This window comes from Lycium barbarum, chromosome 7, assembly GCF_019175385.1.
Source record: "Lycium barbarum isolate Lr01 chromosome 7, ASM1917538v2, whole genome shotgun sequence".
Taxonomy (NCBI): Eukaryota; Viridiplantae; Streptophyta; class Magnoliopsida; order Solanales; family Solanaceae; genus Lycium; species Lycium barbarum.
In genome coordinates, this window is record NC_083343.1 from 127,514,255 (window position 1) to 127,586,343 (window position 72,089).

At 34.0% G+C, this 72,089-nt stretch overlaps 4 protein-coding genes and 2 pseudogenes across 4 annotated transcripts; 4 read left to right on the plus strand and 2 right to left on the minus strand.

Moving 5' to 3' along the window:
• The first annotated feature begins 21,257 nt into the window (after nt 1-21,257).
• Nucleotides 21,258-24,264, plus strand: LOC132602780 (probably inactive leucine-rich repeat receptor-like protein kinase At5g48380; annotated as a pseudogene).
• An 8,685-nt stretch (nt 24,265-32,949) lies between these two features.
• On the plus strand, nt 32,950-35,769 carry LOC132602612 (polygalacturonase-like). Its single transcript, XM_060315424.1, has 3 exons — nt 32,950-33,525; nt 34,234-34,523; nt 35,164-35,769. The coding sequence occupies exons 1-3, from the start codon at nt 33,079-33,081 to the stop codon at nt 35,615-35,617; spliced, it is 1,191 nt and encodes a 396-aa protein (XP_060171407.1). The 5' UTR covers nt 32,950-33,078; the 3' UTR covers nt 35,618-35,769.
• A 216-nt stretch (nt 35,770-35,985) lies between these two features.
• Nucleotides 35,986-39,089, minus strand: LOC132602613 (probably inactive leucine-rich repeat receptor-like protein kinase At5g48380; annotated as a pseudogene).
• An 8,325-nt stretch (nt 39,090-47,414) lies between these two features.
• On the minus strand, nt 47,415-49,660 carry LOC132602615 (polygalacturonase-like). The gene is made up of 4 exons (XM_060315425.1): nt 49,171-49,660; nt 48,458-48,747; nt 47,879-48,107; nt 47,415-47,769 (listed from the first exon to the last, which is right to left on the minus strand). Exons 1-4 carry the CDS (start codon nt 49,618-49,620, stop codon nt 47,551-47,553), a joined length of 1,188 nt encoding a protein of 395 aa, XP_060171408.1. The 5' UTR covers nt 49,621-49,660; the 3' UTR covers nt 47,415-47,550.
• Nucleotides 49,661-54,527: 4,867 nt separating this feature from the next.
• LOC132602616 (polygalacturonase-like) lies at nt 54,528-56,751 on the plus strand. Its single transcript, XM_060315426.1, has 4 exons — nt 54,528-55,026; nt 55,542-55,831; nt 55,944-56,172; nt 56,270-56,751. Exons 1-4 carry the CDS (start codon nt 54,577-54,579, stop codon nt 56,486-56,488), a joined length of 1,188 nt encoding a protein of 395 aa, XP_060171409.1. The 5' UTR covers nt 54,528-54,576; the 3' UTR covers nt 56,489-56,751.
• A 1,523-nt stretch (nt 56,752-58,274) lies between these two features.
• On the plus strand, nt 58,275-62,547 carry LOC132604313 (2-alkenal reductase (NADP(+)-dependent)-like). The gene is made up of 5 exons (XM_060317769.1): nt 58,275-58,681; nt 59,823-60,000; nt 60,567-60,733; nt 61,533-61,615; nt 61,986-62,547. The coding sequence occupies exons 1-5, from the start codon at nt 58,460-58,462 to the stop codon at nt 62,362-62,364; spliced, it is 1,029 nt and encodes a 342-aa protein (XP_060173752.1). The 5' UTR covers nt 58,275-58,459; the 3' UTR covers nt 62,365-62,547.
• Nucleotides 62,548-72,089: the final 9,542 nt, after the last annotated feature.

Sequence of the window (72,089 nt, forward strand, 5' to 3'; positions counted from 1 at the left end):
GTGAATGAAGGCATATGTTTTCAAGTTAAGGTTGGTTTTATAATATTTGTAGCCAAGAAAATTAAACTTAAAACTGACCTAGAAATGTGAAAAGGCCCCCTGAAAGTCCAAGCATCACCACACTTTAATATGTATTTAAAGGGAAATTATGAATTTATTATGAGTGCTTTTAACATTTTTGTACGTTGAATTTTTTTGGAACTCTAAGCGTCAGCAAATAGTTGATCCAATTACCCGTATTTAAGCCACTTTAATTTCTTGTGTTTAAAGGGGTAATTAATATTTTGTATTTTTGTTAATTTAGATAATTACTCCAATTTATTGCAATCCTTCTAGTAATTAAATTAAGTAGGGTAAAAATGCCGTTTAACATTTGGTGGACATTTTAGTAATTCAACATTTGATGATAGATTATTTAGTTAATTAATTATTAATAAAAGTTTTTTTTCTTCAAGAATACATTATACCTGCATATGAATCTATAAATATTTTTGATACAATAACTTGGAATATAAGAGGAGTTAAGTCCAGAGGGGCTTTCCAAAGACTTAAATTTCTTACCAAAATGGGCGAGCTTCAAATAGTTGCTATTCTAGAACCTTTTATAGATAAAGATTACATAAATCTACACAAGAGATGGATAGGTATGGATAACTGTTGCAGCAATATAAATGGTAAGATCTGGATCTTCTGGACTTCTTTATTTGAGGCCTCAGAAATCTACAATGACCCTCAACAAGTCACAATGGAATTCAAACAGAAGGATAATGCTGAAGCTTTTTGGATGACATCTATTTATGCCAAAAACAAGGAACACTTGAGAAGACCTCTTTGGGAAAGCTTACAAAACTGTAGCCAGATAATTAATGGCCCTTGGTGTTTATCTGGAGACTTCAATGTTATTATGAATGCTGAAGAGAAGAAAGGACGAAGCCCTCATAGGATGCAGAAAAGCTGGGATTTTATTGACTGTATGGAAGAATGTGGCATGGTAGATGCAGGTTTCTCAGGTCCAAGATTTACATGGTGTAATGCAAGGGACAAAAGGCATAGAATATGGAAACGATTAGACAGGGTTCTAATGAATCAAGGGTGGACTGCAAAGTTTCCAAGAATCAGTATAGAACATCTAGCAAGCACAGGATCTGATCACACTCTGTTGCTAGTTAAAAGCTCCAATATTGAATTCCAAGGAGTAAAATACTTCAAATTTCTTAATTTTTGGACTGAACATCCTAATTTCAAGGCTATTGTGGAAGAAACCTGGCAAGAAAGTATTCAAGGAAACTCCATGTGGAAATTCCAACATAAGCTGGAAACTCTTAGTAAAAATCTCAGCAAAAAGTCAAGGGAACAAATTGGTAATATTCACAACCATGTCAAAGACTGGGAAAACAAGATGCAGGCTTTTGGAAGAGAAATACATTGATAACAACAGGATTGAGGCAAGAGAAGAAGTACATAAGGCTCAAGCAATGTACACCAAGTGGCTCAAATGTGAGGACTCCTTATTGAGACAAAAGGCTAACATAAGATGGCTAGAAGAACGGGATTCAAACACCAAATATTTTCACTCTGTTATCAAAGACAGAAGGAGGAGACTTACTATACATAGAATGAAAGATCAAGAGGGTCAGTGGCTAAATGGAGACAAGGATATTAGTGATGAAGCAATTAGACATTTTGAAAAACTATTCAAAGAAGATGGAAGTCCAAATTTACAATATCTAGACTGTATCAATCAGGTTATCACCCAGGAAGAAAATCACTCACTCATTATTATTCCCACAAAAGATGATATTAAAACTGCAGTGTTTGGACTTAATCCAAACAGTGCTCCAGGTCCAGATGGGTTCAATGGTCTTTTTTATCAAATCGTTGGGAGATTATAAAATATGATCTCATAGATATGATCCATAGTTTCCTTAAAGGTCCCAACTTACAAAATTCTTTTCCAGTACATGTATTGTTCTCATTCTTAAAGTAGAGAACCCCTCTTCCTACTCTGAAATGAGACCAATCAGCCTCTCAAATTTTTCTCACAAAGTCATTTCCAAAATATTGAGCAACACACTGGCACCAATACTTCCAAGACTTATATCAGAGAATCAATCAGGATTTGTTCATGGAAGGTTAATCACTGAAAATGTATTACTTGCTCAAGAGATAACTCATGGTATTAGAAACAAAAAGAAGGGTGAAAATGTGATTATCAAGTTATACATGGCAAAGGCATATGACAGAGTAAATTGGCAATTCATTATGGCTGTTTTAAGAAGATATGGGTTCTCAGAAATATGGGTAGACTTCATTTGGAGATCTATATCGAATATCTGGTACTCTATTCTAATCAATGGTACCAGAAATGGATTTTTTCACTCTACTAGAGGCTTGAGGCAAGGTGATCCCTTATCCCCAAACCTATTTGTTTTAGGTGCTGAGGTATTATCCAGAATGTTAAACAGACTCAAGGATAACCACATGTATACAGGCTTCTCAATGTCAAGGTTTGGACCCCAAATATCATACCTTGCATATGCAGATGATGTTATTATCTTCACTTCATGGGATCAACTATCTCTTAACTTGGTTAATCATGTCCTACAGAATTACAGTAAATGTTCTGGGCAGCTGATCAATGATGATAAAAGCTTTTTTCTTGTCAGTCCTAATACCAAAACAGAAGAGCTATCCAGAATCAAAGAAATTTCAGGATACAAGCACAAAGAATTTCCTTTTATCTATCTTGGATGTCCTATATATGTCGGTAGAAAACTCAATTCTACCTTCACTGATTCTGTTACAAAAGTGGTGAGAAAAACATCAGGTTGGCAAGGAAAACTTCTATCTACTGGAGGGAAAGTTGTTCTCATCAAACATGTTTAACAATCCCAACCTATCTACCTTCTAGCTGCTATGACACCTCCCAATGATTTTTTTTCTTCAAATTGAAAGATATATGACTAGATTCTTTTGAGGATCAAGTGATGAAAAGAAGAGACACCATTGGAGTTCATGGGCAAAAATGTGTTATCCTATTAGAGAAGGTGGACTTGGTTTCAGAAAACTGAAAGATATCAGTGATGCATTGGCTATGAAAAGATGGTGGAGATTCAGAACTGCTAATTCTATTTGGGCCAACTTTCTCAAAACAAAATATTGTAGATTGGCTCATCCTGTTGACAGAAAATGGAGAGCAGGTTTATCTCATGTATGGCAAAGTATTCTAGCAGTAAAAGGCAAAGCTGAAGAACAAATATTATGGAAGGTTAATTCTAGTTCATCAAGTTTATGGTGGGACAACTGGACAGGTTTTGGTGCCATTGCTCAGATTATAAATCATAATGATCCTAACACACTTCAAGTTGTTAAGGATCTAATTGAAAATGGGCACTGGAACATTGACCATCTGCACTTACCTGAATATTTAGCAGAAGCTATTCTCAGTATACCAATAGGGAATCCACAATGTCTTGACACACCAATTTGGATGCCTTCTACTAATGGAAAATTCTCAATATCTTCAGCATGGGAGATTAACAGACAGAGCAAGGCTCCAGATCATTTTCTTCATAATATTTGGCACAAAGCTACACCTTTCAAGATGTCCTTCTTAGAATGGAAATTGTTAAAAAAACAAACTCCCATTTGACAATATAATTAGCGGAATCGGTATTGAGGTGGATATTAAATGTTGTTGTTGCAATGAGGCTAAGGATGAAACTATCCATCACTCTTTCATAGATGGAGACCAGGCAAGAGTTATATGGAATTATTTTGGGACCCCTCTTGGAATACCGTGGGAACTAGGTGTTGACACCCAATTTTGTCCCTCTTTTATTTAATTTACTCGGGTTTCTAAATTTACTGACGAGCTAAATACTTTATTTTTACAATATTTTATTGCTACTACTATTAATATCACTATTTTTTATTTTCAAACATTACGAGCATTACTTTATCACAAATTTGAAATGTTCGTCATCGTTTCATTTTTCGGGTTTGGAATCGTTAAATTAATTACAAGACAACACTTTGTAAATCCTTACTTTCTATATATATTAATTGCTATTTATCTTCGCATAATAAATATTGTACTAGTTACTAAATTAGAAGCCCGAAAATAATTAAAATAGCGGAGGAGGGACCAATATTTTTCAGCAAATTAATGGCTTAAAATACATATACAATATTATTTCCTACCCAAAACAAACAACCCACATTTCTATACCCAACCCACATTTTCAACCCATATTTAAATTAATGGACCAGCCCAAACGGACCAGCCCACTACCATTTTTTTTTCGAACCAGCCCATTACACCCGACCCGGCCAATTCGTCCATTTCTTTTTACCCTAATCCCTCCTCACTCTTCTTCTTTCTTTCCTCTTTCTTTCCGCCTCCATCTCTCTTTAACCTCACCTCTCTCCCTCTCTTCTTTCCCTTTTCCTCCTTTTCTCTCCCTTTTCCTTTTCCACCGCCGCTCCCCTTTCCCTGATTTTCCTCCACTCTCGCTCTTCAGCTCCCTCTTTTCCGCTCCACTTCCCTCTGTCCCCCACTATTCTCTTATACGCTCCTCTCTCTCTTTCTCAAACCCGAATCGAAACCCTATAAATGGGATGGTCTGGAGACGTTTAAGGGGGGGCTGACACAAAAAAAGAAAAAAAGGGGATCTGCTTGGCTTATGAACGGAAAGGGGTTCGGGAAATCAAAGAGTGAAAACAAAAATCAATTCAAAACAAAAATAAGAACAAGTTTTAGAAACAGATCGGAAATCCCCCCTAAAAATAACCAAATCAGGAATTTACAAACTCCCATACAAAACTCGAGATTCAGTAAATCATTCGGGTCTGCCGGGAAAGAAGAACTTCTGGGTTGGTAATTCGGGTTTCGCAATCATTCGTCGTATTCGAGAATAGATTCAACGCTGTCGACGCCCCAGTTCATTGCACACAAAACAGGTAAACTTCAATACATTTATTACTTCAAGTCTTCAGTATCTGGTTTTAGTTAAATTTTTAGTGGTTCTGCTATTTTTATGTTATGTAATTTCTCTGTCGTCATATTATTTTTTTGATATCTGGGTGCTATTAGGATAGGATGCTAATTTCTAAAAAAATGAATTTGAAAGATGTATATTATAGTCTTGGATGCCTAGACTGAATTTCCAAAACTTAGAATCCATTTGAAATCAAATATACATAGGATATACAGTGGGTTACCAAGATAAGAAGAAGATATACATTCGATATACATCTGATATACATATCGTGGTGGATATATTTTAGGTATCATGTTTGTACTCTGTTGAATCTTATAATATTGTTTGAAGTCACCTGTTGATGAAATCTTTAGTCATGTGTCGTATGATCTAGACGTGATTCTGTATGTTTGTTTCATTACATGTATATTTGTTTGCTTCTGTTCGTGTCTGTTTAGCTAGAACTGATGTGTAGACTTTATGGAATTGAATAAATCTGAATGCTGTCTGATCTCAGTTCAGTAAAAGAACTTCCTGTAAGAACCTATGTGAAAAAGAAAGTTAGTCTCAAACATCCATTTCATCTTGTTTGATATTTAATCTTTGTTTTGTGTTCGTATGATTGGCTTAGCTCATTTGGTAGATGTTGTCTAGTTTGGCATGAAGTGTGGATCTATATGACTATAATAACATCTATTTCGATTGTTCAAAACAATCTGATTTGAATTCTTGGGTTTAAGCTGGTAATTGTCCCTACACCATTCCTTGGCTATGTAACTCATATATTTCTGATTCTGCCCTGCTACATCAGAGTATAGTGTAATACCAAGTTCTTTTGTCTGTGATTCTAGCTGTAGAAGAAGACATGTTTGGTTCGGCTGAAAAAATGTTTACTGACTGGGATATAAATAATATATCTCTGTGTATGATGTCTTATTGTTGAGGTGTCTGACTTAATAAAGAAAACACTATATTCAAATCACTTTGAGAATCTGGGTTGATTAACTTTGAGAAGGTTGACTTCTTCCTCAGTTTCTCTATTAATAAGTTGAGGTTTGCTTGACTTTATTCATATGTTGTTATCCTGGAAACTGAACTTGCTCTGTTGTTTTGGGTTGCTTGAATGTCTTGAACACGATTTAGATCTGAACCTGTTTTTCCTCTAACTATTTTTGTTGGTAGTGGGCCTTACTGCCCATTTCGCTATAAATCTTAGTGTTTTGCATTGTCAATATGATGAATATGAACTGAAAATGTGTGCCTGAACACCACAATATTCCCCTGGACTGCTGTAGTGTTTTAGTCGCTGTTGTGTTTAGTTTAGGCAATCCTGGATACTATTTGCTGTGTTGTTTGGTTTATTTGGTGCTTCATGCGTTTAAGCATTTGGATGCCTATTTCTCGCTCAGTATAGCATCATGTTGTTAGTCATGGCATTTTAGTTCCTGCTTCTTGTTAGATGAGTTTATCGTGTTTAGGTGTGGCTTTAGATTTCTTGCTTTCTGTTTATAGGTAAATCGAGCATGTTCAGTTATAATGTTTCCTCCTATATTTGCCCTTTCATGTGATCTGCATATTTCTTTTGATCTGAGTCAAATTTTGGGTCTATCCAGATCCATGCACCACTAAGAATAGCTTTATCTGTGACTATTGTGGGACCAGCATCCTTTCATGCCTGGTCTCATTTCTTGTTGTGTCAAAACACCCTCAGTGTACAAGAGTCCGGCTATTGAACATTGTCTGAATGAATGATCATTTTAAAACACGTCAAATGACGACACCTGCTAACTAGTCTACTAACCATGTTGCCGCATTGTTGTGACGCATTTGGACATTTTTTTAGCCCTGTCTCGGTTTCATTCATTCAAATATACATGGTATATACACAGCCTACTTTGAGTTTATATTTTATATGTTTAACATTATTCTTTGATTATATACTAATCCTTTTCCTTTTCATTTTTTACGCATGACCTCCGCATACGAGTCCAAGGGACTTGTCTTCCACATTCGGTGTTGGACTAAAAGCCCAACAATATATTCTTCTCGTGTCCAGCCCATTTGAAAGAGTTCCTGAAAATGTTGGGCTGAAGCCCAATAGCGGCAGTAACAGACAGCAGCAACACATAGAAGTTGTTGTTGGGCCGAAGCCCAGCTGCAAGCAGACCATAACAATTCTGGAAAGTGGGCCGAGCCCATTTATATTACATTTATTTTATTTTGTGCGTATTTAATATGTGTTATATGACTAACATTTTGTCTGCTAATTTAGATAAATTCTAGTACATTAAGGGTTGTAGTTTAATAATGGGTAGTTAATTCCATAAATTTATTTCCACCTCTAGTTATGTTCTAAACTATTAATGGTATCTATAACATTTATTCGAGTAATTGATTTTCAAATAGCATGACTATATATCTCAAGTCAAAGGAATCATACTTTATTTTACTATCTTAAAATTCACAAACGTCACTAATATATAAATATTAATCCGAGTATTCTCTATAAGCATTAGTTTTAAGACGTATTCAACTATGCATATCTTTAGCCGAATTGGCTAAATAAGTTAGTAAGAAATGAAATTCACCTCCTTTGCCTCCTATTAAGAATACAAGTCTAGGCATTTTTACACCACCATATTCACATAATATCATCTTTATCTAAATATCATATTGTCAAATCATATTTTAAAAGGTTTTTATTCATAGGTAGATTATCTTATTTTCCGCAAACCATGTTTTTTGAATAACATTATTATATTTTCATTTAAGGTCTTAGCAATATCTTTAAGTCTCATTTAACATTTAGAATCTTCTTCTACGCAAATTGTTGTGTTTTCTACAAGTATTATTTTAAACAAATTATTATACTTTCGTTTAAAACTTTAACAACATTTATAAGTCGTATTACAAAATAGCATTAAAGATACACTTTTCATACAAATTATTATTTTTCCACAAATCTCATTTTTTTTAAACAACATTTTTTATATCTATCTGTAACTTTAACTATATTTACCAAGTTATTTTTTTATAGTACTATATTTACACTTAGCCTAATTAATCATAAGTCCGGTCGGTTAACCATTGTTAATGGGTCTTAAAGGGTGCCTAATACCTTCCCTTTAGACTAATTGAACCCTTATCCAGAATCTTAAGTTTCGCAGACCTTAAACAGAGTTAACTTTAAACAATAACTTTAATAAAATTTAGGTGTCCTAATTCACCATAAATAATTAGGTGGCGACTCCTTAAAAACAACAAACAAAAAATAGGAATCTCCAATACGTCATACTTCTACTCTAACCTCCGGGGTAAAAATGGGGTGTGACAGCTTGGCGACTCCGCTGGGGAACTAAACCTAGGTTCTAACCATAACGAACTTAGATTTAATTAGGCTTTGTGTGCTAACTTAGTTACTTTATTTGCCTAAACTGTTTTACATGCTACAAATTGTGTGCGTTATTAATTGTTGTTTGATATAAACTGTCTAAGTGTTACTGCTTTGATAAATTGTCATTCTGTTCATATTTCTTCCACTTCTGGAAAACTCACACTATCACACGTACACGCGAGGTGTGTTTTGCGCACCCGCAAATTTCTTTCGTAGAATCCAAATTTTAGGAGAGTTGGCGTATGCGCGGGGTGCCCGAGTAACGGGGACCGCGTAGCCTTCTCACTCGAGTAGTCCGCTTGGGAACCTTGTGTCTAGTAAACCCACTCTTAGTAAACCTAGGATAGAGCTAAACCAACACCCTTTATTAAGAGCATACATCTCATAACCTAGGAGGTTTAATACCCTTGGTGTATTAAACCCATTAGACGACTTTACCCAAGCGTCCAAGCGGGTTCACAACCCCAAGTGACAATAATCATACTTTATATGCATGTTTGAAGGATAACTGTGCCTAAATATTGACTATTTTCTCTAATTAATTAAACTTTAGGAAGGAGGGAATGACTAACGTTTCTATGACAGGTATGCATTTGCATCGGAGTACAATAAATGACGAAGATCAAGGGCATCACAAATGGAGCTAGAAGTTAGACATAGAAATTTTATTTACTTTATTTAGATTAGGAAACACTTTATGTTGTATTCATTTGACATGTAATAAATATTACATTACTTTTGTACTTTATTTTTTGGGAAAATAGAATTTGTTTAATTAATCAAAGCAACAGGATGACGTATTATGGCACACTTTACCCTTCAAACAAACGTTAGGCCTACCTCTGGCACAAAGAGGTCACATGCATATTAGGACGCGTTATTGTTTGATATACTCATTTACATTTGTTTGACAACTTTATGAACTATTTGCTACATGACTTACTTGACTCTATGTGATCATGACTTTACCTAGATATGTTGTGAGACTGACATCATTTTGCATTTTTATGTTCTTATATCCCTAAAAAAGTTGATTCGGGTCGACACCGAGACACCGACCATCCAGGATGCCGAACCAGGAGAGACTTTGAAGAATTGGATTCTTACTCCACGAGTCTTGGTAGTTTGAACATGTAGAAAACTTTTGAAATAGCACAATTTTAAAATTGAGGTTTGAATCATGCTCAAGACTTTTGTTGTTTTGCCTCATCTTTTGAAAACTTAATCGCAAAATCTATGCATTTCTAATTTTCCTTAATCATCTGTTATTGTTATTTTCTACTATAATTATCAAATCTGCCAACTCTACGATTGTGACATGAAATGAACAAATAAACAACATACATCCCGAGAGAGTAACAAAGAAACTAGGGGACAAGACAAGATTCCGCTCAAAAGAATTGAAATAGTCGATAGGTGATGACATAAGCCTGAAAGCTAGCAATCCAAGAAGAGATCAAAGGACGACATTAGGTAAAACAACCTAGCTTGCAACCTTTCCTTTAACAACCAGGTGTGAACTACGCTTGACCTGATTCCTCGGTGGATACGTAGGCAACCCACATAGGGACTCGGTCATACTAGGTTAGAATTTTTCCCATTTGCATACGTACGAACTACGTTCCAACCTGATTCCCATAGTGGGATACGTAGGCAGCCCACATAGGGTTCGGTTGCAGTATAATAGAAAATAAAAAATCATTTAACAAACGTACGAACTACGTTCCGACCTGATTCCCGTGGTGGGATACGTAGGCAGCCCACATAGGGTTCGGTTGCATTTAGAACAAAAAGTCCAAAATACCTTATGCTTACGAACTACGTTCTGACCTGATTCTCATGGTGAGATACGTAGGCAGCCCACATAGGGTTCGGTTGCTTTATAACAAAAAAATCCAAAAATATCTTATGCGTACGAACTACGTTCCAACCTGATTCCCGTGGTGGGATACGTAGGCAGCCCACATAGGGTTCGGTTGCATTATAACATAAAATCAGAAATCCTTATATAAGGAGGACTATGCTCAGCCTGATTCCCTCGACGGGATTCGTAGACTATCAACATACAGGTCAATCATATTTAGATAGAAATCCTACAAACCTTTAGCCAGTTACATAACAGAAGTTTCTGACCTGATTCCTTTGGAGGGATACGTAGGCAACCTATACAAGTTTCGGTCACACCGCAACATAAATTTAGCATACTCTTCTGAACCCAAAACTGGGGCATATTTTGAAAAGATATAGGCAAAAGAACAGTTGTGCATCGACAAGATTAAGGCTACCAAACAGGAAGTATTATAAACCAATTACTTTAGTAGTGTCACAATCCGAAGTTGGCAGAATATTTTTTACAACTTACATATATATCTCTCCTTACATACATACGTATTTCACAACTTATATACATATAGTTACATTTCCTTATACATATACTTACATACCTACCTTTCAAATGAAATACTTTCTTTCAATAATTTGTTTTTTCACTACTGGTCATCTACCGAGGCTTGAACGGAGATCACAAGAGTCAAACAAATAAGACGAATGGAGCAGCAATAACGTCAAGCTTCGAGTCAACGCGAATCAACTTCCCCCTCCCAAACTAAGAATTTTTCTTTGAGTGCAGGAATTAAAAGACCGCGAGATCAACAGTCAAGTCACGACCTAAAAGCATCGCCTGGCCATTGTGGCCTCGCCTCAAAATCCATACGGCTTTACTTCCAACCTTATCTTTTAATTTATTTTTATCACAATAATTTTATGACTTTATACACCTGTTTTTTGTAGGCTGACGAGATTGAAGGCGAATTAAATCAGGATTACGTGTCCTGAATTTGGCCTGTCACGACACCATCAACATCATGAGCCAGACGGCTATTCCACCACTTTACTCCATACTTATCAATTATTTTATCATATACTTTATCAGCTTTAACCATTTTACTCTAAACTTTGCAGGAATAATTGTTAAGTTTCCAAAAACAGCTGGAGGCATCTCCGAAGACAGCTGGAGGCATCAATATCATTATTCACAAACTAACAACATTTAGGATCGTCCGCCTTTAATAGGACACTTTAGGCTCGTCCGCCTTTAATAGGATATCATTTCTTTAAATGCCTCACACGACATATGCATCATGTCCTCGAAAACAACCGGAGACATACTTGGGTTCGTCCACCCTAAAATAGGACATATCGGGTTCTTCCACCCTAAAATAGGATACTTGGGTTCGTCCACCCTAAAATAGGACATATCGGGTTCTTCCACCCTAAAATAGGATACTTGGGTTCGTCCACCCTAAAATAGGATACATTGGGTTCGTCCGCCCTAAGATAGGACATATTGGATTCTTCCACCCTAAAATAGGATATCGGGTTCTTCCACCCTAAAATAGGATACATTGGGTTCGTCCACCCTAAAATAGGACATATTGGGTTCTTCCACCCTAAAATAGGATATCGGGTTCTTCCACCCTAAAATAGGATACTTGGGTTTGTCCACCCTAAAATAGGACATATTGGGTCATTCTACCCTAAAATAAGAATTCACGTATTTATCTTGAATTTTACAGGATTAGCATCAAGTCCCCGAAAACAACCGGAGACGTAGCATCAAGTCCCCGAAAACAACCGGAGACATATCATTAAGCCTCCGAAGACAACCGGAGACATATCATCAAGTCCCCGAAAAAAACCGGAGACGTAGCATCAAGTCCCCGAAGACAACCGGAGACATAGCATCAAGTCCCCGAAAACAACCGGAGACGTAGCATCAAGTCCCCGAAAACAACCGGAGACATATCATTAAGCCTCCGAAGACAACCAGAGACATATCATCGAGTCCCCGAAGACAACCGGAGACATCGCATGGCTACATGGCCTCATCAGCATATCATTGAGTCCCGAAGACAACCGGAGACATCACATGGCTACACAGCCTCACCTGCATAAGTCAAACGGCTACATCATTTATCATCAAATCCCTGAAGACAACCGGGGATATATCATCGAGTCCCCGAAAACAACCGGAGACATCAAATGGCTACACAGCCTCACCTGCATAAGCCAAACGGCTACACACCTACTTTGCCTACTTTCACAATTTTACCTTAAAATTCGCAGACATCATCAAGTCCCGGAAGACAGCCGGAGGACTTATCATAATCATCTTCAAATGCAACTAGAGATATTATCACATCCTCAGCATACGCATCACGCATTCATTCAAGTCCCTGAAGACAACCAGAGACAACATTGGCCACACGACTTCATTTTCATTCCCACACTCATATTTACTATCATTTTACAACTCTTTATAATTTTACACTCTCAACGTTATTACTAATTTTGACATGAATTTCAGTTTTAGCAGAAAGTACAACCTGCAGAGACGCAATACAACGTGGAACTTTATCTTACGCAGTGAACTGGGGCAAATTTGCTGAAGAGGAATACCAAACTCACAAGCAAAAGTCACGAATCTACTCTCGAACTCAATTCCGCCTATGTCCACAAACATATACTACATAGGTTAATTTCTCTTTCACGTCCCCCATTAAAACTCTATTTCAATCAACTCTTTTCACAATCTCATATTTCTTTCTACATCCCCAGCGTCTCCATAACTCAACACTGGGGCATTTTTTGGAGAATTTACATCGTGTCTAGTAGAGTCCTACTTAAAGGTGTATTGCGCGCCACATTTATAACTAGGAGGCTATAAGCATATGTTCCTGTCACGACCCGACTAGGGGCCGTGACGAGTACCCGATACTTGTACCGAGCACCCCTTATCTATAGTTTTACCTTTACTTCTCAGCGGGCCGTAGGAACTGTGCCATATATTTTGTATTTTTTTTCGTTACTGAACATTAACATTAGTAGCATCATCGTAAACATAGACTAGTAAACTTTGCTATCACGTTATACAGCGACGTGAACATTCCAAAATACAGCACATCTAACTGTACATATCTGTCTACGAGCCTCTAGACATAGTACACATATACATAGAAAGGGGCCGAGTACTGTCGTGCCCGAGTATATACACAAAATAGTACCAAGGAACTGGGGCTCCGGAACAACTGGAGCGCTGTCAAATGCCGCTGGTAGAACTCCTAAGAATCAAACCCGCCTGTCTGCTGACCTGCGCGGCATGAAACGCAGCGTCCACAAGAAGGGACGTCAGTACGAATAGTGTACCGAGTATGTAAGGCATAAAAGATAATACAAGCAGGAACATAGAGTACGATTAACAATATCATGAGGTCGTAGGACATATAATGAGGCTAGAAAGTGACCTGTACGTAGGAACGCCCCTTTCAGGCCGGATACCGTGCATGCTTGTCCTTCCCTTTTTAAAACGTTCCTTTTTCATAGGCATAGAAAATAGGGTTTATATCATGTCGTGTTTTATCATATTATATCCTATCATCTCATAGCGTGTCGTATCATATCATGTCGTAGCATATCATATGATAGTATATTATGTCATAGCGTATCATGTCATAGCATAGCGTGTCATAGCGTATCATGTCATAGCATAGCGTATCATAGTGTATCATGTCATAGCATAGCGTGTCATAGCGTATCATAGCATAGCATAGCATGTCATGTCATAGCATAGCACCGAACAATGTCGGCTCGCCCACATAGCGCCGAAATACCGGCTCGCCCATATATCCCGCGTCCGGGCATCCCGCGTCCAGGATGATAAGCCAGCTGACCAGGTGGCAATGAAACATGTTTCCCTTCCCATTCCCCCATGTATCCCTTCCCCCCATCCCATGTTCATATACATATCTTATATACATATACATATTTTATATACATTTACATATCTTATATACATTTGTCATTATCATCGCCACACTTTTCCATCTTAAATCATTTAGGGACTTCATTGCTCGTATACACCGAGTTCTTGATTTTCATGCTTGAATATGACCAAATCCTATGTCCTCAGTAAAATTGCTCATGTTGGACGATTCAATTTCCTGGTCCAAAAATACGGGATGTAACAGTTCCATTCTTGAACGTTCTCGTCACCTGTCTACAACCCCCGCAAGATTATGAATCCATAAAAACTTTCGAACTACACATGGCCTGATTCTCGTGCAGCCCGAGATATGTAGGCAACTCGAAACTGAGATTCGGCCATAATTTTCCATAATTCCTTCGGTCCTCATAATATTTTCCATCAATTTTCCTAAACCGTACTTTCTTACAAATTCATATTCATTGGTCCAAACAAAATTGGCTACTACGTCAACTTCTTCGCCCGAATATTCTTACATCATCTCCGGTCGAAGAGGGGCATCTGTTGACACCCAATTTTGTCCCACTTTTATTTAATTTACTCGGGTTTCTAAATTTACTGACGAGCTAAATACTTTATTTTTACAATATTTTATTGCTACTACTATTAATATCACTATTTTTTATTTTCAAACATTACGAGCATTACTTTATCACAAATTTGAAATGTTCGTCATCGTTTCATTTTTCGGGTTTGGAATCGTTAAATTAATTACAAGACAACACTTTGTAAATCCTTACTTTCTATATATATTAATTGCTATTTATCTTCGCATAATAAATATTGTACTAGTTACTAAATTAGAAGCCCGAAAATAATTAAAATAGCGGAGGAGGGACCAATATTTTTCAGCAAATTAATGGCTTAAAATACAAATACAATATTATTTCCTACCCAAAACAAACAACCCACATTTCTATACCCAACCCACATTTTCAACCCATATTTAAATTAATGGACCAGCCCAAACGGACCAGCCCACTACCATTTTTTTTTCGAACCAGCCCATTACACCCGACCCAGCCCAATAGTCCATTTCTTTTTACCCTAATCCCTCCTCACTCTTCTTCTTTCTTTTCTCTTTCTTTCCGCCTCCATCTCTTTTTAACCTCACCTCTCTCCCTCTCTTCTTTCCCTTTTCCTCCTTTTCTCTCCCTTTTCCTTTTCCACCGTCGCTACCCTTTCCCTGATTTTCCTCCACTCTCGCTCTTCAGCTCCCCCTTTTCCGCTCCACTTCCCTCTGTCCCCCACTATTCTCTTATACGCTCCTCTCTCTCTTTCTCAAACCCGAATCGAAACCCTATAAATGGGATGGTCTGGAGACGTTTAAGGGGGAGCTGACACAAAAAAAAAAAAAAAAAAAAAAAAAAGGGGATCTGCTTGGCTTATGAACGGAAAGGGGTTCGGGAAATCAAAGAGTGAAAACAAAAATCAATTCAAAACAAAAATAAGAACAAGTTTTAGAAACAGATCGGAAATCCCCCCTAAAAATAACCAAATCGGGAATTTACAAACTCCCATACAAAAATCGAGATTCAATAAATCATTCGGGTCTGCCGGGAAAGAAGAACTTCTGGGTTGGTAATTCGGGTTTCGCAATCATTCGTCGTATTCGAGAATAGATTCAACGCTGTCGACGCCCCAGTTCATTGCACACAAAACAGGTAAACTTCAATACATTTATTACGTCAAGTCTTCAGTATCTGGTTTTAGTTAAATTTTTAGTGGTTCTGCTATTTTTATGTTATGTAATTTCTCTGTCGTCATATTATTTTTTTGATATCTGGGTGCTGTTAGGATAGGATGCTAATTTCTAAAAAAAATGAATTTGAAAGATGTATATTATAGTCTTGGATGCCTAGACTGAATTTCCAAAACTTAGAATCCATTTGAAATCAAATATACATAGGATATACAGTGGGTTACCAAGATAAGAAGAAGATATACATTCGATATACATCTGATATACATATCGTGGTGGATATATTTTAGGTATCATGTTTGTACTCTGTTGAATCTTATAATATTGTTTGAAGTCACCTGTTGATGAAATCTTTAGTCATGTGTCGTATGATCTAGACGTGATTCTGTATGTTTGTTTCATTACATGTATATTTGTTTGCTTCTGTTCGTGTCTGTTTAGCTAGAACTGATGTGTAGACTTTATGGAATTGAATAAATCTGAATGTTGTCTGATCTCAGTTCAGTAAAAGAACTTCCTGTAAGAACCTATGTGAAAAAGAAAGTTAGTCTCAAACATCCATTTCATCTTGTTTGATATTTAATCTTTGTTTTGTGTTCGTATGATTGGCTTAGCTCATTTGGTAGATGTTGTCTAGTTTGGCATGAAGTGTGGATCTATATGACTATAATAACATCTATTTCGCTTGTTCAAAAAAATCTGATTTGAATTTTTGGGTTTAAGCTGGTAATTGTCCCTACACCATTCCTTGGCTATGTAACTCATATATTTCTGATTCTGCCCTGCTACATCAGAGTATAGTGTAATACCAAGTTCTTTTGTTTGTGATTCTAGCTGTAGAAGAAGACATGTTTGGTTCGGCTGAAAAAATGTTTACTGACTGGGATATAAATAATATATCTCTGTGTATGATGTCTTATTGTTGAGGTGTCTGACTTAATGAAGAAAACACTATATTCAAATCACTTTGAGAATCTGGGTGGATTAACTTTGAGAAGGTTGACTTCTTCCTCAGTTTCTCTATTAATAAGTTGAGGTTTGCTTGACTTTATTCATATGTTGTTATCCTGGAAACTGAACTTGCTCTGTTCTTTTGGGTTGCTTGAATGTCTTGAACACGATTTAGATCTGAACTTGTTTTTCCTCTAACTATTTTTGTTGGTAGTGGGCCTTACTGCCCATTTCGCTATAAATCTTAGTGTTTTGCATTGTCAATATGATGAATATGAACTGAAAATGTGTGCCTGAACACCACAATATTCCCCTGGACTGTTGTAGTGTTTTAGTCGCTGTTGTGTTTAGTTTAGGCAATCCTGGATACTATTTGCTGTGTTGTTTGGTTTATTTGGTGCTTCATGCGTTTAAGCATTTGGATGCCTATTTCTCGCTAAGTATAGCATCATGTTGTTAGTCATGGCATTTTAGTTCCTGCTTCTTGTTAGATGAGTTTATCGTGTTTAGGTGTGGCTTTAGATTTCTTGCTTTCTGTTTATAGGTAAATCGAGCATGTTCAGTTATAATGTTTCCTCCTATATTTGCCCTTTCATGTGATCTGCATATTTCTTTTGATTTGAGTCAAATTTTGGGTCTATCCAGATCCATGCACCACTAAGAATAGCTTTATCTGTGACTATTGTGGGACCAGCATCCTTTCATGCCTGGTCTCATTTCTTGTTGTGTCAAAACACCCTCAGTGTACAAGAGTCCGGCTATTGAACATTGTCTGAATGAATGATCATTTTAAAACACGTCAAATGACGACACCTGCTAACTAGTCTACTAACCATGTTGCCGCATTGTTGTGACGCATTTGGACATTTTTTAGCCCTGTCTCGGTTTCATTCATTCAAATATACATGGTATATACACAGCCTACTTTGAGTTTATATTTTATATGTTTAACATTATTCTTTGATTATATACTAATCCTTTTCCTTTTCATTTTTTACGCATGACCTCCGCATATGAGTCCAAGGGACTTGTCTTCCACATTCGGTGTTGGACTAAAAGCCCAACAATATATTCTTCTCGTGTCCAGCCCATTTGAAAGAGTTCCTGAAAATGTTGGGCTGAAGCCCAATAGCGGCAGTAACAGACAGCAGCAACACATAGAAGTTGTTGTTGGGCCGAAGCTCAGCTGCAAGCAGACCATAACAATTCTGGAAAGTGGGCCGAGCCCATTTATATTACATCTATTTTATTTTGTGCGTATTTAATATGTGTTATATGACTAACATTTTGTCTGCTAATTTAGATAAATTCTAGTACATTAAGGGTTGTAGTTTAATAATGGGTAGTTAATTCCATAAATTTATTTTCACCTCTAGTTATGTTCTAAACTATTAATGGTATCTATAACATTTATTCGAGTAATTGATTTTCAAATAGCATGACTATATATCTCAAGTCAAAGGAATCATACTTTATTTTACTATCTTAAAATTCACAAACGTCACTAATATATAAATATTAATCCGAGTATTCTCTATAAGCATTAGTTTTAAGACGTATTCAACTATGCATATCTTTAGCCGTATTGGCTAAATAAGTTAGTAAGAAATGAAATTCACCTCCTTTGCCTCCTATTAAGAATACAAGTCTAGGCATTTTTACACCACCATATTCACATAATATCATCTTTATCTAAATATCATATTGTCAAATCATATTTTAAAAGGTTATTATTCATAGGTAGATTATCTTATTTTCCGCAAACCATGTTTTTTGAATAACATTATTATATTTTCATTTAAGGTCTTAGCAATATCTTTAAGTCTCATTTAACATTTAGAATCTTCTTCTACGCAAATTGTTGTGTTTTCTACAAGTATTATTTTAAACAAATTATTATACTTTCGTTTAAAACTTTAACAACATTTATAAGTCGTATTACAAAATAGCATTAAAGATACACTTTTCATACAAATTATTATTTTTCCACAAATCCCATTTTTTTAAACAACATTTTTTATATCTATCTGTAACTTTAACTATATTTACCAAGTTATATTTTTATAGTACTATATTTACACTTAGCCTAATTAATCATAAGTCCGGTCGGTTAACCATTGTTAATGGGTCTTAAAGGGTGCCTAATACCTTCCCTTTAGACTAATTGAACCCTTATCCAGAATCTTAAGTTTCGCAGACCTTAAACAGAGTTAACTTTAAACAATAACTTTAATAAAATTTAGGTGTCCTAATTCACCATAAATAATTAGGTGGCGACTCCTTAAAAACAACAAACAAAAAACAGGAATCTCCAATACGTCATACTTCTACTCTAACCTCCGGGGTAAAAATGGGGTGTGACACCAGGCTCCATCAGAACCCAAATGATGAGATGGTGGACATTCAAGCCCAGAAATTGCTTACACAAAGATCTACTCAAAATTATTCCTATATTTATTTAATGGGAAATATGGAAGGCTAGATGTGCCTATAGATATGGAAAGAAAAAGGTTTCAAACATCAGAATCATTACCAGATCTTTTATCATATAAAATGGATAGTATCAAAGACCAACTCTACTATTCAATGGGTATGGAAATGGAAAGATCTCACCAATCAAGTTATGAGCAGCTCACACAAGATTGATTACGTTATAGTTAGGTGGATCCGACCTCCAATGGGTTGGATAAAACTCAATACTGATGGCAGTCACAATGCAGCTGACTCTATTGGAGCGGGAGGAATAGTTAGAGATAATAATGGAAAAATGATCATGGCCTTTGCTAAATACATGGGAATGGGCAGCAGTAATTTGGCAGAAGCAAAGGCTATAATCTATGGCTTACAATGGTGTATTTCACAGAATTTTCAAAATATTGTTCTGGAAAGTGATTCCCTAATCATTGTTAACATGATAAAGGGCAAAAGCAACACAGCTTGGCAGCTTCAAGATGCAATAGATGATATCAGTAGAATGCTCTCTCAAACTTCCAACAAAGTTCAACATTGTTATAGGGAGGCAAATCAAGTTGCAGAGGCTCTAGCCAAATGGAGCATGTAGGATCGGGATTTTTTTTTTTATGATACTAAAGATCTTCCAAAACAAGCTGGTGGCGCTTACTACCTAGATTTTCAAGAGACAGCCTCCACAAGACATAAACAAATAAAGAACATGCTTATTTAAATAGTTTTTTTTATCTTAAATATTTCTCCCTGTGAATTAGACTAAGGAAAACTTCAGGGGTTTTGTCACATCTAACCTCTATTATTCTGTAACCGCTCTTTTTGTGATGAAATAAAAGGAAGCACCTCCTTAAGGTGTAAATTACATTAAAAATAAATAAATATTATAAATAGTGTTTAAGTGAAGGGTAAAATGGTTTTATTTTAACTTTTGAAGGGTATTATTGTAATCTAACTTTCAACTATGGAGCTTCCCACTTTTAATAATATATGATGATATGATGTATTTAAGACTTATTCTGAATTGACTTAGTTTCAAATTTAATTGTCAATTTTCTATGAGTATTATGCTGAAAATAGCCTCGACCAAACATAATCATAGAACCCAAAGGACAAATCCAAAGATTGTAGAACTTTTGAAGTCTCAATTTGTATGCTTAAAGTGGTAGAACAACATTCATATATAATTAGTCATTAAAATATACTTATAAGTTTTCAGATCATGACGTTAACATCTTGCAGTTTCTTTATTTAGATAGCTTTTATTTGCATCTTGTAAATAAGAGAAGTCGACTATAAGTATGTATACTAATAGAATAAATCACCTTCTAAAAAAAAGGGGGAAACTGAGGCAAAATTGTCAACAACTGGATACACTTAAATATAAGGAGAATTGGAGAAATCATTGGTATTAAGTAGTTGACTTCATTGTGTTACATATGTAGGATTGACTCAACAATATACATGTTAGAATATTATGTAAATATTTAGTTAGATGGTAACTAAATATTTACATAATATTCTAACAATACAATCATATTATTGACAACTTTTCAGATGGAGAAAATTCTTGGAAAGCAACTATACGATTGCTTAGTTATTTTTTTATTTTATTTTTGTACTTAACCATTAACTGTAAATCTTATATATTGCTCATTTCCTCTTTATAAATTCTGTTTATTCTTGTTTAATACAATTCTCTTGTTTTATAATCTCCCAGAGTTCCATCCATTCTTATTTGACTATTCGCTTATCCCAATTTCCATATGTTTGAAGCCTTTAAGCCGAGAACATCGAACCATGAAGTCAAGAATCATCAATAAATATAGACAAAAATTGAAGCTTTTTCCATTGCTACAATTGGTATAAAATTTGAAGTATAATCATTCTTCAGAGAGATTTTCTATGCTGAGGTTCAAGATTTTGCAGGAAGTTTCTCAAAATATGCAGAAAACCAATTTCAGAACAAGACCTCTCTTTTTCAGTTGCTTATTTCTTGGCTTTCTATTGATATTACTTAGCACAATTTGTGTCTGCAGTGCAGCAGAGAGTGATTTTTATTGCTTGAAATCGATAAAAGATTCATTACAAGATCCTTTCAATTCTTTAGGCTCCTGGGATTTTAGAAATGCTATCGAAGGTTCCATCTGTCATTTTGCAGGAATTCAATGTTGGCATGATTATGATAAATAGGGGGTTAAACCTCAGACTTTCAAACTTAGGACTAATAGGTGAGTTTCCTCGAGGGATTCAAAATTGTACAAGCTTGACAGGTTTAGATCTTTCTGGCAACAAGTTGTATGGAACTATCCCTTTTGATATTTCAGTAATAGTTGAACATGTTACCACACTTGATACCACAAGTAACCTATTTTCTGGCAATATACCGCCTGATATAGCTAATTGTGCATACCGTAACTTTCTAATGTTGGACAACAATAATCTAAGAGGTGAAATTCCAAGCAGAATAGGATCTTTGCCTCGCCTTAAGATATTCAGTGTAGCCAACAATTACTTGACTGGGTCAGTGCCATCATTTGTTAACGTACAAATCACAACTGACAGTTTTGCAAACAATTCTAGGCTTTGTGGGAAGCCCTTGAAAGAATGTGAGTATTCTGAGGACTTTGAGGATTCTTGGATATGGAAAAATATTGATTATGCTTCATTCATCCAAGCATTTGTGGTCGGTTTAGTACTTTTCTATGCATTAGTTTTAGTATTTTGCTTATTTCAATTTCCTACCAAGGCTATCAACAAGATAGTTTCATTGAACAAATGGAAGTTGAGGAGAAAGGAACATTTAAGTCCACGAAGTGATTCACCAGGTGACGAGGAATTAAGCAGCCACTAGAAGGTAAAGATTTTTCTAGCTTTTTAGCTTTTCCCCTCTGCACTGTTAGCTACATATTTGTTGCTGTAGTTCTAGTTTAGTGATTGGTCATTGCAAATCCATCATGATACATATACATTCTTGACTGGAGAACTGAATGGAGGTAAAACTTTTTATTCGATGATTGATGAGCATACATGTTATTTTAGCAATGCATCCAGACAAAAGAGGGGGTGAATTGTGTCTTCCCCGATTTTCCCGAGATAAAGAACCTGGTTCTTTAACATCAGTAAACTAGACACAAACTGAAAGTGAAGTGCGAAAATTAAAGTACACAAGCAGTTTTACATGGAAAACTCCTTGCTCAAGGGAGCAAAAAACCACGACCTACCCTCATAGGATTTACCTCAAGACTTCACTATCTCCAAGAGCAGTTTTAGGTTACAATTCTATAACCAAAGGGACTAAATCTAGTACCTTAACCCCTGCAATCAACTTTGAATGTAGCTACCCCTTTTAAGACTATACTCCTAGTTTAGAAAGCTAAGCAAACTTCACCATTGATCAGCTACAACAATACTTCTGACAAGTAAAATCGGTTACAATTTAGAACCAAATACTCAAGCCTAACCAACTCAAGAACTAAGACAGCTTCTTCCTCTGGAACAAGTTCTTTAATTGATTAGCTTGAATCCTTCACAATGACTGCTATTTGCTAAGAGTAATCTTAGTGTTTGTCCGAAATAACACGAGCCTCAATAGCAGCAATGCGGTGCTTTATATAAGAGTACCGTTGGCCGAATTCTTCTACACTTATTCCCCAAAACTGAAAGTATTTTGGTTAAGGAATCAATCCCACTTGGATTTGGTTTACTAATTTGCTTCGACCTCCACACGGTTTCTCCTATTTCCTTACCTTTTTCCTTTATGCAAGTGTAACAATATTTCCTTGCTGTTCACGAATTTCTTGATGCAATGCGTGTAGCCCATAAGTATAATTTTTCAAGAAATCCAACTTGCACTTGAAATCAGCTTCGCAGCTTCTGATCAGCAGTCTTCTAAGAACCTGATTCTTTCGATATCTACATAATACTCTTGCAATCCATTTAGTAGCATAACCAGTATCTCTAAGAGACGTCGTTCTTTTTAGTTGTTTGTTAAGCATGAAAACCAATTTAAGCTCAGCTCAACAATACATGACAGCAACAAGCTTCTCAAGTTTCTGTTCTGTTTCTGTATGTTCAAATGATTCAACTTGCTATTTTTCAGATATTAAAGCTGGAGAAGTTTGTTACTAGAATGAGTTTCATGGAGCTGCAAACAACGACTTTTGATTTCAGTGAAGAGTGTTTAGTAGAAATTGTAATGTTAGGAAATGTGTACAAAGCAATTCTACAAAATAGCTGGACGCTTGCAATCAAGAAGCTCAATGTTAGGGAAAATTTGGAGGACGAGCTTGTCTTTGAGATTACAACTCTCGGTGGTTTGAGGCATCGGAACCTATTACCTCTTATAGGTTTCTATGTTGAAAGGGGAAAAAGACATCTTGTTTACAAATACATGCATCATGGAAATCTTCATGAATGGCTGCACTCAAACGAGGATAAGGCCAAGATTTTGGACTTCCCTCTTAGAGTTAAAATTGCACTTGGGATAGAAAAAGGACTGGCTTGGCTTCATCATGGGTATGAATTACACGTTACTCACGGAAGCATAAGCACACAGTGTATCTTGCTAGATCAAAATTTTGAACCAAAAATATCCAACTTTTGGGAAGCAAAATTTTGGAGTAAGAATGATACTGCATTAAGTTGGAGTCTTTTCCCAGTAGCTGGATATTCAGGTTTAGGTTCTTACAAGCAAGACATCTACTGCTTTGGTGTTGTGCTTCTCGAGCTTGTAACGGGGAAGGATCCACATGAATTGACCAGCTCAAGAAATCTATTTGATCACTCGCCTAGTCTACTTGATGCAGATAAAGATTTGCTTGGGAAAGGAATCAATGATTTAATCCTCCAATTTCTAGAGTTAGCTTGTGACCGTGTGAAGTTTTTTCCTAATGAAAGGCCGACGATGCTGGCAGTGTATGAAAAACTCAAGACAATTTCTCAGGGTTGAAACGACCAGGTATAGGAAACTCCCTTATCAACTGCCATTTGAAGTCTGTAAGACTAGTACTATTATTGTTTATTTGGTTAGAGCACATCAATTTAATAGCATCAAAAAAGCTTTGTGTTTTTACATTGATAGCTTTTGCTGCAGCTGTAATATCTAAGACTTGCATATAATTTACAACATTGGAAAGCCATATCGATTGCATGCTTCTAAAAGAGCCTCAGCAGACTAATGCTGCACTTTATAGGCATTTTTCTGAGAGTTGTCTTCAGAAATTGGCCTAAAGCAGTTTCTCAGAACATTAGTATTTTATCAAGTGCAAATATCTCATTTCAAACCATAACCATGATGTTCAAACCAACTACAACACCTGATCCCCCCTGCTGTTTCAATCTAAAATTTGATTAGTTGTAATATTATATAGATGCTTATTAGATCGAGTCTATTCATTCTGTATACTAACTAAAGTCATTGCAATTATATTTCTCATAACTTTTTTCTCTAGAGTAAGGTTTAGTGAGTCAGGAAGGCTACTTATTACTGACAATTTGAGGAAGATTAAGGTCATTAATTGTTAGGATTGCAAACAGGAATAATGCATTAGGCTACTTTCTAGATGCAAATGATGAATATCTAGCAAAGTCCAATTAAAAACAATGAACAACTCACAAGTTTTATGGTGTATTTGGAGCAAATGATGGATATCTAGCAAATACAAAAGGAGATGTGTGAAGGAATGTATGGTAAATAATTTCTCTACTCTTAATCAGAGGTTCTTTCTAGTTCGATTACCGGAAATGAGGTCACTTTTGGTAAAGAGCACTAAAGATTTTACCATGAGAATTCAAATTGTTCGAGCTAGGTTGTGGATTCTGAACACTGAATGACAAAGAAAATGACATCAACAAATGATGTCATGTTCAAATGGTGCACTGTAACTTATTTCAGTTGTACTAAAAGGTGCACTTTTTGGTATACCAGGTCTCTCTTTTGGTGATGAAAAAGGAAAGGTCCTTTCTTTTGGTTAAGCTTAAGCAATTTGAAGCCCCAACTTGCATCTGTATATCCATTTTTAGCATGTTTTAGAAAGAAGTCCAAGCTAAGACCTTTGGACTTTATTGACTTGACATGTTTTCTCTTCTTCTAAATGTAACTTGACGTGTTCTACGTCTATTCCCTGCCATCATAATTCATAAACTTTGTCGGTCCAACAAGTTCCATAGGGATAAAGTTATTTGTATTTCGTGTCTGAGTGGAATTTCGAGCCAAAATTATAACGAGAAAGATATGAATGAGCCCAATTTCCAGTGAAGGGTATAAAATTAGATCATTTTGTTTAATTTAGGAATAAAACGGAGGACAAAGTTAGTTCCATTCATCATCAAGGGGAATCTTGTTGTAAATAGTCTAAACATAACGTATTTCCTATATCACCAAATAAAAAAACATAATTAATTAGTTGAAGGTTAAATATGCTAATTTAGTCAACTACTACAAAAATCAGGAATAAGAACTTACCAGTTACCAATACACTATATGAACTAGATTAAAAGTACTCCCTCTGTCCCATATTAGTTGTTTTGTTTCGCTTTTTGAGGGTCAAGTTGACTAATCATCTGAGATAAATTGGATTAAATCAATTCAGTATTTTAAAATTTTAGTTTAGATATTCAAAAACTACACGAAAAGTACTACAAATTTTAATTCTTCTCATATTAATACGATGAAAAAATATATCTTAAAATATTGATAAAAATTTATACAGTTTGACTTTTATAAAAGAAAAGTGACAAGCAACATGAAAACGGAGGGAGTAATTAACTTCCTACTTTTTTTATGCATGATATTCTTGTGTTTGCTTACGTGAAATTGTTGATTGAATTAGCAACGAGCTAAAAACAAATAAAACACACATTTCAATGTTGGACAACGTTGACAATGGACGTTTTGAAAAATTGATTGTAAGTTACTCCCTCCTTTCCAAAATAAGTGTCCTTTTAGATTTTTTATTTTATTTCAAAATAAGTGATGCTTTAGGATTTCAAGAAGAAATTAATCTTATTCTTTCAAACTTACCCTTATTTATAATCAAGAATCATTAAATAACTTTTCTTTTTCGAAACACTCATTAGATGTAAGTTGGTAAAAACATTCATAATTTTCTAGAAGTGAGCAATTTCTTAAGGGGTGTGCATGAGCTAAAAGAGACACTTATTTTAGAATGGAGGGAGTATCATATATTAACCTTTATACACTATCAGTCTGTCACCGAAATTTAACCAATTATAACATTTTACTATTTTATTTTTAGGTGATCATGCATGTCGATCAGACTTATATATTAGGGAAAGTGACTTGTTTTTATATATCTGCTTACCATGATAGTGTTAAAAAATTATACATGACTCTCAATACACATAACTTAAATCTAAAAAGTAACTTTTGGTAAATCCGTTTTTTTGTTTTCTTAAGAGAGATGGAAATTCCTTCTCCGTTATTGGCTAGTGGTGTAGCCCCCCACGTTGCATCTTCGACTTCTTCTTCTTCTTTTTTTTTTTTTTTTTTTTTTTCCTTCTTTTTTTTCTCTTTTTTTCTTCTTCATTTTTTACATCTGCATCTTCAACTTCTCTTTGGACAACTATAAAATTGTGAGAAAAGAATAACAAGCTAATTCTACTTTCTCTCTTAGGGAAAAAAGTTCTACTTTCTTAATTTAATTCTGTCATTTAAAACAAATTCTAATTGGACTTTAATTTTATGTTTTCTTTTTTCACCATAGGTTAAATGTTATTAGACATTTAGACTAAACAAATAAGTTTCACAATATTTGATGCCCCGGATATCATCTCGAGTTGTGGCGATCACATTTATATTGATAACAAAATCAATTAATTTATGCACCCTTAAATATTAATTCCAAATTAAATGTCATTTTAACTTCTTCTTTTTTACTTTTTTTAATAGGTTTTAGAACATCAACTTTTTCAAATTCAAATAATATTCTTTTGTTTTTGCTTTGAAAGACGACTAAATTGTAAACTTTCAAATAAGATAAAGTGGGGGAAATGTCAAAAGCAAGGGCAAAGATCAAAGAGAATTTCTGTTTCATTCTCTTGTATAATTATCACCGTGAATAGGCATAGGCACAATGTGTTCATATATTCCCAACAATATTAAAAATACTAAAAAATGACAATAACATGTTTATAAAGCTAGCTTGTTTAGCATGTATGTACTGACACTGCCAAAATTATTTACACCGTCATTTGAAAGATAATTTTAGGTAACTTTATTTAATAAATATTACTCCATTTATAACCTAGATAAATGAAATATAACATGCTATACTATAGTCTATTTGGTCAAGTTTCCAGAATTTGCTTGTTTTGAAAAATATTTTTTTTGTTGTCCGAAGTGCTTTTGAAAAAGTATTTTCGAAAATTAATAATTTGTATTGGACAAATCAATTTGAAAAATACTTTTGTCAATATCAAATCAACAATTTCTGTTTACTCGAGCTTTCCAAATAAGCATTATTTTCTAAAAAAAAAAAAAGTTTTTAGCTTCCCAAAAACTTAACCAAACACACTATAAATCAAATAAATAGTGTAAATGAATTCACACTGTAAGTGTAACTTAATTCCAAAGCTTAAAAAAAAAAAATCCAAAGCTAAATGGTTCTCCTATAATGGTGTAACCCTGTCTTGCCCATGTACGACTATAAAATAGGCTTTTTATTGTTCATGACAAAAAGTCAATTAACTGAATAAAGATTAGAGAACTGTTTTATGTGAGGGACCTTTTATTTCCCTCTCTTGCTTGAAGAAATTTATGTTAAATCTTTGATAACCAACTTTCAGTTTCTGTCATCTAAAAATTCTCTGTTCTCAATTTTTTTTCTTTCTGTTTATTAATGAACTGAAAAAGAAAAAAGGAAAACCAGTTTCAGGTCATCTATATATAATATAAAGCTAGGAATAAAAAAGGTGATGTGACACCTCTCTTAGGCCTCCATTGGTATTCATCTTTTATCTCATTTTTTTGGCATTTCTTATTTAATTAACTCAATTTACCAAATAAAATAATCAATAGTCCATCATAATAAAGACTCCATATTAAATAGCAATTAGGTTATATATTTCACATTCCATAACAGTTTTTCCTAATTAATCACTATATTTCTAACAGTTTTTTGCGTTTATTAATCCCTTACAATTGCACTGATAATTAATCCTTAATTGTGCCTCTTAATATTCTTTGCATTATATATAGATTGGAGGTGATTCTTTGTACTTACTCTAATTTGCATGCTCTAACATGTTTTCCGTAGGTTTTTTTTTTTTTTTTTTTTTGACAAGGTTATTGAAAATGAAGAGTTGAAGTTGATCTTCCTATCATATATAATGAGGTAATTTTCAAAGATACAATCTCAGGTATATCTATTAACCAGAACCTTTCTATTTACTGAACCTTCAAATTTGTCATTAGAACAAACTTTTTCCTGTGTATCAAGTGTTTTATGTTCTTTCGTTGAACATTTTATGTTACTTTCTCTGTCCTAAAATATTTCTTATTGTTTCGCTTTTCGAGAGTCAAGTTATATGAACTTTAAATATTTTTTGAGATGTATTTTTTCATTATATTATATATGACAATAATTGCAACGTATAGTATTTTTCGACCTATTTTGCACCTCTCTTTTCTTTTGTTGATTTTTGTCACGACCCAACCGGAGGGCCGCGACGGGCACCCGATGCTAACCCACCCGGGCACCTCTTATCATACTTTCACATTTACATCTAGGTGAGCCACATAGCTAAACCATACTTTCCATCCATTATTCATGCTATTTCCATTAGGCAACAATTTATATATATCATCATCAACAACTATGCCCACAACAATGTACATAAGCCGACGAGGCTAACAAAATAATATCCAAAATGTAGTCCGACAAGGCCAAATTCATCTAACCATATACATATGTCTACGAGCCTCTAAGGAGAGTATGTCATATCATATAGGCGGGACAGGACCCCGCCATGTCCATAAGTATGTACACAAAAGAATAAATACCAAAAGTTGTAGCTCCGAATGAGATGGAGCTCCGCTATGTAGTCCCTGAGTAATAGCGCTATGGATCAAGCCTGTCTCCCTGACCACTTGCGAGCATGACGCAGCGTCCACAAAAAAAAGGACGTCAGTACGAAGAATGTACTGAGTATGTAAAGCATGATCAACATCATTATGAAAGCATAATAGACAACATAAGAAATAGCATAAGATAGGAGGTAGTAGAACCATCGTCATAACACTTACTTGCTTTCCATAGGGACCTTCCATTTCTAACGCGTGATTGTGTACATACATCCATATCCGTATCCGCACTCATTTACATTTTGTATCCATATTCACATTCGTATTCATAATTCATTTACATATTCATATTCATAGCATACCCGACCATGAAGTATCGATGTTTCACATACCCGGCCATGGTAAGGCTCGATGAGTATACATACCTGGCCCTACCAAGGCTCAGTGTTATCCATACCCAACTGCAGTGGTGTGCGCGCGATACATAACATACTCGGCCATATAAGCTCGATGTTACATAATAGTCATACATAGGCGCACACACACACACATATATATAAATATAGGAGCTCATAAGCATCTTTGACATCATTACTATCGTCGTTCATTACATCTATCCCTAGAGGATTACACATCATATAAGGAATTTAGTACAATCGTAACATATTGAGAATCATGAGCTTAGTAGCTTTTAAAGATAGAATCATTTGGAGGACATCATAGGCTCATAGAAGAATAGATATTTGGCCAAGGAACCATGCCTTATGAAAGAAGGGTTAGCCTTACATACCTTTCCGTTCAACTATTCTATCAGTTGCACATTCTCCTTCAATGCTCACGTTTCTACCTTCATTAGAGTTATACTAACATTAGAAAATCAATAGCTTAGCATACTTGACTAAAGCTAGAGAAAATTGAACAACATCTCCTTTATTTATACGACTTCCTCCATATCATATATCAACTCCCAAACATATATAATAGCATTCACAACATCATAACAATAGTCTATTCATCCATATTCCTCCATTCACTTCAAATCATCCATTTCCATGGTGATAGCACACTATTACGTTCATTCATATAAAATGTCTATCCCATGTTCTTAACATCATTTATAACATAACCATAATCACAACATATCAAGAATCATGACTCAATCCAAGCTATTACTCAAAAATGACACTATTCCCACATTCATGACCTATTTTCTATTTCCTTCTACAATCCAAGTCTTTCAACCTCTCAATACCTTAAACAACATTGAAATACCATAAAACTTACCTTAGATGGTGTAGGAATGAACCTTGGGTGGAAACACTTCACTTGAACAAAACCCTACTTCCACCTCCACTTGGATTTCTTGTCTTGGATGAACTTTAATGGGTTTCTTACACTTGATTCTCTTGGTTTGATGAAGTTGATCACTAATATTCCTTGAATTCTTGTGGGAGAAGTGTGGAGAAATGTTCTAGAGAGAAGGGGAGTAAAGGGGAAATGAAATGAAATAACTTGGACCCCTTATTAATAATACTCAAATTTGTCCCGCTCCAAATCTACGGACCAACATACGGTCCATATAAATTTCACTGACCGTATGTCTGGCCGTAGATTTGGTCCAGTGAGGCTGACCATCTGGGCTAATTATACGGCCAAACATACGATCAGTATAATTTATACGGCCAGTTATTCCGAACTCATTCTCGTCGACTCGTTTGATCTCCAATCCTTATGGAACCTTCTTAACACTTGTTTATCACCTCATTAACAATCTAAGGAACGTTATAACTCTTCTTCAAAATATCATTAAGTCATCATTAACTTGTTACTCGTAATTCCTTCCCGATACATATCGTATGCCTTGCCTTCTCTTGGCAAACTTTCTTCTCTTACCTCGAATGTCTTTGAAATCTCAATTAGGGTCATCAAATGTCATTCCTTACCTATTGAAATACCGTATACTTCGTGCTCTTCGTTATTCTATTCACTGTGCATTAACGGAAAATTTTCCGAGGTGTAACAATATTGTTAATTATTCTCTATCATACAACGTTGGTAATTAGTTGATCAACGAAAAGTAGATAATGGAAGGAAGGCAAAAGGTGGGGTTATAGAAAATTCAGGGCTGTAACATCAACTTATTTCATTCATCTTGATCCCTAGGTTTAGCTACGAGTTTATTGTAGTAGTTTAACACTAAGCGAAATCTGGAAGGGTCGACATCATCTAAAAAGGCATCTATACATGTATGCCTCTTTAGCAATTTCAATGGACATTGCTTTGCTTGAAGATTTAAAGAGTGATACTAATTTGATAATTGTATCTATATTCTCTTATAGCTATTCCATTTTTAACTTTTTCATCACTCAATAGTATAAATTGGAAATAACTCTACAAACTCACACACACACACACACAAAAAGAAAAAGAAAAAAAAAGACATAATTAAGATGAAGACAAAGAAAAAAAAAATCATTTTGATAAGCTCGTACGCGTATAATAATTACATATTTGCAGCTCCAATGATTGTTTCTTTTCTGAAGTGGAAATTTAAATGGTGGGACAGGGGAGGCGCTAAAGAAATAGAGCGACACAGATATGAATTTAGTGTTTATTACCTCCGAAGTCCGAAACAAACTAACAAAGAATAAGTGCTTTGAAAATCCACATTCCATAGTATGAATCTAATATTTCTTATTGTTGCTTAGATGACTAAATTTGCTTTGTAGACTTATAAATTGGTTCTTGAATATGCATACATCTTACTTTTGAGTATTTCAAAATAGTTGAAAAAAACAAGTTGAGATTGAATAGTTCAACTCATGGTACAAATATTATTCGGTCATGTAATTTTGCAAAATTATAAAAATCGATTGAAATATGTAGGTGGATTTTGCCGAAGAAGAGTGGTTCAACTCCTAAAATCACTTAGTGTTTTCCTGTGTAAGTGTTGCCTGAAGAAAAAGACGAAGACATATGTATTGTAAGTGGTAATAACCTCACTTACAAAATGGGGTGAAATTTCTTATATGTAAATATTCTCAAAAAGTGAACTAAATCCGACTCAAATGAAAGTTTAATTATATATATGAATTTGAAATATTTATAATTTCACGAACACATTATAATAAAGTAAATTGTTTATAAGTTCAATCATCAATATAATTTTCATGTCCGTGCTAATTTCACAAACACATTATAATAAAGAACACACATTATAATTATTTAGAAGTTCAATAATCAATACATTTTCTCCTTTGCGCGGACAAATTTCCTAGTTAACATATTATGCCAAAAAACTTCCATAATCCACATAAGCTCAAAGTGCTTCCTTTAGCTTCTTGGAAAAACTTTTAGTTAGTACTAATTGTTTTTTTTTTTTTGTAGCTATAGTCTTTAACATGTGAGCAATATATGCTAGTGCCTTCTTGTTCTTTCTCAAATTTTTTAGATCTTGAAGTAAAGTAAGTTACATTTTCGAGCTACAGGAAAAACAGTTTTCTTGCTTTTTATTTCACATGTATTTCACAAAAAGATAGTAACTCTTTTTACTAAGTGTAAAACTGAATAATAAAAAAGAAAGAAGCAAGTTGTACATTAAAGCTCAATTATAAATATGCCTCAACTCAAAAACTGCTCAACCACACTCATAGCATATCTCAACTCTTAATCTTCGCTATTTTGGTCTGTAATTAGTCATTTCATATCGCCTCAAGAAAGATGAAAATAGAGAACCCCGCATCTTCTATTCTTCTAATTTTACTTCTCTCCATCTTTTTCACTGAATCCATAGCTGATATTTGTCCATTCAATGTTGCAAATTATGGTGCAAAACCAGATGGGAAAACTGATTCATCAAATGCTTTTTTAACTGCTTGGGACTCAGCTTGTGGCTCTTCAAAACCAGCCACAATTTATGTACCACAAGGAAAGTTCTTAGTTAAACAAGCACATTTTAAAGGAAAATGCAAGAACAAAGCCATAATGTTTCGAATCTATGGTACACGTGTGGCGCCTTCCAATTATAATGTGATTGGAAATGCCAAAAATTGGCTTCTGTTTGAAGGTGTTGATGGAGTTTCCATTCATGGTGGTAGACTTGATGGCCAAGGATCTGGTTTGTGGGCTTGCAAAGCCCACAAGAAGAATTGTCCGAGGGGCGCCACAGTACGTTTTCTAAGAAGAATTTAACCTATATACACTGACGGTATAAATGACATAACTATTTTATTTTATTTAAGCAATTAACCTGCTTTGTTAGCCATGTTACGTACTAATCTCACTATTTTTATGAACTGTTACATGTAGTTATCATTTAGATAACCTGATAGTGTAACTTATTATAGTATACATTATTCAAAATTTCATTCCTCTTTAGCAAGAGCTGCCTCAGTGACGTCAAGGTACCTATTATAAGAGGAATTTAACTTATATACACTGACAGTATAAAGAACGTAACTATATGTACCACCAGTATATTTTATCATGTCGCAACAAGTAATCTGCTTTATTATTCAGGTTATGAATTGTTACATATTGTTATCTCTTAGGCAATCTATAGTGTGCAATAGACAAGTTCAAAGGCTGTTCATTTCTCAAAATTAGCAGTTTTCTTTATGAGTTGTAACGTTCCCTTCAAATAAGGATAAACATGTACTTTATGTGAATAACCGTGCAAGCATTTTCTACCCTGGTATTATTATGGTTATTTAATTTTTTCTAAGGCAGTATTAACTTCTTTACTGGTAATGAGCTATGACCTTAGACCATAGAAATCTTAATTAAATGCTGCCTTTAAACTGAAATGAAAATCCAATTGCTTATTATTGAGTTGGATGCTGACAAATTGTTATATTGTTTTCTTGCTATTTGCAGACTCTGGGATTTTCCAATTCTAACAATGTAGCAATAACTGGACTAACTTCATTGAACAGCCAAATGTTTCACATTGTCATCAATGGGTGCAAAAATGTGAAGTTGCAGGCTGTCAAAGTTTTTGCCCCAGGAAAAAGCCCGAATACGGATGGCATTCATGTTCAATTATCGTCGGAGATCTCAATCTTGAACTCGATAATTAGTACGGGAGATGATTGCGTATCCATCGGTCCAGGAACAACTAACTTGTGGATCCAAAATATGGCTTGTGGCCCTGGACATGGAATCAGGTAAAAGTAATACCCCTCCGTTCCAATTTATGTGATGATATTTGACTAGAGACGGAGTTTAAGAATATAAGAAAGACTTTTGAACTTTGTGATCTAACACAGTCATAAATAGCTGTGTGGGCTATAAATCATCTCATTAACGGTAAATTGGAAGATTAAAGACGGCTATAAATCATCTCATTAACGGTAAATTGGAAGATTAAAGTTTAATTATTACTCCCTCTGTCCCAATTTATGTGGCACCGTTCGGATTTCGAGAGTCAAACAGTTTAATTTTGACTGCCAATCCGCACATGAATCTTTAAGTTTTTTGAAATAAAATATAAATATTTGAAAACTATGTAAAAAGTACTATAATTCACAATAATTGATAATTCAAAATACTCAAAAGATTAATGAAAAATTTACGGTCGAAGAAAGACTTGTTTGAATCTCAAAATCCGAAAAATGTCACATAAATTGGAACAGAAAGGTGTCATTCTTTTTTAACTTACTACAAGTAAGGAGTGTCATATAAATAATTGGGACAGGGGGAGTAAAAGATAAGCACATGTACCTGTCCATAATAAGTGAGATCAGTAAACATGGAAATAAGACGGATAACTTGCTATATAAAAGAAATGTGGCGAATTTTGTGCAGCATTGGAAGTTTAGCCAAGGATTTTGAAGAAGCAGGGGTGCAGAATGTGACAGTGAGATCAGTTATATTTAAGAACACAACAAATGGTGTGAGGATCAAAACATGGGGCAGACCAAGTACTGGCTTTGTCAATAATGTTCTTTTCCAGCACGCCACGATGATTGACGTTCAAAATCCAATCGTTATCGATCAAAATTACTGCCCGTATAACAAAAATTGTCCGGGCCAGGTCTCAGGTGTGAAAGTAAGTGATGTCACATATCAAGATATCCATGGAAGTTCAGCAACACGAGTTGCGATGAAATTTGATTGCAGTAAAGAGAATCCATGCAGAAGAATAAAATTGGAAGACGTAAATCTCACTTATAAGAATGAAGCAGCTGCTGAAGCTTCATGTGCTACTAATGTGGCAGGAGCAACTTCTGGCATTATTCAGCCTACCGGTTGTTTGTAATCGAAAATTCAAGAAAACGGTTCTTCCCTGATTAATTTTGGTATATTTAGGTAGCTTTTTATTTAGATTAGAGAACCAGTGGTTTAATTTAATTGCTTATACTAAGTATCAGTAGCTTTGTCATATTACTTTGTTGAAATTAGAAGTGCTTGCTTGAGCCCGTGGGGCGATTTGAATGCCCTACTTAGCAACCCAAAGAGAAATTGTCTTCTCACTATTCATTGTTAAAGAATGTCTTTCTACTTTGGTCTATTCGAAGTGTCAATTACATGCTTTATTTGTCACATTTAGGCAAGTAAAATGTTCAGTATTCATATTAAGAATTTTGACATGACAAGAGGGATTGCTCAGATAGTAAGCATCCTTCACCTTCCAACCTGAAGGTTGGGGGTTCGAGTCACCAAAGGAGCAAAAGGGTGGAGCTCCTTGGGGGAGGCGTAAAAAAAAGAATAAAAAAGAATTTTGAACTTCTATAAGTTCCAGTAATCTTCTTAGTTCTGTAAAAGCATCTGGTTCTGTTTGCTCGAGGCCAATTTCAGCATACAACTCTCAGAAATTGCCAATAAAATTTGGAACTAAGTCAATTCAGCGTAAGTCTTCCATATATTCTTCTAAAAACTGCAAATGCAGTTAGTAAGGCTTCCAAATGCAGTAAAATAGATACAGATTCTTAAATCTTACAGCTGTAACAGAAGCTATAAGCATACAGACTCGTAACACAGGTTTCATGCTTTAATTTAGAGTATTCCTAATTTGTTTTGCTAAGTAACCGGATAAACTGTAGCCCTAGTCATTTAGACTTGAAATATCAGTTGATAATGGTATCTTTTGTATCCAGTCCCTTCGACCTTGAGAAATATTCTTGAGTGTAAATGACTAGGGCTACAGTATTGTTAGCCTCTGCATTGTTGGCCTCTCATTCAGAAAGAACTTCACACAGTTGCAAGCCAAGTCAAGAAATTGGAGGATCAAATCATCGACTCCTTTTCCAAGCAAATCTCTATCTGCATCAAGTAGACAAGGAGAGTGATCAATAGATTTCTCGAGCTGGTCAATTCATGTGGTTCCTTTCCAGTTATAAGCTCAAGAAGCACGACACCAAAGCAGCAGATATCTTGCCTGTAAGAACCTAAACCTGAATATTCAGCTACTGGGAAAAGACCCCAACTTAAAGTAGAATCATTCTTACTCCAAAATTTTGCTTCCCAAAAGTTGGATATTTTGGGTTCAAGATTTTGATCTAGCAAGCTATATGGTGTGCTTATGCTTCCGTGTGTAACATGTAATTCGTACCCATGATGAAGCCAAGCCAGGCCTTTTGCTATCCCAAGTGCAATTTTAACTCTCGTAGGAAAGTCAAAATTCCTGGCCTTATCTTCATTCAAGTGCAGCCATTCATGAAGATTGCCATTATGCATGTATTTGTAAACAAAAAGTCTTTTTCCCCTTTCAACACAGAAACCTATTAGAGGCAATAGGTTCCAGTGCCTCAAACCACCAAGAGTTGTTATCTCCGAGACCAACTCATCTTCCAAATTCTCCTAGTCATTCAATTTCTTGACACCAAGTGTCCAGCCATTCGGTAGAATTGCTTTTTACACTTTGCCCAACATTCCGTTTCCTACCAGATAGTCTTCACTAAAATCAGAAGTCGTGTTTGCCAGCTCCTTGAAGCTCATTCGCGTAACAAACTTCTCCAGCTTTAGTATCTGTAAAAAAGCAAGTTGAGCTATTAGACCATACACAGAACAGAACAGAACAAAACTTTGAGAAGCTTATTGCGGTCACATTCTAGTATGCGATGAACTAATGCGGTGTTATTACTCTGTATCCAATATTATAAAGTTAAACAGAAACAGAATCTGGAAAAATTTCAGAAAACGTAAAACAGAAACTGAAATAAATATGAACAGTATCTGAACATATATGGAAAATCAAACCGAGCCCACTGAATTCACAGTGTGTCCTTAAGGAAATTATTCCCCTCAATGTAGCCGAGGTGTTGGAATCTTTCCTCCCAGGATAGAACGATTTACTCACCAAAATAGTTGTACAGTAAATTTTGATGACGATGAACCACTCGAAGGCAGTATATCACACAAGATTTTAAGAAGTGCAGAAAAGAAGAATAAGAATATCAGAAAATTTCGTAAGTAAAAATTCTGAGGATCAACGAAAATATATAGTCATTGAAGCACTGATTGGGAAAAGGTTTGCAACCTTTCAGAAAAGGCTTGCAACCTTTTAGAAAAGTCACAGTTTAAAAAAAAAAAAAACGGAGGCAAATTTAAAAATAATCCGGGAAAGAAACGGGTCGCCGGTCAGACACGCTGATCCGGGTCACTAACCGGTCAGGATCAGGATAATTTAATTAATTAATTAATTAATAATTAAAGAAAATTTGGTCCAAAAAGACTATCAATAAGCCGAGCTGAGCGATGACGACGGCGCGAGGGGAGACCCTCTTCTTAACCCTTTAGCAACAAGGAGTGTTTCTACTCTTAAGTAGGAGAACTTTTATTTCCACTGCCAATGAGAGACAAATGCTTATTTCATAAAGTAAAAGGGAACAACTCATTTTCCCTCCAATTTCCCATTCAACCTATCAATTAAACCCAACATGCGGTGCAAGCAAAAAATACAACTTAACAATGCAAGGGGAAATCTGATAATTCAGTATGATTTTTACCTTCTGGTGGCTGCTTAATTTCTCTTCACTTCCTGAATTTAAATGTTTCTTTGACCTTAGCTTCCATTTGTTCAATGAGACTATCGTGTTGCTAGCTTTGCTAGGAAATTGAAATACACGAAGGATTAAAACCAATGTAGTGAAAACTACCCAACCAATCACAAACGCTTTGATGAACGAAGCACGATCTATATGTTTCCATATCCAAGAATCCCCACATCCACTCAAGGGCTTCCCACAAAGATCTGGATTGTGCAAAATTCTCAGCATTGATTTGTTTGCTAACAAATGATGGCACTAGACCAGTCAAGTAATTGTTGGCTACACTGAAAGTCTTCAGACGAAGCAAATTGCCTATCCTGCTTGGAATTTCACCTTCTATATCAGGCGGTATATTGCCAAAAAATGTGTTATTTGAGAGATCAAGTGATGTAACATATTCAAGTATTACTGATATATCGGAAGGGATGGTTCCATACAAGCTGTTGCCAGAAAAATTTAATCCAGTCAAGCCAGTACAATTTCGAATGCCTCGAGGAAACTCACCTATTAATCCCATGTTTGGAAGTATGATGGTCAGTACCTTATTTTCATTCTCATGCCAGCATTCAATTCTTGTAATGAATTTTTTATTGATTTCAAGCAATAAAAATCACTCTCTGCAGCATTGCAGACGCAAAATCTGCCAAATAATGTAAACAGAAATCCAACAACAGTGTAGATGAAAAAGAAAGGTCTTGTTCTGAAGTTTGTTTTATCCATTATTTGAGAGACTTCCTTCTAAATCTTGAATTTATGAAGAAGGAAATATTTGCATTGAACCTGAAGAACTTATTGTAGCAATGGGGTCAAACTAGTCCGGCCAATCAGTCAACTTCCTAGAAGCAACTTGGAAAAAGCTCAATGTCTTTACTTATTGATGATTCTTTGACTTAATTCATTGTCTGACGTTCTCCGCGTAAAGATTTCAAACATGTGGGAATTGGTATATATATATATATACACGCACACGCACAGGGGCGAATTTATGCATAAATTTTAGGTCACATGGTCACTCGACTAAACTCGATATTTTATGCGTATAATTGTGAAAATATATCTAATATTAACTAAAGGAACACATGGTCAAAATAGGCTGAGTAGAGCACTGGGTAGAGGCTATGTTTACATCCTTAAGGTCACGGGTTCAATCCAAGTGATTTAAAGCCACACAAATATTCAAGACTTATTTTGAACCACAAGTTTCAAAAGTCTTCACTCTTTCTTAAATATCGTGCCCAGTCAAATGAGTTCACATAAATTGAAACGGAGGAAGTAGTACATTCAAGGTGTTATTAATTATGGTTGCTATGTTTATTTGTGATGAACTGCTCTATTGCTTGTACAATATTACTCTTTGTAAGTAATCTAATAATGTGAAAAAGTTGTAGCTCACAACTGTACAAGGAGAGAATAAGCTTTGAAAGCCTTCATCAGGTAAGCGACATGTTGTGTTTTGAATACTCATGACATTCAATTATTCCACAAGATTGAAAATACATGAATACTGATCTAATAAGTTTGAGATCAAATACGAAAATACTCTCAATTTTTATGATATTAAATGTGCTCCTGAAGCAGTATTTACGGAAAAAAAAAAAGTTTTAAAATATATTATGAGATTATTTTATGCCTAGTTGTGACTAAACAAAATTATGTTACATTCCTTGAAGTGAATGAGAAAAATTGTGATAAACATTATATAAGGGTAAGATGGTGGGTTCAAGTCCAACGCACTATAAGGGTAAGATATCGTGTTCGAGTCCTGATGCACCGTGATGATAAGATGTTGGGTTGGGTCCCAACACATTATGGTCTCACATAGCTTTATGAGGGAAAGACATCAGGTTCAAGTCTGGTGCTCCACGATGAGAAGACGTTGGGTTCTAGTCCCAACGCATTATGGCCTAGCACGCCTTATATGTATAAGATATTGGGGTCGCGACCCGATGCACCATATTGATGATATAATGATGACTAAGATAAAATTATGCCTTTCTGAGGAAATACATACATATATATATATAGCGCAACGCGGTGTGAGAAAATACATACATATATATATATATAAAGCATGCACAAGAGAAAAATTATGAAGCCCGTCCCGCTGAATCTGCTCCATTCTATGAAGCGAATGTGAGAGCGATAGATCAAAAGTCTGAAAGAAGACTAAATAATTATCAGGGTCGTATGAATGAATGTGGGCGTGGCAAATAACAAAATAATAATCGTCACCGTGGTGGTAATTACAAATAAGAGAATAATAAGGATTCTCAGGAATAATCCTTCAAAAGGTGAAGGTAATGTCGGCCAACGATGTGGTATGAAAGGGAATTGGGCACATGACTGCCATTCGTTCGAACATTTTGTCAAGCTTTATCAATCCTTCATCAAAAGAAAGAAAAACAAAGTGAGGCGACACTTGACCTTTTGATGTTGAGGCGAGGCCATATGAATAATTATGAGAAATGCTTGGGAAAAAAACAATAAGCTCATGAGACATGTCTAGATGATTATAATTCATTCTAGAAGTCAATATGGCCATATGCATTAAACTTATGAACTAATACATGCTTATGGTTGAACAAATACCACAACTCACCTCTAGTGGAGGTTTCAAAGAAATAAGGAAATAGTTTGGCATAAACGGTCATTGGTCACATGCTTTTAGTACGTCAAAAATATTGTGGTATGTCTTATGATGAATCACCAAAGGGAAAAAGCAAGAATAAGTCTTGCCTATAAAGGAGACGTCCACCATACTAATTGTATTATGAAATATGTGGTTGCACATAATTAATTGGTGTTCCGGATGAGCTAATGTGTTACTACCCGGAGGAATGAAATTGTTCAAAATATTGGGCTTGTAGTAAGTCTCAAAAGAAACTTATTAAGTTTCAAAGGCAATGAATTATATTGAGACTACAAATTATGGGAAGATTTAATCTTCATGTTACTATATGCAGAGCGGGTTATAAATAATTATATGAAAGGTTACCCGACTTTTCCTCCTGTTTGAACTACACAAATATGGGCATGATGATGGAATCACACGCGATAGTAAACTAGAAGTTTACTGAAACAAATATAAGTTGGCATGATGTGAAAATAATTGAGACTTCACGTGGTTATATGTCACGACCCGACTAGGGCCGCGACGGGTACCCGGGGCTAACCACCGAGCATCGCTCGTTTCCTCACTCGTCATAACCATTTTACATTTCTTTATCATTCATAATCTCATAATCATAAGACAACCATTTTTCATTTAAAAAAAAAAACACAAATGATTTTATATACATGTGCCCCTTTAGGTTATCAAAATAACATATACAAATATAACATAGTAATCTTGTGAGACCATCTAACCCACACTGCGCGTCTACGAGCCTCTACTGACATATTATACATATAGACGGAACAAGACTCCGGCGTGCACGAAATACATATATGAACCAAAAGAATAAACATAAGCACCTCCGAACAATGGAGTGCTCTCAATCAGCTGACAGCTACTAAGAATCTGGATCAAGCTCACCTCCCTGTCTACCTGTGGGCATGAACACAGCGTCCGAAGAAAACGGACGTCAGTACGAAAATTGTACTGAGTATGAGAGGCATAAACAATAACAATATATCAATGAAATAGGAAGGCATCAATGAAATAAAGAGGCATCAATAAAGAGCAATCTGTACTGGCTGTCAAATATAAATGAAATAATGCATGCTGACTTACTCATAATCATTATCATGTCATGTATGTATACATATATAAGCTGCCCGTCCATATAGGTACGGTGTGATAATGTATAAGCTGCCCGTCCATGTAGGAGCGGTGTAATAATCATAGCCTGCGTCCAGGCCTCCCGCGTCCGGGGTATAAGCTGCCCACTATAGTGGTGTGCACATCTACGTGCCTGCCCAGCCGACTATAGCGCGGCGCGGTGTGAGAAAATACATACATATATATATATAAAGCATGCACAAGAGCCCAATCAAAAGCCATAACTATATCGGAGTGACGTAAGGTCGGTGGCTTCCGGCGTCATCATGGAACATTCGTTGACATCCTGCCTCACCTTGAAGGAATTAGCATATAAGGTGAGTGTAAGCAATAAATAGCATCATTAACATCATAGGATCATCACAACATGAGTATTGGGATTTCTATACTTTACTCATTACCTTGTGTGGCTAATTATGGACATAGACTCATATTTTCCGGAACTTAAGGAAACTCATGGATAAAAAGAGAGTCAAGCTATAAGATTCATGCCATAGAAAGAAAGGACTAGCCTCACATACCTTGAACTCTATCTAATGTCCAACGTCTGCTTCTCGAGCTCGCAGGTCTAAAATTAAGATAACATAGGCCACAATTAGATTATCCACATCACTTACCAACCAATCCAAGTACGAATGAAACTTAACAAAATTCGGGCAGCATTTCCCCTGTAAACTTAACAATCCTCGAAATTCCAACTTAGCCAAACTTCAATAAAAATACCAACAACAACAATACCAACAATTTCATATCAAACTAGAATTAAATTCATTCTTAAATTACTTTCAAAACAGCCCAATATTAATATACATTCCTATACCGATACTTGTATACACTTCCTTATTTTTGTATATACATAGTATAACAACAAGCACAACCACAACAACTACAGCCAATTCCACGATATTCCAGTACACCAAACAATTTATAACAACCACCAAACAGTCCATATGATAACAATAACAATTTATCCGATTTTCCGCAATTAGTTTCGTAGTTCCCGTCTCACAATTTGACTATGACTTGGACGAATTTGAATATATCTAGTAGAGGAGAATTCTTACCTCATATGCCAAGAAATACTCTTCTTCCATATTACTTCATCTTGAAGAAACCCAGATCCCACTACACGATGAAATGGAATAACGTAGCTGCTATGTGTTAAGAAGAGAATATTGCCATGTTATTTGAAGAAAAACGTTTCTGCTACATAATAATGAAGAATACGTTGGTCTACTATTGAAGAAAAATGTTTCTATTCCTTAGACAGATCACTCTTTAATATGAATTCTTAAGTGAATCCTATGCTTTGGCCGTAGGGCCTACCTAATTCCACATTTTAGTATGAAACATTCTTACCCCCACTTATAAGCACCATACCCACTTAATTGTATGAGTCATATTTTTGTTTCCTTGTAATGCATACACATGGCCATGCCAATACACTTGTCCGTTTATTCATTTTCTTATGAAACTTGCTTACTTTATCTCGTGCAATTTAATTCCTTGCTCCCAATTTATTTACATGGACCACTTTTAATACACTTCGTATACTCATTATCATAATCATGTCGTATAACATAATTTACGTTCATAACAACGTTTACATAACCCACAAAACAGTCCAACAAACAGCCCATGAGCCAACAACAACATCAAATACAATTTACGGTATAATTTTTGTATTTCTCGTCCCACAATTTAGCTATGACTTCAATAAATTTAAATATACTTAGAAGAGGATAATTCTTACCTTATATACCAAGAAATGATCTTCTTCCACTTTACTTCCCTTCGAAGAAAACCCGAATTCAACAACGTAACAAAATAAAATAACGAGATCGAAGGGGTGCGCAAAGCCCGCATGTTTTTCTTGAGACAAAGAGTACACTTTTCTTCCTTGAAATTAAAAAGAAAGGCTTCCACATTTGTAGACCAAATAACGTTGCTCATTCTTAGAGCAAACTGATGCTTACCATTTTTCCTTAAATAAAAAAAATGATGACTACTTCAAAGATAAAATGATATAAATGATTACATGACACTTTCTTGTTTCACACGTGGACCACCTGAGTACATATCTCTTTTGAAATCATAATATAAGTTGCCACCATAACATGTACAGGTGTTATACTTATCCTCATAAATTCACGAGTAGGACAAAATAATTATTATCCACTTAATTTATTTCTTGACCTCAACTCACTTTAAGTAGTAATCATTTTTAATACACTTCATATACTCATTTTCATGCTCATGTGACATAGCACTAGTCCATACCCCTTCATTAGCCACACATAAAATATAATTTTCAATCACCGTCATCACACTTGTTAAGGCCCAAATTATTTTTGGACTTCATTCCTCACATATACCAAGTTCTTGTTTTTCATGCTTAAATATAACCAAATTCTCCGGACTCGGATAAATTTCCTCATGTTGGACAGTTCACTTTCCTAGTCCAAAAATACGGAACATCATAGCTTGAACCGTATTTCACTCAAATAAATTTTAAACCTCGACGAAACTTATTTTCTTTGATTTGTTTAACTTCTAATCCTTACGATACATGTGTACCATCACTTTAACAACCTATAAGCTTGGGGGATAACCTCGTGTCCATTACTAATATCATTTAACTCGTACACTTTCCAACGCATGAGAACACGGGATGTAACATTATATATTAAAGAAATAAAAGATTCTTCAAGAATTCTCATGTGCTGCTTATTCTCATGGTAAATTGATCATTGTACCAGCTAAGGTTGGGATTGTATTCCCTGATTTTTGAAACATATAAAAGGTGAATATGGGCCCGTTTACCTGCCATGTGGACCACTTATTATTATATGGTATTAATAGATGCATCTATGGTTGGTCACATGTGCATTGGTATCTTGAAATTGGAATGGGCAAGGTTGTTTGCTCAAATTTTTAAATTAAGAGCACAATTCTAAACTATGATATTATGTTGATAATGCTAATTTATACCCAAGTTGGTTTAGCAGAAATTGTATGCCTTTAATTATAGCTAAACCATTGTCTATGAGAATAAAACTCCCAAATGAAAATTTGGTATGAGATGTGTTGTTTAATATGTAGCAGCACTTGTACGCATCAAAACCAACAAGGTTCCCCTATATGGTTGGTTTCAAGGACAGGAACCAAATAATTCCCATCTAGATATTTAATTGTGCGGTATATGATTCAATTGCTCTACAACAACGCACAAAGATGGATCCTCAAAGAAAATTGAGAATATATTATTAACTATCTTGAACCAATCACAGGAGATTTAATTTGTTTACGATCAGATTTGGTGATTGATGTTTCAACGAATAAGTTTTCTCAATATTATGGGTAGTGATGGAGCCAGGATATTTACTAAGGGAGTTCCAAATATGAAAAAGTAAACACACGAAGAAGTCAAAGGGGTTCAACGTCTATTATATTATACATAAAAAATATTATTAACCATGTATAAACAGTATAATTTTCCGCCGAAGGGGGTTCGGATAAACACCTTTGGCCCTTCCTACCTCCGCCCTAATTATGGGGGAAAAAATAAGCAGCAGGAAAATGAGACAGATTGAAATACATTATCACAGTCTTATATGGGTTCTCGTAAAAATCAGTGAGATCAAGAGGTTCGAGAGATCATTTATTTGCAAGATATTGCAAAACAATTATCAGACGTATTATTGACCAAAAGCAAATTATATATCATGATCTTCAACAATACAAACTATAGCTGCTACATCTTCAAATCATGCAAAAATATTAGCCATGAAGCTAGTCGAGAATGGTTATGATTAAGATCATGACTCAACATATTTTGCAACTGCGTGATCTTTCTTTGAAGAAAGATTCTAACAATATTGTAATAAGACAACACTAGTTGTATAGCTCAATTGAAGGAAGAATCCATCAAAGAAGGCAAAACAAAGTACATTTGACCCAAATTCTTTTTCACACATGATTTTCAACAAAATGGTGACATAAATGTTCAACAGATGTGGGCGAGTGATAATCTTGCAGATTTGTTCACTAAAGCATTACCAACATCAACCTTTGAGAAGCTAAGATACAAGATTGGAATGCGTCATCTCCCAGATATCAAGTGATGTTTCTATCAGGGGGAGCAACGTACGCGTTGCACTCTTTTTTCCTTAACCAAAGTTTTGTCCCAATTGAGTTTTCCTCATAAGATTTTTAATGAGGCAGCTAGCACTCAATGCGTATTACAAGATGTGTGTATTCTTTTTCCTTCACTAAGAATTTTTCTCACTGATTTTTTCCTAGTAAGGTTTTAACGAGGCACATTATCTATGGACATCCAAGGGGAAGTGTTGAATACAATGAACTAAAGTGGCTGTCAATTTAATTCTCAGAGATCACATACATGATTCGCTTGAATTCATATGTATGTATTTGATTTGTAACTTCATTCTTGCCTTTAATGATGTACTCTATAACTATAAATAGAGCTCTTTTGACTCACGGATTGTACACTTGAAATAAGAAGAAAACTCTTCACCTCCTCTCTACATCTATTGTCTCTATATATCTTGTTTTATATTATTTCATTTGCTCTCAATTTACAACGTTCTTCAATTTATTTTCATTTTTCTGCGGTTATTGCCACTAAAGAAAATGACAAATTTGTGACGGACAAATCCGTCAAAAATCATTGATTGTGACGGATTTGTGCCAAATTTATTAAAAAAAATTATTTAAGAAAGGTTGATCCGTCACAAACCCGTCAAAATTCTGTCACAATTTGTGGCAGAATTGCTCCGTGTCAAAAATTCCGTCACAATTTTGACATTTTCTTGTAGTTGCAAAGATCTAATTTATGTCTATTCATTGTCAATGTCAATTGGAGAACATTGTTGTAACTCTTGTTGATTATAGTGGAGCTTTTGTGGGCCGGAGGTCCCGTGGATGTTTCCTCTTCACCTTGAAGGGGTTTTACCACGTAAATTTGGTGTCTCTTGCAATTGATTTATTTTTGCGTGCTTTGCTATTTTATTGTTAGTATAGTTGCTGCCCGGATTTCCGTTTGTGCTAGTATTTATTGTCTTCTCTTGGTTCAAATAGTGTGGGAAGTTTTGACTTGGGTATTTCTTCCGCTGTTATCTCATCGTGCAATTTGGTTATTGCTTGTTTCTTCCCAACAAAATGTTACATGAGGATCAATAGAACAACCAGTATGTTTAATACAAAAGAATCCAAATACAGTTTATAAATTGGAGCTTGCTAGGCCAGCCTCCGAACAAGTAACAGAAACAATAAAATTATATTATTAGAGTGTCCAGCTTCGTTTTGTATAGTAATTATCAGCTTTATTTTCACTTTGTAAATTAAAGTATGCAGTATGATATTATACAAATAAATTTATAGTATCTGTTTTCTTCTTATTTATAAGGCGCAGCCAGAAGTTTCTAAACCAAAAGCTCTTCCTCCAGCATTAACACATGAAGCTTTAGCTCGGCCATCTTTGTAACTAAGATTCACATCTTCAAGTGTTATTCCACTACATGGATTCGTTTTGCTACAATCTAATTTCACCGCAATTTCTGTAGCCGATGTTCCGTGTATGTTTTGATACGTTACATCACTTATTTTTACACCGGAGCCCTAAAAAAGAAAAAGAGAAGAATAATATGTTAGATAGATGAACACGATCTTTAATTTATCATAATAATTCGTGTCATCATTGTGCTAAATTTAACTGTTCAAACATTACCTGATGAGGACAACTTTCATGATTAGGGCAATAATCTTGGTCTATGATTATTGGATTTTGAACATTAGACATAACTAAATGCTGAAAGAGAACACCTTTAACAAAGCCATTGCTAGGCCTTGCCCAAGTTTTCACTCTCACACCATTTTGAGTTCCAGTGAAAGTCACTGTTTTAACTGTCACATTTTGAACTCCAGCCTCTTGCACTTCCCAACCTAAACTTCCAATGCTGCATCAAACATATTAATTCTTAGTTGATAGTAATTAAATCATTATAACTTAACGAATTTATACAAGAGTTTAATTTCTATACACTGACAGTTTAATAAAGATTCAAGCCACTTAAAGACAACTACATATAAATGTGCATAACAAGTGAAACTAGTAACCCGGAATAATAAGGCGGGTAACCTGCTACTAAAAGTTAAAATGAAATTGATTGTGTAAAGTATTTTTATACTATAGGTACATATAAGTTAATTTTAACTATGTTAAATAACTAAGATATATTAAAATGTTTACTATAAAAAAAATAGAGAGGAAGATTTAAATAGCACTACAAAGTATTATGTTCCAAACCTGATTCCATGGCCAGGGCCACAAGCAATGCTTTCGATCCATAAGTTAGAATTTCCAGGGCCAATTGAGATGCAATCATCTCCAGTACCAACACGTGAGTTCATAATGCTGACTCCTGACGATGATTGTACATGAATTCCATCGGTGTTGGGGCTATTTCCTGGAGCTGAGACTCGCACTCCTTGTAGCTTCACATTATGGCAGCCATCAACCAAAATATGGAACATTTGACTATTTTGTGCAGTTACTCCGTTGATTATGATGTTATCCGAGTTGTAAAAGGCCAGTGCCTGCTCCAAAGTTCAATGCACAAAAGATTATTGTGCTAGTTTAATTTGACGTAATATCGATCCAATTCTTCTTTGGCACTACGGGTATGTTTGGTACATCAGAAACCAATTTTCAAGAAGATTTGTTTTTCCACGTGGAAGTCATATATATTATCTGGATTTTTGTTTCTTTGGTACCGTGGAAATGACTTCCTCACTTAGCTTATTGATCGAAGTCATTTTCCTTATAAGTATTTAACCTTTTAACTTCTTTTTATTTTGATCATCCACTTAGTAGTTACGTACTACATAGAGGAGTATCAATATTTTGGATTCAAAAGGTTCGCCTAAACGCTCTCACATTTTGGGAGTAATATTATTACTAAATATTTTCAACTTACTTACCAAACACTGAAAACATTTTTCATGGCAAACTTTACATACCGTAGTTCCCTGAGGACATTTCTTGCCAGAGGTCTTGCAAGCCCAAAGACCAGCACCTTGTCCATCAAAAGTTCCACCATAGATAGAAACTCCGGTGACTTTTTCGAACTTTATCCAATTTCCAGACTTGCCAATCACATTATAATCAGAGGGAGCTAAGAGAGTGCCATCAATGCGTATAGTAATAGCGTTGCTCTTGCATGTTTTGCCACTGAAGTATGCGTTGCGAATCAAGTAACTTCCACGTGGTACGTATATAGTGGCCGCTCTAGTAGAAGCACAGGCTGCAGTCCATGTACTCAAAAAAGCAGTTGATGAGTCTGTTTTGCCATTGGATTTTGCTCCATAATTTTGGACATTGTAAATGGTATTTGCTGCTAATGATAGGTTGAAGAGAAAGATCAAGAAAAGTGGGAATATTGCTAAGAGACTCAGTTTGCACATCATCATTTTGCTAATGGAAAATTGCTAAAATGTTTTTTTGAGGGATTCAAAGAACTGATCAAATGGAGGTGATGAGGAATTGGAGTAGTTTAGGGGGATATTTATAGGCTTTGGATTGATGAGTTGTACTTTTATGGATAAATTTAAGTTAAAAAAAGTAAAGACTTTTTAATAGTTGCTTTTACACTTCAATGAAAGTTAGGTTTTCATTCCAAATTGGTCATGTTCGGGTTTGGGAAAATAAGACTTTAAATAACAATCCAACATATGCAATCACATGACCAATTCTACAATTGTTGGCAACTTATTTTAAGGAGAAGAGTGAGGGAAAAAAACAATCAAATGGCGAGCTTATATTTCTTATACATTTGAATATTAATTAAATGTCTTAGAATGTTAGCAATGTAGTTGTGTTCTGTTGCAATTGCATACAACCAGTAAGAAGATAGAAAAATAATGCCCATAACGCTTTGTAGTCTTCCTTTTTGCATTTATAGTAAAAACTTGTCCAACGAACTCTTAAAGAGAGAAACATAAAATAAGACACAAATTAAAAGCACCTATTGGGACGTTTCTAATAGAATAATTAATGTAAAATAGTGTCGTCAATCCAATAACTTAAACAAAAATAGCTGGTGATTGTATAATATATATAATCCACATTTAATATATGTATAATCATGTATAATCAGTGTATATCGGCTAGAAAAATTAAACAGTGAATCTGATCAGTTATTTTATATTAATCCCTTTCTAAAATGCGTTTATATGTTAAATACTTACTTCAGAAGAATAGTTTGATTAAAGGAATTGTTGCTTCCATGTATTATATTCAAACTTTTACCATTTTTTGCCAACAATATCACATGCATGGAATTAACTATGATTGAATACAAGGAACTGATTAAGTAAAGAGATTAGGGTAAAAAATTAGGTGGATTTATACTGTGTTGACTTTTGTTTATGGATAAGGAGCTTATACTAATTGCATGTGGTTCATGGATTTTTTTACGTATATAACTTGTACATGTAAAACCACACATGTTTAATTAGGTAGTACACCTCTCCGTCAACATGCCTGTTTCACCATAAGGTTATTTTTGGTATTCTGTGATATTTGTGCTTTACTGCTGTTGTACATGAAGGTTTCATGTACATACCTTTCCCATCTTGGACAACATATTGGACCTGTTCCAAGAAGTACAGCACAACTCCTTTTGCAAATGTGGGCCCAACTAAAATTTTTATTTTACGCGTATCAATTGATAGCCTCTGTTTTGCTGATGTTGATAGCTGATGCTGATATTTAAATGCACAATCTAAGTTAGTGAATATTTGTAGATAATATCATGTTTTCCAACACATGATTTTAAGTAAAATTAGATAGTAATGAATCCATATTTTCAAGATTTACCCTATTTAGCCTATTTTTATACACTTTAAAATTCTTTAAAAAAAGATAAGAATTTCTTAATTTGTGATTATAATTTCTGATATTTTTATGCTTAGAAATTGATTGAGGATGTGTGAATTAAAGTGAAATTTTACAACTCCATTTCTTGGATTCTTAAAGGCTGAAAAATATAAGTGACTATGTGCTGATTTTTACATACTTTTAGCAAAAGGTCAACCTGAAAGTAAACATGGAATCCCAAAAACAAGGATACGTGCATGCATGAAATTAAATATGCTGTAGTAATCCCCTTTGCACGTCTTCTTTCTGCATGCAACTGGTGAACAAGATAATAATGGTCATACGTCATGGTCCAAGTCTATGGCACGTATTGTTCACTTTGAGTCTAGATCTACACGAATTTGTCCTTCAGGCTAAAGCGCGCGTACTTGTGTTATGTTTTATAAAAGTTCACTTTCCTCCCTCATCCAATTTGTGATTCACTGAAGGTATTGTGTGCAACTCCTTTTCAAAATCTTGTCAATCCTGCTTGATCCGTCCTCTCTAGGCGTCACATCATAGCTATAATTTATTCGTTTATTAATATCTCAAAGCAACAAATTTGTTTTCTTCTCTTACAAATTTGGGTTTTTTTTTTTTTTTGGCGGAGGCCAACTATATGTAATTGGTTTATTGTCTGATTTGTTGGGGGGACGATGTGGTGGGAGACGGTGATGTGATAATTTATTTGGTTCACATTTCACCATTGTAAGCTAATATGAGCAGTAGATATATAATATTAATTTGTGTAATAGTTGTATTTATTGTTTTCTCACTCTGTATTTCAGACTTTACGAGAGACAAGCTAATTTTTTCCTGTTAGATAGGTTAGGATACAATGAACTAATTCTACAATATATATATATATATATATATATATATATATATATATATATATACACACATATATATATAACACACTTGTTTAATTCGTATCAATTTGTTTGACGCTCTTTTCTTACTTGTCAATATTCCTAATATTGTAACATTTTATATTTAGAAAATAATTTGTTATTTTCTTACACCTTTTGTCATTAAAACACGATCCTACAAGATTAGACATGACTTATTGGACGTGATCCTACCAGAGACAATTTGAAGTAGTTTCCCTTATGGGTACTTTAGTAAAATATTTCAATTCTATATGTTGACACGTACTGTTGCAGGACAACTTCATTAACTCTTAGATTAGGAATAAGGGGACGTTTTGCCACACGATTTAGGAAAATACTGCCAGTAAAAAGTTCATTATAAAACATTTATAACTACACTAATGTTATTACATATATTTGACTATAAATTTTAAAAGTTTTTTTTTTTTATTATAAATTTTTTATGTTAAGTCCAACTATGACAAATAAATTGAAACAAGAGGAGCTAGTCCTGATTGACTAAAAAAAAAGAGTGCCAATCAAATTTGATGTTCATTTCGATTGTAGAATTCGTTGTATCCTTGTCTACCTAACAGGAAAAAATGAACTTATCTCAGGTAAAGTCTGGATGAAGAGCAACAAAATAATACATTCAACTGTTGAATAAATAATATCTAGTGCTCATATGATTCCCCTATCCCCCTCCTCCCTGCAGCCAAAAAGGGGAAAAGAAGAAGAAGAAGAAGAAGAAGAAGAAGAAAAAGAAAAGAAGATATTAATAAGAAGAAACGAAAACAATAAATTGATACTTTGGGATATTAATACACGACGAAAATTACATAAATGTCCCAATTTATGTGGTGGTTTTCGAGAATCAAAATAGTTCTTCGACCGCGATATTTTCATATATATGTTCTTTGAATATTTTGAATGGTAAATTATATATTATCACTTAGTATAGTAATTTTACGTAGTTTTCAAGTATATAAATTCTATTTCAAAAAATTTAAAGATTTTATGTCTAAATTTGCGATCAAAATTGAGAAGTTCAACTCTTGAAAATCGAACTATGATACATAAATTGGGATAAGGGAGTATTATCTTGTCCAATATGGAACAATTGCGTGCCGAAAGGAGACGTGAAAAGGGGGTTATTGCATATTTCATGCATGCACGTATCCTTATTTTTGGGATTCCATGTTTCAGGTTGGCTTTTATTAAAGTATGTTAAAGTCAGTTAAATGGATGATGTGAATATAATTCAAAGCTAGTAGCCACATAGAGTTAGGAAAAATTCAAAATTGCCATTAGATCTCTTAAGTCTACCTTTGCTCAATTGTTTGGTTTCTAAGTTTTCAACAAGTTGTAAATTATTTAACATATTTAATGTGGAGAATGCAATCATTTCCAGTTTCACCATATTCAAATATTGTGACATGACTTTAATTTTCACTGGAAACTAAATTAATGCATCTTTCTAAATATAGAGGTTAATGAAGCGGATTCATGAGCAGCTTGAGGACGTTGCAGATTTAAATCCCCGGTGTAGATAAAAATAAACTGGGCGATTTCTTTCTCCTTTTCAAGGTTTGGTAAACAGAGATTTACCTAATATCTATGCTAGTGGGAGGTAACATGTATCTCATAAAATTAATAAAGGTGCGCGCTAACCGGTTCGGATATGAAGGTATTATAAAAAAACAACATATAAAGATTAATTGGTCCTTCCTAGTTTTTTACATGTAGAAGTTACATACGCCAAATAACCACGTGTGGTTTTGTTAAAGCTCAACTATATAGCTCCCAATACCTAGTAGACTATCTACGCCCCTATTGGCCTAAAACAATGCATAACTTAACAGTCAACTTAGGATAAATCCATTCGAACTTGTAATAGTATCCACCTAATCTATTTTTTGACTCTATTCCGGCCTTTACCTAGTTCCTAAGTCAAGCGTAATTAATTCCATGCGTGTGATATCGTTGCCAAAAATTGGCAAACGTTTGAATTTATCAAATGGAAACAACAAGATCCCTTAATCAAAATATTCTTCATAAGTACATATTTAACACATAAATGGATTTTAGAAACATCAAAATGGGTTCTCTGTCTTCTTTTACGTTTTCTGTTTTTGAGAATTTGTTGGACGAGTTTTAAATTTAAATTGAAAAAGGAAGGCTACATAGCGTTATGGGCCTTATTTTTTCTTTTTATGTTTGTTTGTATGTAACAGAATACAACTCCATTGCTAACATTAAAAGTCATTTAATTAATATTCAAATGTATAAGAAATATAAACTCGCCATCTGATTCAACTTTTTCCCCTCAGTTTTCTCCTTAAAATAAGGTGCCAACAATTTGTTGATTTCCCCATGTGTTTGCTTATGTTGGATAGTTATCTGAAGTCTTATTTTCCCAAATCCCAGCATGACCAATACGGAAGAAAAACCTAACTTTCATTGAAGTCTAAAAGCATAAAAATCTTTACTTTTTTAACTTCTTTTTATTCATTAAAGACTTATTTTCCAAAATCCAAAGCCTATAAATATCCCTCTACACTACTCCAATTCCTCATCACCTCCATTTGATCAATCCTTCGAATCCCTCCAAATTGTTTTTAGCAATTTAGCAAAAACATGCTGATGAGCAAAATGACTCCATTTGCAATTTTTCAACTTCTCTTCATCTTTCTCTTCAACTTATCATTAGCAGCAAATACCATTTACAATGTTCAAAATTATGGAGCAAAATCCAATGGCCAAACAGATTCATCAAATGCCCTTTTGAGTGCATGGGCAGCAGCCTGTGCTTCAACTAGCCCGGCCACTATTTACGTGCCGCGTGGAAGTTACTTGATTCGCAACGCATACTTCAATGGCCAAACATGCAAGAGCAACGCTATCACTATACAAATTGATGGCACTCTCTTAGCTCCCTCTGATTATAATGTTATTGGCAATGAAGGAAGTTGGATAAAGTTCGAACAAGTCACCGGAGTTTCCATTTATGGTGGAACCTTTGATGGTCAAGGTTCTGGTCTTTGGGCTTGCAAAACCTCTGGCAAGAATTGCCCTAAGGGAACTACGGTACGTAAAGTTTTCCATGGAATCTTTTTTTCATTGTGTGATTGATGAGTAGACATAAAAAAAAAAATATTGTAATAATAATATATTAGCAAATGCGAGAGTATACTATAAAAAATAGGAATTAACGCGCAACAGATAAATTCTATAGCTAAACAATAAATTCGTTTGATAATCCTATTTAATGACAGATTGTCAAGAAAATTTGTACCTACGTACTAAATAACGACAAATTAGCGATGAATTCGTAGCTAATTTCATAGTACTTTTTTTTTTTTTGTAGTTTGATGAAACTTTTGAATCCTAAAAATCAACAATATGTAGTGCCTAACTGTCAACAATTCCGCTTTTCCCATCTTGACATATACCAAAGTCCAATAAAATCATGACTTTCTGGTGAAAAAAAAAATCCTGAAAAATGATGTCCTTGGTACCAAATATATCTGTAGTGCCAAGGAAGAATTGAATATCATTTCAAACTAGCACAATAATTTTTTTTACTTTAAATTTTGGTGTAGGCATTAGCATTTTACAACTCAAACAACATTGTAATCAACGGAGTAACTGCACAAAATAGCCAAATGTTCCATATTTTGGTAGACGGATGTCATCACGTAAAGCTACAAGGAGTGAAGGTCTCATCTCCTGGAAATAGCCCCAACACAGATGGAATTCATGTACAATCATCGTCAGGAGTCAGCATTATGAACTCAAATATTGGTACTGGAGATGATTGTATCTCTATTGGCCCTGGAAATTCTAACTTATGGATTGAAGGCATTGCTTGTGGTCCTGGCCATGGAATAAGGTTCGGAACATAATAATCTAATACTAATTACTATTTAGAGAAAGTTGATTTTGATTTTAATTGGTTTATCTTTTCAACTAAAATGTATGTCCAAAACTTGATATTTGTGCAGCATTGGAAGCTTAGGTTGGGAAGTGGAAGAGGCAGGAGTTCAAAATGTGACAGTTAAGACCGTGACCTTCACTGGAACAGAGAATGGTGTGAGGGTAAAAACTTGGGCGAGGCCTAGCAATGGCTTTGTTAGAGGTGTTCTCTTTCAACATATTGTAATGGCTAATGTTCAAAACCCAATCATCATAGACCAAAATTACTGCCCTAATCACGAAAGTTGTCCTCATCAGGTAATTTTTGAACAATTAAATTCAGCCCAATGATGACAAGATTAATGATTAATTCAAGATCATACTCCCTTAGTCTAAAATTTCTTTATTTTGTTAGGACTTGGGCATGAAAATAAGTGACATAACGTATCAAGACATACATGGAACATCAGCTACAGAAGTTGCCGTGAAATTGGATTGTAGCAAAGCGAATCCATGTACTGGAATAGCACTTGAAGATGTGAATCTTAGTTACAAAGATCGTCAAGCTGAAGCTTCATGTGTTAATGCTGGAGGAAGAGCTTCTGGTTTAGAACAACCTACGGGGTGCTTATAAATAAGAAGAAAACAGATACTAAAAATTTATTTGTATAACATTATATTGCATACTTTAATTTACAAGTTGAAAATAGAGCTGATAATTACTATACAGAATGAGCTGGACACTCTAATTAATAATGTAATTTTATTTTTTATGTTACTTGTTCGGAGGCTGTCCAAGCAATGCAAGCTCCAACATTTAAGTTGTATTCTAGATTCTTTTGTATTGTATTCTAGATTCTTTTGTAATGTATTAAATATACTGGTTGTTCTATTGCTCTTTAATTCATGTATGATGTAACATTCAATGTCTAATGAAATGTACAACACTGAAAGCTTATATATTTATGGCATGCCCTTCTCCGAAACTCGGGAGTGCTTTTTCCTTTGCAAGTTTTATGTGGCGCGACTTTAAATTAATCAGAACGGTAAATTTCAAATACGATACGAAAAAATTCTCTAGATTATTGTCTTCAATCGAAAAAAAAAAACATCAAACTAATAAAAAAAATGGTAGCAAACTAAAAGGCTTGAAAAACTCTCCATTTTTCGTCAGCTTCATTTATTAAGACATCAAGTTTTTCAATAAAATAACCCTAGAGCTTAAATTAAAGATATCTTATCGAAGTTGTCAATAAGGTCCTTGGGAGTTGGGACCAAAATAAGTATCCATGCAAGGTGGATAAAGGACCACCAAATCCTAGTTTTTTACATTATTTGTTATACAGGATATGGAGTCAAGTCCTTATTTCTTAATTGTTTGATTTTCTCATTCCACGCCCGGTATCTCTTTTGGACTTAGACTAATTCAAAATTCTCCTGGATTCTCAAGGCCAGGAGAATTTTGCATGAAATTTCTGTCTCGCGAATTTAAATTTTATTTTGTGACTTTTTTAAAAAAAAATCACTGAACGAGAGTTTAAATCCAAAATCAAATTAAAGGTTCTAATAAAGGATAAAAATTAAAGATCACTAATTTTATGGGAAAAATTAAAGACTACCCCAAAATAAGGACATTCCTGCAAATTGCCCTTTTAAATTCGTGTCTAAAAATTTCACATACAAAAATAACTTGTTTATTAAAAAGGACTTCACTCACACAATTGGAATCCAAAACGCATAGGTTAAAATGTTGAAATACTAAATTCCGCCCACCACAACTTTATTGAGGGTTGACAAGGGTCAGTCATCTACATTTGAAGTTTGAGAAAACTAAGGCCCCGTTTGTTCATAGATAAAAAAAAAATCATTTTTTTTTAAATTTTAGAGTTGGAGTTGTGTTTGGCCATAGTTTTTAAAATTATAATTTTTGGTGAAATGTAGTTATAAAAAAGTGATTTAAAAAAAAAAATTGATGGTATTCCGGAATACAACTTCAAGTTGTATTCGAAAATATCATGACCAAACACTGATTCTGGAAAAAAGTAAAAAAAAAATTTAAAAAAAAAAGTGAATAATTTTTATGATCAAACGAGACCTAAATTAAGTTTTGGTGGAAAGAGTTTTATCCTCTAAAGTGAAATTTTTAATATTAATTAGGTTTAGTCGAGCCCAACAGACAAACAAATACTGTGTGAAAATTCATAAAAAAAAAAACTAAAACTTTCTCCCTTTCAATTTGAAAAATAATTTATCTCTATACAATAATTTATACTTACATAAAATATACAATTTGTTTAACACTACAAGAATTTGTTTTTGGAGAAAAAGTCAAAAGGTTCCACTTGTAGGAAGATCCCACCATCGCAAAAGACAGAAACAGTTAGAAGCACCTAACGCCCAACCATTATAGTGATGAGAACAATAATTCAACAAGATAAAAATCGTCCCCACATTAATTTCACATGTTTCATACTTTCTTCTTCACAATAGCTTTTCAAGATTCCACTCCAAGCACTGAGAAATTAAAGTTTTTTCCTTGAACATTTATTTGGATACATATAGTGATATAGAGAGAGTACTCAAAAGGAAGAAATTATAGTGGAAAATGGAGGAAGTGAGTAACAAACAGATTTTACTAAAGAATTATGTAAATGGTGTCCCTAAAGAATCAGATATGGAATTGAGAATTAGCACTATGAAATTAAAGGTTCCAGAAGATTCTAATACTGTGTTGGTGAAAAATTTGTACTTGTCTTGTGATCCTTACATGAGACCTCGTATGAAGAAAACAGAGGGCAGTTACACTGATTCTTTTACTCCTGGCTCTGTAAGTCTAAGTTCCTCTTTTTTATTACTCCCTCCGTCTAAAAAAGATTGACTTAGTTTTCTTATTAGTTTATCCGAAAAGATTTATATATTTCTATTTTTAAAAATAATTTAATTTTATAACATTGATTTATAATCATATAAATATTTAAGGTTGATTTTGGACCACACACTCCTTTGTTTTTTAAATTCCGTGTCAGATCTTTTTAATAATAGTATTGTGGGTTTGCCAAATTGAGTTTGTTCTAAGATATTTGATGTTTTAGACAAATAAGAATGATTTGTCACTTTTTGTTTTCTTCAAAATTCACCCTTACTGATTTGGTTAGTGTAGTGTCAATTAAGTGAGGCATTTAAGAAAGACAATATAGGGTAATTTAGGTAAATACTTTTATGATAGAGTACTAAATGTCTATTTTTAAGAGGTGTAGTAAAAAAATATTAGTAATACTGACAGGACGTAGTAAAATATTATGATCAGAGGTGAATTCAAAATTTTGAGTCTATGGATTTTGCATTCTAGAAAAAGCAGCTTATTTATACTAGTATATATTAAGTGTATTTCTTAACATAAATAAATACAAGCTTTTGGCCAAAGTTACCGGGTTGTACTGAATTCGTAACTAGAACTCTAGCTCCGCCGCTGATTATGATACACAAAGGTAGAGTTAGGATTTTAAGTTTATGGGTTTTAGATTCTAGAAAAAGTCAGCTTACTGAGTTCTAGATAAATTTAATGGATTTTTAAACACATATACAAGGTCAGAGGCAAAGCTACTAAGTTCAACAGAAACCGTAAACAGAACTGTAGCTCCTCCCCTATGATACATGGTGCCAAAACAACACAACTATAACAATGCTTGCCTATATGAATCCTTATTGATCATGTCGCTTCATTTAAAAGTAACTGGCCAAAGTAACTATCTAACTTAAGAAATGATATAATTTGAACAAGGAGGATAAGTGTTTAAATAGTTGGAAAATCAATATATATAGTGTTGGTAGATATAGATGTTTTTCTTTATTGTTCAAGTTTCATCAAGTCAATTTGAAGGATTACAAGTTACTATTTACTAATGTCTGTCAGATTCTTCAATTTTCGCATGAATGGCAGTTGAATCCTTTCTGATCTTGTTGTGTAGCCTATTGTGGGGTTTGGAGTTGCTAAAGTTGTGGATTCAGCTCATCCAAAATTCAAGAAAGATGATTTAATTTGGGGAATAACTGGATGGGAAGAGTACAGCATCATCAAAGCTCCTGAGACTCTCTTTAAAATTCATAATACAGATGTGCCTCTTTCCTACTATACAGGAATCCTAGGTAAATTACTCTGTCAAAGAACATCACAAGCACCCTGCAGTTTCAAGTCTTTATATGTTTTATTGTTAGAATTGCATAACTATCTTATCTAAAAGCAGATGGTCACAGGCTTTAATATGGTGTCAGAGTCGGACTTCTTGATTTTTGGTTTATCCATTATTGGGCGCTCTTGTTATATTGTCCACCGCAAGAGATATCCTGATCTGGATTGTTGTTGTTTTTTTTTTTTTTTTTTTTTTTGGGGGGGGGGGGGGGGGGGGGGGGGGGTTAGATTATCAAACGCATTAGAATTTATATCAACAAAATAAAAAAATTGCTCCTGTCTTCGCCGAAATTGATCCTTTTGCTTTTCAACATGTGCTACGTGGCAACAATCCAATGTTTGTCTTCATAAGAAGATTTTCCTTTTCATATTGCGTATTCCTATTTGAACTGGAAAAAATCTTTTTCTTCTCATTGTGAAGGCAGAGGTCTATTTTATCCACAAAGTTCACACATTGGAAAGAGAATTATAAAATGTTTAGTGTAAAAACAATAGAAAGATAACCAATGCTATTGTATCTTAGGGATGCCTGGAATAACAGCTTATGGAGGTTTTTATGAGCTATGCTTCCCAAAGAAAGGAGAAACTGTTTATGTTTCAGCTGCATCAGGTGCTGTTGGCCAGCTTGTTGGACAATTCGCTAAGCTATTAGGTTGCTATGTTGTTGGAAGTGCTGGAAGCAAAGAAAAGGTAAACTTAATTTCTTCAAGAACCACTCTTCACTACAATGGTTGATCTGCTAAATGTGATTAATATCAAATCTTGTTTGGATCTTGATTCATGTTAGTTAATGTCAACCGGCTTTCATTGCCCCTTCATGAACAGGGGAATCAGGAGTGAAGTTCTATTTCCATTGCTAGTCATCTCTTAGTTTAAGGTGTTTGTTTCTTAGTAAATGCATGACCTGTAGTGTATATTCAAGAACATCATTCCCCAAGTGAGAGGTTTGAGATCCGATACCACGTTGAATTTTAATGTGGTATACGAGATTGTCAAACAGTTCCACATGGTACCAGAACAGGCAGGGGTTTTGGTCCGAATCTCACTGCCACTAAAAATAAAGCAAACATATCTCCACGTGTTCGGTCCAAGAAGAAAAGAATCAGGTTTACACGTGAGTGGAAGGATGTTGAGACATCTTATTATTAAGAAATTAAAAGTGTGCTTCCTAACATATGAAGCTTTAGCTGAGTCGGTTACACAGTTCAACAAGATGAATAAAGTATTAGTGTCTTGACAGCTAGAAACTAGAGTTGGTTCTTAAAGATACCTTTCTGGCAACTCGTGACTAAATTAAACAGAATATGATATCGCGTGTATAAGAAATGAGAATTTTTATTCATTTTTTAGCTGGTTTCATCCCTCATAACAGTATGTGACATTTCGTGTTGTCCGTTGTTTACGCAAAGATAAACTTATAAGTCTAGGCAGGGACCGGTACTACTGATAAGGTCTCAATGTTTTCGTGGTTTTTCATTTCTTTTTTTAGGTTGAACTGTTGAAGAACAAATTTGGTTTTGATGAAGCATTTAACTATAAAGAGGAACAAGATTTAGCTGCAGCTTTGAAAAGGTAAATATCATTTTTTTTTACTTTTTCCTGAGATAAGACTCATTCTGGCCTGGAAGATGGAGTAACTAGTAGCAAAAGCCTATGTTTTTCATGAAAAGTATACATCCCTTAAAATGAATGGCATTTTTTCCTTCAATTAGAAGTTAGATTTTATTCCTTTCTCCTTAAGATTTTCTCATGGAATTCTAGGTTCTTTTGGTGTTATTAGTTTTTCTACAGTAAGAAAGATACCCGACATAAAAAACATACATTTCTCACCAAATGTTGATTCAGTTTGTTGAAATGTGTGATCATCTCATCCGTAGCTTAAGATGCTACTACAAAGAACACACTTCTAATTCTTTATTATATCATGTGTGAACACAACCAGGTACTTCCCTGATGGAATCGATATTTACTTTGAGAACGTTGGAGGAAAGATGCTTGACGCAGTTCTTCTCAACATGAGACTTCATGGCCGGATCGCTGTATGTGGGTTCATCTCACAATACAACCTCGAGCAATCTGAAGGAGTTCACAACCTGTTCTGCCTCATCTCAAAACGACTCCGTATGCAAGGTTTTCTGGCTGTTGATTACTTTCCCCTTTACCAAAAATTCGTAGAAATGGTTACTCCACACATAAAAGAAGGGAAGATAAAATATGTGGAAGACATAGCTGAAGGAATTGAAAGTGCACCAGGTGCTCTAGTCGGCCTCTTCTCCGGTCGTAATGTTGGAAAACAAGTGGTGCTTGTTGCTTATGAATGAACTTATAGAGTGTGTTTGGTACGACGGAAATCATTTCCCCCCTTTTGATGGAAATTATTTTTCCTCATGTGACTAAATGCCAGTAAATGACTTTCTCATGGAAATCATCAAGATTGATGTGTTTGCTCTATCATATAAACATATTTTATCAAGTATGCAAGTCTGCGCCAAAAGTTGATTTGAGTTTTGTTGTTAGTGGACTTTGTGTTGCAATTAAGTTTTGTATTTTGCAAGTGTGTCTGCTGCTTAAATGTGAAGGGGAGCCTTGGAGTAACTGGTAAAGCTACTGTCATGAGACCAAGAGGTGAGGGGTTTAAGTCGTGAAAACAGTCTCTTGCAGACATGCAGGGTAAGACTGCGTATAATACTCTTGTGGTACGGCCCTGCTCCGGACCTGGGGCTTAACGGGAGCTTAGTACATTGGACTGCCCTTTGTCTACTTAAATGTAGTACTACTAGCTAGTTGTAACTTGAGATTTGTGTGCTGCTAATTTATAATATTACTTTATGAGCAATATTTAAAGCAAGACATTTTGAATGGCAAAAGGTCAGGGAAGTTTGGGGGAAATAGAAGATCCTGTAGCGGCCTTGCAAAGTTTAAGTCTGGACCACACTATTTTTGTTTAATGGGTTCTTAATAGATTATTCGTATATATTAAATGAATTTTTTAACTCAAATACAAAGTTTGAGTCAAAGATACTGAATTCCGTCGAAACCTCGGTAGTGATAAGGTGGCTAAACTGATACAGGGTGAACGCTATAATGAACCTTATGTGAGAGATTTATTACCACAAGGTATTATTGATCATGTGGTGCAGCACTGGAAAATTGACAGTTGACAAATGAGTAACCAAGCCTAGTCATTTGTCAGCACTGGAACTTATATCCCTCTGCTAGACGGCCTATGCCTGTGCTGCGCACGGGTTCAACACTTTAGATTATAGTGTATTTATGTGTATGTAGTTATCTTTGAATAGTGATATATATATATATATATATATATATATATATATATATATATATATATCTACGTCTATTACCTCACTTAACTGTTGATTATTTTCTTCTGGGGTTCTTCTATTTAAAATTCTTGATAAGAAATTATTACCTATTCTATTATCTGAAAAATTTATTCTTTGCCTTTCTTGCCTTTCTGATCTTCCTTCGTTTCTTGGTCTAGTTGAAAGAAGGTCCATTTTTGTGGTTTTCTAAGTACTTTAACTTTATCTTTTTGAGGTGTTATTTCTACCTTTTTTAATTGGTCTATTAATTCGTCAACTTCTTTATTTTTAAGCGTCTCTTTATTTTTTTCTCTTTGTTGTTCAGTCAACCACGAAATGCGTTCGTCTAATAATTCTAACCTTGGTACTATTTTTTCTATTTTCTTTATTATTTCTAATATTAATGAAATTATAGTAGTATTCTGTTGTATTATTATTTGGTCTGATTTAGCGTTAGGTATATAATCTTTATAGTCTGCTGGTAAAGGTATAGATTTTTCTATTAATTTCGAGGCTTCTTCTTGAACTAATGTTGGTCTACTCATGAAAGAGTGATTTCTTTTAGTTCTGCTACTGTCTTTTTTAATTCTCTAATGTCACTAGTTAAAACTTCTACTTGTTGTGTTATTTTAGAGACTATGTGGGTTGTTTTTAGTTCTATTTCTTTTGGTTTTTCTATAATAACTTTAACTAACTTTTCTATTTTCGTTTTTGTAGGTAATTTTTCTAGATTAAATTTATTAACTAGAGTCTGAACTTTCTTTTCTAATTCTAATTCTTGTGTTTTTAAGTAATCTAGGTTTTGTTCTAATTTTTCAAAGGTTTTCTTTTGCTTAGTCTGAGATGTAGCTACTACTTCTAATATTCTAGTGATATCTTTATTATTTTCTTATATTTTTTCACTGAAATTTATGACTAAATCTACTAATGTATTTAACTGTTTGTCTTCACTATGTAATATATGATCTCCGTTACTAAAGTTACACTTTATAATACTATGGTCTGTTAATGCTCTATACTTTTTTTCTAGGTATATTTTTAAGTCTAAGTATTCTAGATTTTTTAAGATATCTATTTCTCAAGCTTTATTTATTATCCTAACGGGATTTTTATTTTACAAACTTGTTTCTGATGTTCTATGCTAGTTGTAGGTCTTTCTATATCTTCTCTTATACCGTGTAATTCCCAAGTTATAGCAGAGATTGTTTCTTCGTTAATCTGACTTTGTAAAAGTCTATTTTGTATTAGTGATGATAATGTTTCTGAATTTATTATTTCTAAATATGCACTTAGGGCTTTTTCTACTTGTTGATTTTCTCGTCTTTTCTTTATATCTCTATATAAATACCAATGATTAATTTGTATTTGTCTGACAAAGGGTAGTGTTCTCATACAATCAATATGGTCTAAATCGCTTTTGGTTTTTTAAAGTTTTTCTAGATTTTATATATCGTAGTAATTTATATTCTAATCCTGATATTATATCTATTAACTCTTGTAGTCTTAACTGGTTTTCTTTGGTATTACTTAATTTAGTATATTCCGGATATAATTTTTCTAACTTTTGTTTTACAGCTAAATAATTATGTTTCATTACCCAAAAAAAAAAAATTAAGTGAAACTAGTTTGTATTTTTGTCTAAAATATGGCTTTAAAATACAGATTTAGGTCCAAAAATCTTCTTGCTCTGATACCAAAAAGGGGGTGATAGGGGGTTATATTTTTGTTTCAATAGATATATAAGTTCTAAATATATAAGTTTTAATTTTTGTAGAAAGAAAAATAGTAATATTATGTGATTTTTTACTTATATGTTAAACAATCCTACTCAGTACTCCCTCACTCCTTGATTCTTCTTATCATGTAGGTGTATTTCTTATTTTCTGCCTATTCTCCCAATTTTTATAATTTTTATAATTTTCGGTTTTTTTTTTTAATCTGTTTAGTTATGAATCTTTATTACACTGTTCATCTCTTTCTCTTAATCTTGGTTCTTAATATCCTTCTTCTTTAACCACACCCCGGTTACCATGGCCAATATCGTCCCTTAATTTGGACATTAAAACGGTCTTTCAAACACGTAGGAATTTACAGGTTATTCCATCGAGTATATCAAGAAATTAAGAGAATAACCATATACTAAGAGTAATAGATTCATAACAACAGGTAAGTAATTACTCAAATATTATCAACATAATATTTTAATTCAACATAATATTGAACATAAAATAATTTACATAGTAGGGAGATTAGTACAGAAAACATAGATAAAACTTACATGACTGGAAGATAGAGAGAGGTTTCCCTTTCGGGGAACCCGAAAAACTACTTCACACTAAAAGAAAATTACTGGAAAGCTTAAAACTATTTTACAGGGAAGTTATATTACAAAGGTTTTTATTGGGAAAAGGAGTTGGGGCATTTGTTGAAAGGGAAGAGGAATATGGAGTGGTTGGCTTGTGAGAGAAAAGTTAGAAACTTTCTCGTTGATGATTTTGCTGATTTGTTTCTTGATTGATTGATTGTCTCTTGATTGATGCCTTGCTTCTATGCAAACACTGCTATTTATAGGAGTCTTGGCGGACCTCAAATGCGGACTTCAAATTTATGAAGAATCTTTTGAGTTCAGTCGGGTACTCTTTGGGCCCCATCGTCACATGAAACTTTTCAAAAGATACTTTATAATTTGTCCGTTTGCTGAGCTGTCCCATTTCTAGATAAAACTACTACTTTATTAAAGCTACTTTAATAAAGTCTAGTCTCCTTTTTCTGAAATATCCTTTTCAATTTTCTCCAAAGTTTATTTGTTATTCACCGAAGTCTTCTTACTCTTTAATGTAGTTGTCTTATTTTTATCTCAAAGATGTCATTTTTAAATGTCCTTATCTCTTTCCAATGCCTTTGTCTTCTATTATTGATGCTTTTGTCATTTTTTAATGTCATTGTTTCTCTTTTCTATGCTTTTGTCCTCTTTTCTTCATGTTCCACCGAACTAAATCTTCCAAGTCTTTTCCTTTCTTTCTACTTCACCTTTTTTGTCAAGTCTTTTCCTTACCTTCTACTTCACCATTTTTGTTTTGTCTGGCTAATATCTTCGATCCTTGTATTATTTCTTCCATTAACTGATCTAAGTGTCTAAATTGTGTAAAGCAATTGAATCAAAACTCATGTCTGAGTCCACATCATTTGGATCTTGCGAGTCTTGAAATGCACTGTCTTGAAAATTAATATCTTCTCCTTCAAAATCTGAATGGACTGGTGACATCCCTTGTCTTGGAGATAATTCCGAACTAGGATCTTTAACTATATATTTGTCTTGTTCTTTTGTCTGGAAATTTTTTTCTAGTGTCTCTTTTACTATATTTTCTATTTTTTCATTTTTATTCTTTTTTGCAAATGTGCTTTTCTTTGTAGAAGTCGCCCCTTGCGTAAGTGTCTTTGGTAGTCTTCGTCTAGTTTGGAGAGATGAACATCCCTCATCTTCACTTTTTGGCAAAGTGACAGCCATCAACGGATTTGATAAGTCTTTACCGGCTACCGTTTGAACCGGACTAGCTGTATCCTTACCCGATACAGTGGGTCTAATTGCATTCATTGGGGAATGCACACCCGTCTCATCCATTTTTTTCTGAGATGGAGAACTCTGAGACTGTATCAATTCGAACTTTACTGCTTGTAGTCTTTGTTCTAATGTCTTCACCTGATCCAAGAGTTGCATTTTTTCTTGAACCAATGTCTCTTTCTGCTGGTTTAATCTTTTGACTACATCAGTCATGGTAGAACAATGGTCACAAAAGATTATTTTGTCTGTATCTTTTTGGACGTTGTACTGAGGGATTTTGTCTGGATTTTGTCTAAGGGCTGGAGAAATATAGTAGTTTGGACTCAATACTCCCCTAGCATAGTCTAATGCTTCAGTAAAATTATTAAATCCTTTAAAAAGAGGTTTTCTCATGTCTTTTATAGAGTCTAAAACTTCTATCCAAGTTTGAAAAATACCATTAGTTTTACTGTGAACTACAACATAAAATTTAAATTTTTTGTCTAAATTTCGGTCTGTAAAATACTGACAAAGTGCATTTATAGTAGCTACAAAATGACTAGCGCCGTCTTTTTTATTACGCGAAATCCATAAATTATCCACTAAGCATCTTTGTTGTCTATCTATTACATATTCTGGTAATACTTTAAAAGTCCAATTCGATGGCTGGTAAGCTACTAAGTTATTGGCTCCGAATTGTATTCTTTCTTCCATAGCATTTCTTTCTAATAAAGATGTAGGTCTAAAATGAAGGTTACCTAATACTGTCTGTCTGTATGTGTCTTGGGTTGAGGCTATGCCTTTCCCTTTGTCTGCTATCTGAGAACTGGAAGGTCTCATGTTGTTCAAATAAAAAAAATTTAGTTAGCAGTAATATTTAATCTACTTAATTGATCTGCTAAATTATTATTTTTTCCTTTTATATGTTCAAATTTTAAATTATAAATTGAAATGGTATCTAAAAAATTTAGCCATCGCCTTCTACTGCTATTTTTATCATTTATCTTTTGATAGAATTTAACTATAACTTCACAGTCTGTTCTAACCAGTATTTCTGGTTTATTTAGAATATATAGTCTGAAACTATTTAATCCATATATTACGGCTAAAATTTCTGCATCTATACTACTCATATTTCCTTTTTCTTTATACTTACCACTTTGATAAGCACATATCTTTTCTTCATTTTTATTACTATATTTACTAGGTTTTGCTTTTAGTACTGCTCCCCATCCTTCAAAACTACCATCTGTCTCTATAATTAAATAGTCTGTTTCTAGAGGCATATTTAAATCGGGAATGTTTTTTATTTTCTCTTTTATTTTTTGTACTAATTTAATGTCTTCAGTATTAAAGTGTTTTTGACCATTTGATCCAGTCTTTGAATATAATGGTCCTGCTATTTTTCCTAGATCTTTTATGAAATTTCTAGCATAATTGACTATTCCTAAAAAAAATTGTAATTCTTTAACATTGTCTAACTTATCTGGCATTTCTAAAGCTTTTTTTGGCTATATGAGGTTGTAATTTTATCTTACCTTCTCCTAGTACTACTCCTAAAAAGTTTATATAATTTTTACATAATTCCATTTTCTTCTTACTAATTATTATCCCATTTTCTACAAATAGTCTAAATACCGTTTGTAGGTGTCCTAAATGTTCTTTAATATCTCTACTAAACACTAGTATATCATCTACATATACTAATACAAACCTTTTATATTCTCCAAATATACTATCCATTTTTCTTTGGAAAATTGGTGGAGCTGTCTTTAATCTAAATGGCATTACTAACCATTCGAAATGTCCTTCAGGACAGGTAAATGCTGTCCATTCTATACTATGTTCATGCATTCGTACCTGCCAATATCCTGATTTACAATCAAATTTGCTAAATATTTTCTTTCCTTGTATTCTATTTATTAGTTCTGTTTTGTCTGGTAACTTATATCCATCTGTTCTAGTGTTATCATTAAGTCTTTTATAGTTTATTACCATTTTTGCTTTTCCTCTTACTATTTCGCTATGATTTCTTACCATAAATGCTGCAGATCTATGTTTAGAAGTAGATCTCCGTATTACTCCTAAATTCAATAGTTCTTTTATTTGTACTTTAAAATCTTCTACATCTTGATTTGTTGCTTCAATAGATGCTGTTTTAATTATATAGTTTGGATTTATTATATCTAATTTACATACAATCCTATTATTTTTCCAATGTTTTAATGGTTTTTCTCCTATAATTTCTATTTCATCTAGTATTTTTATTATATTATCTAGGTCTTTTTGATTTTTTATTATTCCTATTCTTTCTATTCCTATTTTAAAATTATATAACTCTGTCTCTATATCTATTAAAGTATAATCCTTTTCTAGCATGTCTTCTTCTCCTAGAATTTCTTTTTTCTTCTAGAGTTAAATTTTTTATTTCTGATTTGTCTTTACAACATGTATTCTTTTCTTGACATTCTTTACAACAACTATCTTTTTTCTTTTGCAGGTCTGTGGTAGGGATCTTTTTATGACGAATCTTTGTTTCAGTCTTAAGAACTTGTACTGGTGTATGAGTAATATTTTTTAAGAAAATTACTCCATCTCTTGTAATCATACAGCTACCATTATTATGTAACATGAAGTCTAACCCTATGACAAAGTCTACATTTATATTAAGGTCTCTTACCCATATCTTATCCATTTTATAACTTGGTTTGTAAAACTCTGAACATGTATTTATAAAGCTAATGTAGGCTTTATGAACATAATGTCTATATATATTATGGGTTCCATCTATTTGCATGGCCGCAACTGGTTTTTCCAGAATTTTTATTAAATTAGGTGGAACTATTCTTTTTATTTATTATGCACTTTGTGCACCCTGAATCTACTAATGCTAACGTTTCTATCTCATAATCATCTATTTTAATTCTTGCAAGTATTTTTATGGTTCCTAATTTTTTATCTTCATTACATACTAATGCTTCATGGTCTTCTATGCTCATTAATTCTGCTTGAGATTCTTCTGGTATTATTGTTAATGGTTTCATTATTGGTTGTATGTTTGATAATCTTATTTCTTCGTCTTCACTATTTTGTTTTCCTCTTTCTAGGTTACATAATCTAGCTTCTAATTCGTTTATTCTTGTTTCTAATGTTATTATTCTTAGACTAATAGTAGGGTCTTCAATTTTCTTATGAGTTGTTTCTTTATTTATTTTTGTTTTAAATTCTTTTTCTATACACACTGTACATCCTTCTATGTAAAAATTTTTACATTTAGCTCTTTTGTCTCTACTAGGATACCATTTACAAAAGAAACATGCATTACTATCCAATCCTTTATTTCGTTCAAATTCATGGTTACAGTCTTCGGCTATATTTGCTAAATTATCCATTGCTTCTAAGTCTAGATTTTCTAATTCTATTTCATTAATTAATTCGTCTGCTTCTGAGTTTGATGAGTCTGCTTTGATTTTTTCTTCAGTGTCTACACTTACTATAGAATATATGCTTTCTGTATCTGACATATACTCGTCTACATTTATTAATGTTTCTTGAAAATCTTCAATTAGCTGGGAATTTCTTGTCTTATTATTTATTTTTTTTGGACATGTATTTGCTAAGTGTTCTACACTTCCACAAGTGAAGCATTCTAATTTATTTCTATAATTTCTTTCTGTTCGATATTTTCTTACATGCCTATTTCTGTCTAAATAAGGTTTTCTAGCTGCTGATTTTCTAAGATAATATTTCTTTCTATTATATTGAGGATAATTTTTATTATACTGTGTTCGGTATTTTTTATGCCTTTTCTTTTTATAATTGTCTTTATCATAACTTTGTGTCGTGTAAACTACGCTTTTATAAAAGTTCATTTCATTTTCTTTTAACTATTTTTGTATTTGTATATGAGTACATTTTTCTTGTAGTATATCCATTATATGTTGTATTCTATGTCCTATGGACCACGTTAAATTAGGATTCTGCATTACTCCGTCTCTCTTATTCCATCTATCTTCTATTTCTCTTCCTAAGGCTCCTGGTAGTTTATTAAATAACTTTTTACCTAATTCTTGGTCAAATGCATTTCCACTAATAGTACAGTAGTAAAAATAATCGTTTAATTTTTTTTTAATATGAAACCAACTATTTATGCTTAGTTGTTCTAATTTTATTAGGGCATTTCTTTGTAGTACTAATAATCCACTATTTGGATCTTCCTCTGTAATCAAAGTATGTATTTTATTAGTAAAATTATATGGGTTTGCTCCTATGGATACTAGGTGTTGAAATTCCATTGGAAAATTTTCTTTATAAGCTTCCCATAAAGCTTTGGCTGATTCTCCTAAAAATGTTTCTAAATATTTATACATTGTTTCTGCGTCTATTTCATTATATGTTTTTATATAGTCTGCTCCTACTATTCCTTTCCAAAGATCTATCACTAAATTCCATCTTTGCGGGTCATGTGCTGCTATATTTAATATTTTACCTTTATTACCTCCTTCTTGAAGAATAATGGGTTCTTCTATAGGCATTCTCTTTCCTGATGGTTTGACATTGTCTAAAGGTTCTCCTGCTGTTCTAAAAACTCTTCTTCTAGGTACATTTCCTGTGCTAGTATCTATAGTATATTGTTCTCCTGTTGTTCTTTGAAATGGACTAGAGCTAGATGCACTAGATTCCATTAATTCTTTTTGACTTATTATAGAGTCTATTTCTAGTTCGTCATCACTATTTTGCATGTCTTCTAATATTTTATCAAAATCATCTGATTTTCTTTGGTTTATTTTTTTACTTATATGTTAAACAATCCTACTCAGTACTCCCTCACTCCTTGATTCTTCTTATCATGTAGGTGTATTTCTTATTTTCTGCCTATTCTCCCAATTTTTATAATTTTTATAATTTTCGTTTTTTTTTAATCTGTTTAGTTATGAATCTTTATTACACTGTTCATCTCTTTCTATATATATATATATATATAAAATACGATTAATATAACATTGTAATTTGTACTCCATATCTAAAAATTTATTATATTAATGTTTGCTACGAATACAAAATCAGCAAATTTATTAATATTTTTTAAAAAAGAAGACTTGTTTAAAAGGAAACTATTTTCGTCTCTTTGAGATAAAACAATAACAATATTTAAGCATCATTTGATATTTTAAATTTTAAT

What these genes read in the sequence shown, in the direction of transcription:
- LOC132602612 (XM_060315424.1), top strand. Translation starts at nt 33,079, where the DNA reads ATGAAAATAGAGAACCCCGCATCTTCTATTCTTCTAATTTTACTTCTC. An exon ending in ATTGTCCGAGGGGCGCCACA is followed by an intron (nt 33,526 to 34,233) that starts GTACGTTTTCTA and finishes TGCTATTTGCAG; the next exon opens with ACTCTGGGATTTTCCAATTC. An exon ending in GGCCCTGGACATGGAATCAG is followed by an intron (nt 34,524 to 35,163) that starts GTAAAAGTAATA and finishes AATTTTGTGCAG; the next exon opens with CATTGGAAGTTTAGCCAAGG.
- LOC132602615 (XM_060315425.1), bottom strand. Translation starts at nt 49,620, where the DNA reads ATGATGATGTGCAAACTGAGTCTCTTAGCAATATTCCCACTTTTCTTG. An exon ending in AATGTCCTCAGGGAACTACG is followed by an intron (nt 48,748 to 49,170) that starts GTATGTAAAGTT and finishes ACTTTGGAGCAG; the next exon opens with GCACTGGCCTTTTACAACTC. An exon ending in GGCCCTGGCCATGGAATCAG is followed by an intron (nt 48,108 to 48,457) that starts GTTTGGAACATA and finishes TGTTTGATGCAG; the next exon opens with CATTGGAAGTTTAGGTTGGG.
- LOC132602616 (XM_060315426.1), top strand. Translation starts at nt 54,577, where the DNA reads ATGCTGATGAGCAAAATGACTCCATTTGCAATTTTTCAACTTCTCTTC. An exon ending in GGTCCTGGCCATGGAATAAG is followed by an intron (nt 55,832 to 55,943) that starts GTTCGGAACATA and finishes ATATTTGTGCAG; the next exon opens with CATTGGAAGCTTAGGTTGGG. An exon ending in ACGAAAGTTGTCCTCATCAG is followed by an intron (nt 56,173 to 56,269) that starts GTAATTTTTGAA and finishes TTATTTTGTTAG; the next exon opens with GACTTGGGCATGAAAATAAG.
- LOC132604313 (XM_060317769.1), top strand. Translation starts at nt 58,460, where the DNA reads ATGGAGGAAGTGAGTAACAAACAGATTTTACTAAAGAATTATGTAAAT. An exon ending in ATTCTTTTACTCCTGGCTCT is followed by an intron (nt 58,682 to 59,822) that starts GTAAGTCTAAGT and finishes CTTGTTGTGTAG; the next exon opens with CCTATTGTGGGGTTTGGAGT. An exon ending in CTACTATACAGGAATCCTAG is followed by an intron (nt 60,001 to 60,566) that starts GTAAATTACTCT and finishes ATTGTATCTTAG; the next exon opens with GGATGCCTGGAATAACAGCT.